Source organism: Mytilus trossulus, chromosome 6 (assembly GCF_036588685.1).
Source record: "Mytilus trossulus isolate FHL-02 chromosome 6, PNRI_Mtr1.1.1.hap1, whole genome shotgun sequence".
NCBI lineage: Eukaryota > Metazoa > Mollusca > Bivalvia > Mytilida > Mytilidae > Mytilus > Mytilus trossulus.
Genome location: NC_086378.1, coordinates 53,889,774 through 53,949,842, shown reverse-complemented (window position 1 = coordinate 53,949,842; position 60,069 = coordinate 53,889,774). Strand labels below are relative to the sequence as shown.

General features: G+C 31.9%; 1 protein-coding gene across 1 annotated transcript; it reads left to right on the top strand.

Moving 5' to 3' along the window:
* Nucleotides 1–7,427: 7,427 nt before the first annotated feature.
* LOC134723541 (nephrin-like) lies at nt 7,428–33,282 on the top strand. Its single transcript, XM_063587126.1, has 11 exons — nt 7,428–7,648; nt 8,513–8,791; nt 14,161–14,472; nt 18,601–18,876; nt 22,730–23,020; nt 25,615–25,758; nt 28,606–28,636; nt 29,607–29,683; nt 30,593–30,617; nt 31,912–32,018; nt 33,068–33,282. Exons 1-11 carry the CDS (start codon nt 7,444–7,446, stop codon nt 33,118–33,120), a joined length of 1,800 nt encoding a protein of 599 aa, XP_063443196.1. The 5' UTR covers nt 7,428–7,443; the 3' UTR covers nt 33,121–33,282.
* Nucleotides 33,283–60,069: the final 26,787 nt, after the last annotated feature.

The window sequence follows — 60,069 nt, the reverse complement described above, 5'->3', positions numbered from 1 at the left end:
AGACGGGATTTCTTATCATGTTACAGTTCACGGCCAAACTCCAAATAACATTTGATTGTTAATTTTATAATCACTTACCGTTTTCTAAATACTACTTTTGCTTTAAACAATCAAATACAGCATCTGTTGTTGTTGTTTTATATATATAAAAACGTTCTTATTTAATTGCAGATTTTCAATAAGGAAATAACTTTAAGTCTTACAATACTTGTGCTTTGCTATATTTGGATAGTCAGGGTTTTACACCGAAAACTGTATACGAAGATTTGATAAAAATGAGAAGATTTCCCTTTTGGTTCCTCCTTATGGCATTGTATATATCACAATTCGTCGCACTGCAGGTTGTGTTTGTTGTTATACACATTTGTTTTTAAATTAATACATGGCTTTATATATATGTTGCTAAATCTGCAGATTTGTCAGAATTTATTATCTGACATCATGTCGATTCCCTTTACTAATTTTTGTCATTGCACAAGGTCACATGTTCGCTAGACTATTAATAAGGGAATTACGCTTAATCCGTTGGATGTGTACTGATTGATACTTTAGTCAGATTACATGGCAAAAACAGGTGTTATCATGATTACTTTTAGATTACTTTAAGATTACATTCATATGATTACTTGCTGATTACAAATCTTGTATGTATATGAAAATAGTTTTTGATAGACAAGATGAAAATAAGAAAATGTAAAGCTTGAATGAAAAATCAAGAAACTAGTATGTACAATGATTGGACCTTGTTTAATGTGATAAATAGCATCATCTATATAACAAATTTGTATAACCAAGTGTTTCATTTTGTAAACAGTTTACTTAAGGAAATTGTCTCTCCAAATTTCGTTGTGAGAGTGAGCTCTTATGATACAAGAATATGCCTTGAAAACATTTTTTTCCTTGATTGAATACTTCTGATATTAACTCCAATTTTATATACATAGTTACCCAATATTTTTATTTACATAACTACATTGATATTGAAAACATTTTGTTCCAATTTGACTTTGATGGTCGGCATAAATATATGAGCCCTCTTTATTCAAAATGGAAGTTAAAACCAGATTTCATTTATGACAAATTGAATAAATTTTATTTTTCATAAATTCTTGTATAATAATGTAATATGTGCTTTCTAATTTTTATTATTTATTTACTTTACGGCTCATCAGTATAAACAAGGCAGAAGTTTCATAAATACCGTAAAATATCGTTTATTACGCTAAACTGTTTCTCAATTTAAAGAGAAATGTATATACTTTCCTAATTTAAGTTACAAAACTGTTTTGTGTTTTCACCTGACAATAATTCTATTAATTACTATTTAGATAATTTTTTTGTAGATCAAGTATTTAAAATTTTCAAACAAATAATGACAATCAACCACTTTTAACTTTATTGATATTGTTATTAAGACAATAACATTTTAATACCCAAGCTCATCTATTGTTTGTTTTAAAAAATGGGAGTAGTTATTAACACCTGTAAGAACATTAATGGATGTGTCAATTATGTCCCAACAGACAATAAAACTATACTTAATTAATTTTTCCTTATTTGTTCAGGTTTTTTGTTAATTAGGTTGTTGGTTAAAATTTGTAGAAAAAAAAGTTAAAAGTTAAATCTTTTACATACAGAAACTGAGAAAGGACACTTGTCTATAGCTATTTAATCAAATTACACATTTTGCACTGTACTTGTCTATAAATTCTTTTTAAAAGATAAATACATTAAGGCTTTTGAAAAAATCACCAACATTAGCTTTATTGTTAGGATAAAAATATAGCAATATATAATGTAATCATAAGTAATCTAAAGTAATTATGATTACAATAAAGAAAAGTATTCTAATGTAATCGATTACATATGAAATAGGGTGTAAGTGTAATGTAATTGATTATATTTTATAAGCAAAGTAATTGTAATTTAATCGATTACATTTTAAAGTAATCGACCCCATCCTTGGAGAGAACATGATTTATTTATAGTTTAATTGACTCTTTGACAATTTTCAGTAACTCCGAGTACATTTATGTAGGTAATTTGTATCCATTCGTTTTTCATGTGCTTTGTCATAAGATTTTGCCATGATTAGGGACTTTTAAATTTGATTTTCCTCTGAGTTCGGTATTTTTGTGATTTTACTTTTTGTCTTCAGGGTTTTTTTTATCGGTTTTGAATTGATAAAATTGTTCTTGTCATGGCCTTGTATATGGAACTGTATGTTAACGATATAAGTATTTCCTATATTTGAAGACCAAGCGGTGCCTTAAATTGTTTACATTCACTCCAGTTGAACTATGTTGGAAAATTGTCTTCTTGGAAATAAACTCATCATAGATACCAGGATTAAAGTTTGTATTCACGACAAACGTGCGTTTCGTCTACATTATCAGTGACGCTCGAATCCAAAAAGGTTTAAAAGGCAAAATAAAGAACGATGTTGAAGAATATTGAGTACCAAAATTCCTAAAATTTTTGCCAAATACAAATGAGGTAATCTATTCCTGAGATATGAAATCCTTAGTATTTTCAGAATTTAAATAGTTTTATACAGTTTTATTTATAAAAATGATCATATAAATGATAAATCATGTCAGCATAGAAAGTGTTGACTACTGGGATGGTGGTATCCTCGGGGAAGTAAAACTCCACCAGCAGTGGCATCGACACAGTGGTTCGATGTTGAGGGTTCGTATTGAGTTCGTATCACCATTCTAACCATCGTAATGTCACCGGGAATGCATATTTTAACATCGTATTGCATTCGTGTTTCCATCGTTTCCATCGGACAGTTTTGACATTACGATGTCTACATGAATGAATGAATCACGAAGCTACTCGAAGGTCTTCGTGAAGAACTCGTTATCCCGTCGTGTTGCCATCGATTTAAAAGTACGAAGGCGACAAGATGGAACTACGACGGCAATAAACCCAACTAAATGTAAGTTAATTTTCGCGTTAAAATACATTTAAAGTGCCATGCGCGATATGCACTGGTCAGTCTAATACGACATTTAAAAAGACGTTCACAAAACATGGAGCTCATATCATATGATTCTTTGAGAACAAGAAAGGCGACAGCGCTGTTTCTATTAATTCAAATGGAACAAGAAGAGCATCTATTACAAGCTTACGATTTAGTTTTACAAGTAAAATTTTATTTTTTGTCAATTTTTCATATCAAGTAACATAATAAAAATCATAAACGCGCCTCGTACACCAACACTGCAGATACACGTATATAGGGAAACCAACTTTTTCTTCATTATTCTTATTTTGTATGTATCTTCTGAGTTGTTGTCACACGAATGTTTACTCCATAACCATTTTGTTTTCTATATGTCAGATTTTGCCGCATTTGTTGCTTTCCCCACATCCTTCCTTTCGTCTATATTATTATGATATTTTCCTGGAAAGAGCTCTTTTTGAATAAAAGGGATCAACGAACCCATTACCTTACCTTTAAGATAGATCAGTAAAGATCGGCATAATTATGGGTGATTATTCAGACTAGCGTAGACATTTTACAGTTCAAACAAGGCAATGCCGAGCTTGGCATCGTAAGCTGTACACGACGTTTTAAGACATCGTATGGCCATCGCGCCATCATCGTAATCCATCGTGTAGCCTTCGTAATCCATCGTGCAGCCTTCGTGATCCATCGTGTAGGCTTCGGCTGAGATATGAAGCTTAAATACCCGTCTTCGGTTAACCTCCGTATGTCCATGTTTTGCTATCGTATATAATATCGGCACAATTGTATAGACTTCGTTATTCATCGTACTTGCTTCGGTCACTTTTTGGGTATTTTAACGAGATCGGGACCAACTTCGTACGAACTTACAACTTTCGCATTCGGGTATCCATCGAATTTCAAAATCGTGACAGTGTGACGCGGGCATAATTTAAGGATTCCTAACTTTTATGCAAAGCAATAACATTATTTCAAACTATATTTTATAATCAGAAATGACTACAGTTGTCGTATGCCTATACTGAAAAATATAACAAAATTTTGTTCTGCTATTTGTTGGTTTTTTTTTCTTCGCCGTAGCGGAGACATCAAGTGTTATCCTCAACCATCAATCAGTTGTCGGGTACGTCCAAAAATTGATTTCTGTTCTCTAACTTTTTACCACAAAACCATATGAAGTTGGGAAGCGTTACTTTTACCGTTCCGATTAGGAAGAGGAATAGAAAGTTGACAAATACAAATTGAAGGAATTAAATTAATTAATTAAAAAAGTAAGACCGTGAGCGTCCACAGGGCAAGTACCATTTGCTATGTATGTATCACCCGACATGCAAGTTAACATTTAGTTAAAATATCAAAATTGAAGTTAAGACATACACAATCTATAAAATTAAAGATTTGACGACTTAACGTGAATCTCAACATCTCAGACCGAGACAACGTGTCGTGAGTAAGTCGGTCAAATCGTTGAACATAATCGGTCAATAGAATCGTTGAACATAATCAGTCAATCAAATCGGTGAACATAATCGGTCAATTAGATTTGTGAACATAATAAAGGCAACAGTAGTATACCATGGTTCAAAAGTCATAAATCGAATATATATATATTGTTTTATGTTCAAAAGACATGTGATTTCATCCAAAATTTTATTAATTTTTATTTTTGTGTATATTATTTTTTATTATCTGTTATCTTTGTACTTGCGTAGTTTTATGAGAATAAACTATCAATCTATCTTAGAAAACAAATCAGACGTATGTAATTTCTTTTTCGTCAACCTGTCGATACAGTTGCTGTGTAGAAAGCAAGCCCTGTTAAAAAGATCTCTTTAGTGTGAGCATGCATGAGCGTAACGTATTATCTAAGATATTTAAAAAAAAACACCACATGACGGAGCTAATGGTATGTTACTACTGCGCAAAGAAAATTTGAAAAGTCATCACGACGATTTCTTTATGAGAATAAGGATGTAATAGCCCTTCAAGATCACATGGTTTTTTATGAAGACGATATATCTCTAGGATTTAGGTTTCCTAGCTGTGTTTCGTTATGTGTTGTTTGTCTTTTGGTCTTTTTTTTTTCTCCATAGCATTAATGGTTTGATTTTGACTCTTGAACTTCTTTATTTCTTTTGATAGCGTTCTCTTCTTTTTGCAATCATCACATTTGAAATAAATTCGAGTATGAATTCGTCCATCTTTGTCATTATTGATGAAATAATCAGGATGTGAAGCAGAAATTCCTCATCGGGTAGTATCTTAGATAGCATGTGTTCTGGGATATATGAGTTGGAAACACTCATTGAAATATTGATGATTAAGTAACATGACATTAATAGAGTACCTGAGAGCTAAATTAAAACATTAAAAATATATTTTTTTATTTCGTCTTTGAAAAGGTTTTTTAGATATAGGAAGATGTGGTGTATGTGTCAATGAGACAACTCTCCATCCAAATAACAAATTAAAAAAGTATGCCATTATAGGTCAATGTCAGCCTTCAACACGGAGACTTGGCTCACACCGAACAACAAGCTATAAAGGGCCCCAAAATTACTAGTGGAAAACCATTCAAACGGGAAAACCAACGGTCTAATCTATATGTAAAAAAACGAGAAACGAGAAACACGTATAAATTACATAAACAAAGGACATCAATATTAACTCATATGACGTAGTATGAATACTACTTCATGAGTTAATGAAAATATTAGGCTAGTAGAGGTGCACCATAAATGCTTAAGTCTCGATTGGAATTCTGATTGTCTGTTGAAATACCAATCCACCAAACTCAACAAATATGTTATCGATTAACAAGTTTAGCATATGACGGCATCTTCAATTGGATTTTGTAGAAGCAGATAAATATAGAAACTTGTGTGTTTTATCATAATAACAGCTGTAATTGTAATTGCTGACAAATACCTTGTTCGTGTTTGGTTATATGTTTTCATCAGTGCCAAATAAGGGGAGAAAACTCAGATAATGTAAATTTTTTATAGAAATTATTATGGAATTATGTATCAAGAAAAAAAGTTCGGTGACCCCATGTTTTTCTTTTTCTTATCCGAAAGCATGTTATGAGAGTAATTTCTCACAGTTTATCTTAAAGTTCTTATAGTACGTTTTCTTTTTACCACACAAAGTTTTATTTTCCATGCATAATCTATTAAAAATCTGACAACTCTGCTAAACCAATAGCGAGACAAAAAGTCCATACTTTTTAATATATTTTTGAAACATTCAATCAATTTAAATTAAGTTTCCTTTGCCAAAAGTTAAAATCAACAAAATCAGAAATTTACAATAGAACCTTACGTTTAATCGCAGTCCCTTATATGTTTCATATTAAACTTCCTTAATGATGTAATTTAAAACTTAGTGTTTACTTCTTAAAAAAATATTATATTCATAAAGGAATTAACTTTTTGTAGAATGATGCAATATCTTTGGATATGTTATATACATTAAGGATTTGAAGGACTCACATGTACAATTCTCCCGACATATTGGCTTGTTCGGCCCTTTATATGACACCTCCACATCATCTTATTATACAAAAGTCATTCTGTCTAATAAGACCTGATTGTCAATAAATTTGCTTCAACCTAAAAAGAGCATACTTCTGTGATGAAAATGGTAAATATTACAGATATATAGTACACCTGGAGTGTTATGCGATGAGTAAAACTGTATAATTTGCGCTTGAAACATCTTTGTACGTTTCATCTTTAAGTTTATGGACCGATGTTTTTTTTTACTTAGTTGTATATCAGGCCGTCACACAACTGTCCTAAGTTAAAGTTGGGCGATTACAAATATGTTTCACATTATGTATGTTTTGGTCCTAATCAGGAGTGTGTAACTCAATAGTTGTCTTTTGTTGCTGCATTTCCTAACTAGGGGTTTTGTCGTTTGCTGTGTTAAGAAATCAGGTTTTCTTATTTTGAACTGTTTTACATTCTATCATATCAAGGCAAAATATGAAAATCAAGCAGTGTGATTAGACAGCTATTCATCAAAGTTCAACTTAAGGTGATTTAAGAAAATATAGGCAATCGTAGGGCCTTCGACAATTAGTAGAACTCATATCAAAGCTACTATAAATGGCCACGACATGAAAAATATGAAACAATTCAATAGAGAAAACCTTATCTATAACATAAAAATATTACAGATGTGATCCCACGACAACCACTTAACTTATTGCTGTATTTGTAAAGTTTCTGTTTCTGGTTTTGGTCATTGTCAAAGATCATTTGGTGAACTTAAGTTGCTAGCATCTTCTTTATCTGGTCTAAAGTGAGGAGACAATCACACAACATCTCTCTATTCAATTTTAATCAAATAAATTATGAATGAATCTGTTAATAAATATTTTAGCTAAACCAATCAAACCAACGTTAATCCTTAACGCAGAGCATCCATTCGTCGGTGATAACATTACCTTAACATGCCATTCAATGGTACAACGGTGGCCTACTGGATATATGACTCCCCACCTGTTATATCAGTTTAATGGAAGCCCTCGAGGAGTAACTGTCAATAATAAGTTAACAATACACACACTTACAAAGTTGGATAAAGGAAAAGACTTATCATGTCAGGCAACTGATGACCTTCAGAAAACTTCTATCAAGAGTGATGCTGTTACTTTGGATCCTTATTGTAAGTAGTATATGATATATAAATCTTTGACATCAGTTGTTAGGTGATAGACCTGACTTATTTCCGAAGCAGAATTTTCGGCTCTCAAGACTTTCCTGAAGTCCTGCGTTTGATTGCCGGGTTTAGGAGCATCGTTCCTTGCTTGACAGTTGATATACAAGCGAGTCATTTAAATGATGCACTCATTATCTATACAAGACTTGCCTATTCTACAATACAATGAATATTGATCGTACATATATTATAATGAATAATGCTTTAACATTTTGAAGTCTCTAAAACATCTTTGTTAATGTTTACGTACCAACCAGCATACATTTTGCACAAAATTGAAAGTGCCTATATATTACACAATACTGCCCTTATTTATCGTATCATAGGTTGACAAATTCAGACAAAAATTAATTATCATAAAAGGGAACATAATAATAGTAATAAGAATAAACTATTATATCCAAAATATCTAAAAACATAAATAAATATTGTTGCTTTACATTGAAATTTATATACATATTTTCCGTTATAATGATAGGTAGCATATATATTATATATTTTAAGCCGTTACCATGTTCAAAGAACAATCATTCAACAACTATTATCTACTAGAAGACCTGTACCATGTACATGTTCATCAATGTGCAACATTTCTAAAATAACAGAATTCCCGTCCGCGTAATGATGCAGTTTGATTTGTTGCTCAGTATTGTGTTTTATATGTATATCTATTCGTTAACTGTATCTTAGTGTTTTGCTAATTTGTCATGTGTAGTGTGTCTTGCTTTTACTTCATCTTTAAGTTGAATCTTCTTTATCATTTTGATTGATTTTTTTATGGTTTGTATCATATTTATTTAATTGATGTAGATGGTCCGGACAATGTTGTCCTAAAACCTGGTAACACAGCTCTCAATATTACAGAAAGAACAACATTAGGCCCTATTGACTGTTCTGCAATTTGCTATCCGAAATGTTTATTCGAATGGAAAACAAACAGAACAGGAACTTTTAAAGATGTCCTTTCCAATGAAACTCTAGTTCTAGCAAATATAAAGGAGAATCAGGCCGGGATCTACCGTTGCCTAGTTTTTCATCCTTCTAATACAACACGTCTTATAAGAACAGATATATCAGTGAATGTACAGTGTAAGTATTAACATTGAAATATTTACACCACAAAGCTCCGAGATAAATATTACTTATATACAACTGAGACAACGTAATACTTACATTTTTATAGAACCATTAAATAATCGTCCTAGGTGATAGTGATACAATGGAATGATATTCATGTTAACCGAAATTTAAATTGTATTACTTTTAAGTATTTATTTTTTAAATTTGTACAACATGTTCACATTTCAGATGTTCGAATCTATACGTTTCATTGAAATCGCCAACAGTTTGGATTCTGAATGGTTTATTATTTACCCATACTATATAGATAAAAATGTTTAAGAAGATGTTGTATGAATGCCAATGAGACAAAACTCCTTCCAAGTCACAATTTGTAAAAGTAAACCATTATTGGTCAAAGTACGGTCTTCAACACGGTCACACCGAACTACAAGCCATTCAGGGCCCACCAATGACTAGTGTAAAACCTTTCAAACGGGAAAACTAATTGTCTAATCTATATAAAAAAACAAGACAAATGAACAACATCAAAAAACTTCAACCACTGAAAATCCGGTTCCTGACTGAAGAGACGTTGAAAAAAAATGCAGCGGGTTTAAACGTTTTAAAAGGTACAAACCTTCACCCATACCTGACACAATAAAGTAACATCAGAACATAGAAAGACATACTATAAAATGTCAATTGAAATGGCTTAAATCAATCAAAAGACATATGAACGCAAAAAAGTGTTACTACACTGAATGAATACATTTGACCTTTGACACAAAATCAATAAATAAAAGGGTGAGATAATAAACCGTTTTAAAAACTCAACTAAATCTTGAACAAAAATGATGCCATATAGTGATGTGAACCTTGAACAACATGCCGACAAATAGAATAATGTACACACTGTGTCAGGTAAATGAAAATAATTTTTAACGTAAAAGAGAACAGAAATATTTTAATACAAAATAAGTAATTTTGTTGTTCAGAGTACTAAACAGGAGTTAAAATGTATAGTCATACCAAACAATCATCAAAGCTGGTATATATTAAGAATAGAGAGATGATATATAACTTTAATTAAGAAACAGTAAATGACAAAAAAGCATTACAAATTGTATCAACAGGTCAAATAAACACAAAAGTACGATTTTAGAAACGTTACTAAAAGCTTGTATAAAGACAAAATCAATTAATAAAAGAAATCATGCGGCAGATACTAAAATCAACTAAATCACATCCCAGGGATTCAGTAATTTAACGTCATGGACAGTCAAAGAAGACATGACTTGTGCAATGCCAAAAATAAAAGTATCGAAAGTCAGAAAGATAGTTAAGTTCTTTATTAAGGTGGCTCGGGTGTCTTCCTCCATCTTGGATTTTAAATAAGCAGATATCTTTGGTCTATATATATGATGAAATGTGCAAATTTTGAGAGTTGTATGTAAATTATGTAAAAGACTTTTGATATAAATATAGAAAATTGTGTGTTTTAACATAACTTCAGTTGTAATTTTGTAAAAACGCCTTGTTTGACGTGTTTGATTAGATTTTTTCAAACTTTGCCAAATAAGGGGAGATAACTCCGATAAAGTAAATTTTACAATAGAAAGTGTTATGAATTTACCTATTTTGATATGTAGCAAGAAAACAAGTTCGGTGACCCCATTTTTTCTTTTGATTATTTGAAAGCATGTTATAAGAGCAATATTCTCACATTTTATTTTAAAGTTCTTATAGTACGTTTTCGTTTTATCACACAAAATTTAATTTTCCATGAATAATCTATACAAAATCTGACAATTTTGCGCAACCTGTAGCGTGAAAAAAAGTCCGGTGACCCATACTTTTTTATACAGTTTTGAAAAAAGCATGATAAAAGCTTTATCTTGACAAGTTATCAAAAAATTCTGTCAGTTTTAATTAAGACGCCCCAGCCACCTTAAGGTAGTTCAGGGGTATAGAAAAAAAATGACAGAATTTTCTTTGTGAAATTTAACTTTGAAGTATTGTAAATGAAATAATGCAAAACAACTGAGGGGGGGGGGGGGGGGGGCGTTACCGGCCATCTAAGAGATATTTTGACCTCTGAAAATGAGTGCAAATAGGTTAGATGGAAATATAGGAAAAATGGACAAAAAATACTTTGCTTGAATTTTCAAAGCAAAATAGATGACAGAAGTTGATTATTATTTTAAACTGTAAAGCTTGATGTCTTAATTTTATAAAATTGAAATAAAATTTGGGGGTCACCGGCCATACAAGTGGTTGTTTTACCTCTGAGAATGAGTGCAAATAGGCTAAATATAGGGAAAGCAGACGAAAAATCTCTTTGATTGACTTTTCAGAGCAAAGTAAATAGTTATCAAAGGTACCAGGATTATAATTTAATACGCCAGACGCGCGTTTCGTCTACATAAGACTCATCAGTGACGCTTAAATCAAAACAATTAAAAAGCCAAACAAATACAAAGTTGAAGAGCATTGAGGACCCAAAATTCCAAAAAGTTGTGCCAAAAACGGCTAAGGTAATCTACTCCTGGGCGTAAGAAAATCCTTAGATTTTCGAAAAATTCAAAGTTTTCTAAACAGAAAATTTATAAAAATGACCACATAATTGATATTCAATGACAGAAGTTGCTCATTATTTCATACTGTAAAGCTTGGTGTCTTCACTTTATAAAATTGAAATAAAATTTGGGGGTCACCGGCCTTCCAACAGATTTAATGAATTCTGAAAATGAGAGCAAATAGACTAAATATAGGAAAAACAGACAAAAATCTCTTTGATTGAAATGTTAGAGCAAAATAAATGACAGAAGTTGCTCAATATTTCATACTGTAAAGCTTAATGTCTCTATTTTATAAAATTGAAATAAAATTTGGGGTCACTGGCCCTCCAAGAGATTTATTGACCTCTGAAAATGAGTGCAAAAAGGCTAAATATAGGGAAAACAGACATGAAAACTCTTTGATTGAATTCTCAGAGCTTAATCGGGGGGGGGGGGGGGGGGGGGGTTAAATTTTTCTTCTAATTTCATATTTCAGAAATTATATCTGAATTTCTTCATATATTTTTTTTAAGAGATGATTAATTTTCAACAGCCAAAGTGAATTGCTCAATTTTAAGCCAAAACAAATATTCTAAGTTGATTAGACCACATTCATTCTGTGTCAGAAACCTATGCTGTGTCAACTATTTAATCACAATCCAAATTCAGAGCTGTATCCAGCTTGAATAATGTGTCCATACTAGCCCAAACTGGTCAGGGTTTGACCTCTGCTGTGCCTCGGGCAGCATCTGGTTATTATTGTAATTTAACCATGAGTGTGACAACATATGAAAAGTGTGCGCTGACAGTCTGCTAAGTCTCATTCTGACATTCTATCTAACAGGTTTTTATGTGTCGATATTTGTGTTTCAATATAAAAGAAAGATGTGGTATGATAATTGATTGTTAATAAGTCGACTCTCCGCAACAAATCAAATGTCACAGAAGTTAACAGCTACAGATCAAAAGCCGTTATCGCATAGTCAGCTGTAAAAGGCCCTTCAATGACTAATGAAAAACAATTCAAATGAGAAAACTGAACATGCTGAAGGCATATTAATGTACAAAATGATGAACAAAAAAATATGTGGCACAACAATAAAAGACAACCACTGTCTGAATTACAGGTTCATAGTAAGTGGTTCAAATATACATTTGTACATGTATGCCTCTTGAGACTAAAATAACATGCAAAAGAAATCAGCCACCAAAAAGGAAATGTTAATAACTACAGCTGTAGTATGCATTTTTAAATGTAAATACAATGTACAGCTGTATGTGTTAGGGCCTAAATTGACCCTGAATTATTTCAAGTGTTTTTGGCCTAAGACTTTTTAATACATACCGTACTATTAAATTATTACACGTAATATACTATGCCATTTGTGATTTCCTTTCTATTTAAAGTACAATTTGTACATATGGGAGGATTCAGAGGCGGCCCTGGGGAAAAATGGTTAATAATATAGGGAATCACTGAAGCATGATCTGAGCGGGTCCCCTCTTAGGCAGTCCGTGAGCCCCACTTACGAAAAATTCGAGATCCGCCACTGGGATTATTTATTCAACAAAAACATTCACGAGTTTTTAATTACTGGAAAATATCACATCTTTATACAAGCCACCCCCCCCCCCCCCTTTTTTCATTCACAAACCTACTAAACATGCTAAAAGGCACATACTCATACATTTTTATAGTTTTGTTTTTTGTATAATTTTTATACATTCGACATGTCTGATACATGTACATCAAATTAGTCTTTAAAACATTTGGTCTATAATATATATTTTATAATTGCCCTGAAATTTGGTCCACATGCTTTTAATATAGTAAGCTATGGTCACACAAAATTGGTTAAGATTGGTTAATTCCTACTATCCTATTAGAACAAAGTTAATTTATTATCTTTGATTTTATCTTTATTTACAAAATATAGACTCTTGTGTGAACATTACACATCTTGCAATTTTTTTCATTCACCTTTGAAAATATGCCTTCAAGAGGAAGTATTTTAATTTAAGGTTTAATTTGGCATTTGGCCCGGCGGATAATTCAAAAAGGAAAGTTCATTCTTAGAGCAACAAGATTTTTTTTTCATGTTTCATTGGCTATTTTCTGTTTGACGATCCGTATTTTCATAGCTAGACCGGCCATCGGTCCAGAAATTAACTTTTTTCTACACAAAGTTTTTGACGCAATTTTACAACAAAAAAATGAGATGAAAGACATGATTTTCATTGGATTTGCTGAATGATATATGTACACAGTTTCACAAAAGTTATTACTTCATACGATTTAAATTCTACTGTTAGAAAAATTTTGGGGAAATATGTGACAACTTCCCCCCCCCCCCCCCCTTTTGCAATATTTTATAACAAATAAATGCGAAAAAATGTTGCGAAATTAAGATGCATTAGATGATTTAATCCAAAATGACATATAATAGCAAAAGTATGCAGGAGACAGTTAAAAGCTTAGTCCAACTTTAAACATGTCGTATTTTGCTGAACTGTTGCTTTAAAATAGTATTTTGCTGAACTGTTGCTTTAGAATCGTATTTTTGAAAATATTGAAGAAGAGTTAATTTGACAGTAAATGTCTTTTTTTTGGCGAAGGTTGATGCCGTATATCTTTTATTTTTTGTATTCATGTCATGTAATGATAAAAATATCCATTTTGAAATAGTTTGTAGAATGTCACAATAAAAATATGTATGAGGCAAACTGTTTGATACACGTGTTTTACATCAACACTGACAATATTTGAATCTTATTGAGAAAATGATCACTATATTATTATAAGTATGTTCATATGAAGTATTGTATATTTCGTTTCAGATTCTCCAAAAATTGAGTCACTTTGGCTAAGTGATAAAAATGAAACATATGGATCTGGAAGACCTCCAACCTATAGTTTTAGTGAAGGCAATCATCTAACGATAACACTGCGTATTAAAAGTAACCCAGATCCGCAAATAGTAATAAACTCCTCTATGATGACGTTTTCAACATTACTTTATACCAAACAGTCTGATTATTTCACAACAAATCTACCTTCTCTTAAATGTGAAAATTCTGGAAACTTTGCGATACACGCTAGTAATGGGATAGCGTATGGAGACAATAGAACAGTCACCTTGAAGATCAAGTGTAAGTGATGTTAGTTGTTACAGTAAAAAATATATTAACAAGGATCTCCAAATAAAATAAATGTATCTATAAGATTTGAAAACTTTTTTCTAAAACTCATTGACAAGTACATAATTACTTTACAGGGGTAGAAAATGTATTATAATCAAGAAAATATAATTTTTATATAAAACAAGTAAAACAGACATAATATGGAACTTCATGTATCTATAAGGGACATCATTTTGTTAATCATATTTAATTTGAATGAACATGTTTTAGTGCAAGGAAAACATCAATTTTGAAAATATTATGATACTCACCATTATACATCGATTGTTGCTTATAGTGCAACATAAAGCTTGTTTTCCAAGGACAAATAAGCAATCAACACAAAATATAATGCTTGCAAGGCAGTTCGATCGGACTGAAAGGGTGTTGATATGGATTGTAACTGGAAGGTGTGTGTTTGATGGAAAATGATCCAAAAGTTTCGGCTGGCAAATGGAGGTTATGTCCGTAACAATAAACCATTCTAAGTGACTTAATGTTTGAACAAACCGAACAAGTTGTTATTTGGTATTCCATTGGGAGTGATGTCTAAATAGAGTTAGTCTCATATTCTAGTTTCCTTTAAATTTTCATCACCAAAATTGTTTAAAGATATCAAAATATTGTCAAATCCTGCTAAAATTCATCACCTACGGTTTGTTGCAGATCAAGCATTACATGTAGACGGGCCGACAAAGTTAACGCGGCGTTTACTAGAGTGCACATCATGTAAACGCCGCGTTAACTGTGCGTTAACTCCGAAATTGCAGTAGACATTAAAAGTAAACGGGCGTTTACTTTCGCGTTTACCTCCGCGTTAACGCAAAAACGGCGCGTCTTCTAATTTTGTAAAGAGTAAACGGGCGTTTACTTTCCCGTTTACCTCCGCGTTAACGTGAAAAGATGAGCGTCTTCTATTTTCGTAAAAAGTAAACGCACGTTTACTGTTTGAAGTAAACGCGCGTTAACGCAGATTGTCATCGTATCCTGGATACACTGACCTAAAATATCATGATAAGGTACATCAAAATTAAATGACCAACTGGTCATTTCCGCTTGACATATTGACGAGTACAGTTAATTATAAATGTTAACACACATTTGCATCTCCATTTATTTGAAAAATAATTAAAGCAAATTTCTTGTTCTTCGCAAATAAATAGTTTAAGTATGTTTATTCAAATAATTTAATCCTCACCATAATCAAACAGTTTCTCATCTAAGACAGTCTGACTCGTAAAACAAAATTATTTGATCTCATTAACTAAAACGGACCATATTTACCCTTTATCAAGTTATCTATTTAGTAGTAATTCAGTTATATATTTATGTCAAAATGGACCATATAATACAATTGAAAGCAATTTTTGAACCAGCATGACATCTTTTATTTAAAATATTGAATCGTAAACAAATTTCAGTAGTTTTCATTCCTCAGACTGACTGACCACTTAGTAAATGAGTTAAATGTTTATGAAAGGATTGATGGTATAATACAAAATGTAGTAATATTTGAATATTATGACTAAAAATTGTTGTTAATTAGTATTCCATCGAGAGTGATGTCTAAATAGAGTTAGTCTCATATTCCAATTTCCTTTAAATTTTCATCACCAAAATTGTTTAAAGATATCAAAATATTGTCAAATCCTGCTAAAATTCATCACCTACATATATAGAGAAATGTTCGATGGAAGTATCATTAAAAAACGTAATATTTCGCATCCAGCTTTTTATAATTATATGGTTTATGAAGCTAAAACATATTGGAATGGTCATTTAAAGATGTCTTTATCGCTTGATATACTTATTGATAGGGTTATGAGTATACCGTTGTTGTATAATGTCTATCCTTGGTTTTTTTAATACGAATTCACTCAAGACAAAAATGCTTCTTTTGTTTTTTTCGTAATAATTTGTTTATTCTAGGTATTCAAAAAAAGGTCATCATGTTATGTTTGTGAAAAAAATGCAAATCTTTTCATAACTTAATGGCTAGTTTTTATTATAAAACTTATGATTATATATTTATTTTTTCTCCAGAAAATTCTATAATTTGTCTAAATTTGGAAGAAGTTTACTTTTTTTTGTAATTGCTTGCTTCCAGCAAACAATTCGCCGACATGGTTTCCGTATGTAGCGCGACCTTTCTCGTAAAACTTTGGTGATCACAATACGCAAGTGCAAATCTTTAATCAAACATAAACATCGCTCCGTCATCAAGATAAAATATATCTTAGGGTACCTGTCTTACACGTGCTAGTCTGAATATTCATGCTTCTTTGTTGATTGGTTACAAACGGATAACAATCGTTTATCTTCTGCTTCAATAAATGACCATTAATAAGTTGCCATATTTTCTTAACAACTCTGACCGATTGCAATATATTTTTTACGATTCTACAAGAGTTATGGGAAAAAATGATAAAATTGTGCACAGAAGGTTATGATATCTGTATGCATTGGTTACATTATTAAATTAACATTATTTTTCCGGTAACTCGTTTCATATAACTTTAAATGTATATGACAGTATGATTTTTTTCTCGCAGGTTTAGTAATTGTGAGCTTGCTTTTAATACCTATTTTAAAAAAGAGTATAATTAACACTAATCTTTCAATAGTTTTGTTATTCATTGTATCTTTATTGTAATCTAGTGCTTATAATACATTGATTTTCATTTATATTCTTTAATGAACGTGTAGTTACTAAAAAATACGGACTTTTATAAGAAAAAAGAGTTGTGTGAAACGAAGGCACATTAAGCAAAAAACAAAAGACGTAAAACAGACAAAACAATTCATACAAAAACAATTAAAAATCGAGAAACACGAACCTCAACATTAAACAGGATAATCTCCTGTGCTTCTAAAGTTTAAGTAGATCCCGCCCTGTTAAATGCAGTGGCATCAATTGTTAACTCATAGTAAATACACATTTTGTGATGAATCTAATTCTGTAATGTAAAAATCAAGGGAAAAAGGACGGGATTGTAGTACCAACAATTATAATAGATCGTGTGTCTTTTGTGACAAAACTTTTGCCTAGCGATTTACAAACTAGTGATGGCATCTGATAATATTTGAAGATATGACTTCAACTTTGATACTAAGAACCCTTGGTTCAATTGCTTCCATGTAAGAAGCAACCCTTTATCGAAATATTATTAACGGAAACGCAAAGGCTCGAATTCTGTATCATAAGGTAGATTTATTTTCCATGTGCCGGCATTACTGGAATGTTTCTTCCTGGAAATGGGTATTTTTCAATTGAAAAGCTGAACTCATGTTGATTTACATAGTATGGAAAAGAGAAACAGGTGCTTATTGAGATCTCAGTAACCTATTTCAGCTCTGACACATGTCTGTCTTTAGTCAGGAATATCGTCAGCTGTTGCCAAATGTAAATTCTATTTTTATTTTTTTTTAATTATGTCGCGCTTACGTATATCTCCCATCTATTTTTATTCGTATACAGTAATTGGCTAGTAAAATACCAATATGAAAATTGAATGTAGGCCAGTTTAACTGACTTAGTTTACTCACAACAGGTAAAAAGAAAGACATTTAAGTAAATATATATAACATCCCTAAAAATTTGGACAATTTTTTTTAATGATTCCTATAGTCAACGCAAATACTGGTGACAGATGAAATTTAAATACCTCCGCTAGTAAACCAATTTTCATCTCAACACTCTAAAATGACTGAACAAAAAAAATGTCATTTTCCGTCTTTCAGTCTTTCAGTGTAACTTATCAACTGCGGTAATGTAAGTAGTGTTTAGACAATTTGCTTGAAGTAAATTAAGATACGTAATTCTCTATTTACACTTTTCAGAGCCTGTATTTGACCGATAAAACTACAACATTCGTTTACTAGTGTTAAAATATTGAATGTTAATACGTTAATAAGGTAAATCACATTTCATTTATGCTTTTTTGCTTCACCTGTCATATAAAGAAGATGAAACGATTTAAAAAAAGTTCTGAAGTCGTGCAATTCAAACGATATTAGGAATTTGAATAAAAAAATAAATGTATAATCTAACATTTTTCAGAGAAATATGTCTGTTAACAATTGTAATTTGTATTGCAGGTAAACCTCGTGATGTTAAAACAAATCGCAAAATAGGAACAAAGGTCAACACCGATGTAAACATAGTAATGGATGTCATATCATTTCCGGCACCAACTGTTACGTGGCTTCATATGACTACATTTAGGTGGACGGTCCTAAAAGACAAATACGATTACAAGCATATCATCAGTTCCACTATACGAATAACTTCGAAAGACGATTTTCGTGAATACGGAATACAGATTTGCAATACATTAGGATGTATTGTGGAAAATATCACTTTACAACCCGAAGGTAATTACATTTTTGTATAAATACAATTCGCTCTTGATTATACAAGTTATGTACATATAAATGGTACATGCTGAAAATAAAATTCTATTCTTCTGAACTTACGATTATTATTCAAATAATAAATACAACTGGTTCTTAGAATACCACCGTAACTACTTTAATTTTCACTTCTACTACAACCTATGATAATCATTATAGTTATCACCATTATCATTATTATAATTACTATCATCATTATATTGTCTGGCATGACTAAACTGGTTATTGCTTAAGGTTTGATTGTTAGTTATATGTCGAACAGTCGATTGCAAAGAGAACCTTTATTTTCAATTATACTATTAGTATTATTAGTCTTTCACCTTTCGGATGAAAGACCTATTGTTTTTATTCTGATTATTAGGTCTTTCAACCTTTCGGATGAAAGACCTTTTGTTTTTGTTCTGATTATTATTTTTTTTTCTTGCGTAGTATTAATGTTTCAAAAGATGTCGCTTAGGTATTTGGAATATGATATCGTATAGTTTATACGCTTTTAAAACTGAAAACGGCGTACCCAAATACTTTACGTTGTAAGAGTTATCTCCCCAAACACTGTTTTTCTTGTGGCCACTACTCCTTCGCAACTGTTTAAGATTACGACAAATTTATTTTACCAAATTGCTCTTTATATCCTCAGGATGTTCTGTTTTATTTTGACCGACGCCGTATAGAGATTCCATATGAGAGTTAATTCCCCTTTTGTATTTGAAATTTGAAATGTAACTGGAAAACCATAAGTGATATGGACCAAGAGTCTTTTGATTTGAGATCCTTGGTTCAAAAAAATGAAATTTAGGTCAAGGTCAAAGGTCAAGGTCGTATTTTAGATTTTTATTTGTCTTTGATTTCCCTATAACTTTGGAATGGTTATAGATACAGAAAATTTACCTAGTGAAAAATGCTTGGGACTACAAGGGGCAACTTTGTTACATTATGACTGTATTGGTTTGACCATTGTGTAAGGAACATAATCCTCATTGATGGTTTATATCAAGCCATTATTAAGCAAAACTCTTAAATAAAATGTCCTTGACCCTGCAATGACATTGTGGGTCAATGACCTTGCCAAAGGTCACAATGTCAAATGTCAAGGTCATGTACATATCTGATTTTGACACTACTTGATGAGTTTTATGAGTGTTTGCCAGCCAACCAACCAACCAACCAACCAACAAACCAACCAACCAACCAATCAATTAATCAATCAATCACTCAATCATGATCATGTTCAATAAACCAATAATGATCATGATCAATCAATCAATCAATCATGTTTCCGTCTCATGTGTTTATTATAGGGTTCAAGATCTTTGTTTCTTTTTCGCTGTTTCAATTGACCCTATCCAACATGTTTAACCAACCAACCAACCAACCAACCAACCAACCAACTAATCAATCAATCAATCAATCAATTAATAATCAATCAATCAATTAATAATCAATCAATCAATCATAATCATGATCAATCAATCATGTTTCCATCTCATGTGTTTAATATAGGGTCAAAGATCTTCTTTTTTTCTTTTTCGCTGTTTCAATTGATCCTATCCAACGTGTTTAACCAACCAACTAACCAACCAACCAACTAATCAATCAATCAATCAATCAATATGCATGACTGTTGATTCATGACAGTTTATTGAAGGAACAAACTCTAAATTATTCAAGAAAAATTGAAATTTGATATTGTTCTTACGTCACTTCTGAAAAAAATCCACATGTACTCTGAGACTACAAGTACAATCGACCTCAAAATTTGCAGTCAGCAGGGCATACATGTACTAAAAGTTGATAAAAAAAAACTTGGTGCAGATATCTCTCAAAGCTTTTCCTAGAGAAAAAATCGTAAAAATCGCTTGCTAGGTCCGTAAATCTCAGTAAAAACCTACAATAAAATGTCATCTCCGAGATTGAAATACTAATCTGTGTTACAAACAGGTGCTGAAAAATGTACAATTTCAGAAAATAATCAATAAATGTGTTTTAAAGTTACACCAGATCAATTAAATCCAAAAACATGCACTGCCCGTGAACTGTCATCAAGATTTCAATTTCCTACAATGACAAAAGTTTTTGTTTTTGTTAATATAAACCCGCGTCACGTGATGTCTCCTCTATCTGGTGCGCGCGCTGTACCTAAAAAAAATAAAATTTCCAAACTAAACATGAAACTTCTCCGGTAACACAATAATATAGATCCCCATACCGAAACAAACAAACGAACAAACAAATAAACAACCCCCTCCTCCTATATAATCAATTTCAAAGGGGGAAAGACCGTGTACAATTGCTTTTTAAAAGCAATTGGTTTATATTTATTATTGTTAGTATTATTATTATCATTAATTTCTTGAGGATTATAATAATAAGTTTTTATTATTTTCATTATTATCAGTATTTCGGTTTTTGTTAGTTCGTTTAACATTCATTACGATGTTAAAATGTGCACATCAATGGCGTGATAATATTTGTATTTGGAAATCTTTCATTTTGAATTAACCATAATAATACCATTCACAAAATTACAAGCAAACCAAATGTGTTTAAGGCCCTCTTAACTTATATCATAGGTGAAACCTCGAAATAACTACAAATTATCTCAGTCAGACCTTGTCATATATTTGAACCTAATAACATATCATGAAGCTGTTAGTACCGACCTATTCCACTGGGTTGTCTATACCACTCATTACATAGCATGTGCCAAGTAAAGATTAGCAAGGCTTGTACCAGTCAAAAAATGTTTTTTATATATATGCTCAAGTTTGACTGCATTTTAATTTTTACATAATATGCAATGGTAAACACACTCTGTTATTGCTGGAAATCGAAGCGTATCTTGAGATTATAATGTTTAAGTGTGAGGGTGATTACAATTACATTTTTTAACATGTCATAAGCGAAATTCGAACATCATTATTAAATGATTTGTTCATTATTGGGTCATTTCGTTTCTTAAGGGTAGTTGTCTCATTTGCAATCATAGCACATTTTCTTTTATTTATATTGATATGTTCCTACCATGAATAATAAACAATGACCTAGGACTTGTTTAGAACCTTAGCATGATATTTTAAGACTCTTTTGGTCATTTCTTATGTTGGTGTAGTTTAATATTTTCCTTTAACTGATAGCCATTAACCTACCTTAGGCTGTTACGATGGGAGATTAGATTTCCGTATCGTTAAAAATAACAATAACGGTACCAATTTTCCTGCACCAGATGCGTATTTCGACAACATATGTCTCTTCAGTGATGCTTGTGGCAAAAATATTTGAAATCCAACGTTTATATAAAAGATGAAGAGCTTTAGTCCAAAAAGTCCAAAAAGCATAGCCAAATCCGTGAAAGGAATCAGGGAGATACATTCCTTAATTTATAATAATTTCCAACATTTTGTAACAGCAAATTTTAATAACACAAAAAATCCGTATAGCCTGTTGTTTGGCTTAAAATACTTTTGTCGATTTGAATATGTAGCTTCAATTTGAAGATTGTGTATCTTAGCTATTTTTTGTTTATCTATTAGTCATTTGATTTTACGAAAGCTTTTTTTTATTTTCAATGTGAATAGCAAAAAGTTTTTTTGCAATTGAAACGTGAATACAAAGGTCTTAACCTTAACATGTTAAGACAAGGCAGATTTTTTCAAGTTGTTAATAAATCTAAATTTAAAGAAAAAATGACAACAGAAGTTTCCAAACATTGAACAACAAAATACAAATATTTCGTCTGCAAAACGCTGCGCAAGGACCTTTTGATTCTCTTTTCATAAGATAAGTCCATAGATAAAAGTTGCAAATTTAATTTCAGATAAGCCAGAAGCACCACTAAATTTCTCGGTTGAAACAACAACATTTAGATCAGCTAGTTTATCCTGGATTGTTGGATTCAATGGTGGACATGAGCAAACATTTTCCGTCAAGTTTAAAACTACAGATAGTGACGAGGACACGAAGATTGTGCACACTAGTGACACTAAAACGGGGAGTAAGGTATATTACATATTGGATCAGCTTAAACCTGACACTTTGTATCACGTTATGGTTTTGTCAACAAACAAACATGGAAACAGGAATGCATCACTTCAATTCAAAACAGAGGGTAGGCTCATATATATGTTTTCCTTAAGTTTCATGTTTATACTAGGCTGTTTTATTCTTCCATGTTGTTCTGTTTTATATTGTCTTTTGTTTCTATTTAAGATTAAATTTGTTTTATGGGTAATGATTAGCTGCTTTTCCTTTTTTTTTATTTTCGGAAAAATAGTTATTTATATGAATACACATTAAAGTCAATGAAACAACAAACCTAAGTTACATAAATCACTTTGCTGTCTCACAAATAAATACAGCTAGCCATGGTTTATCCGTATAGTTATTCAAGAGTTGATGAAAAATTGTTATATGCCGTAATTAGGTAAAAAGCTACTATATAAAACACAAAACTATATTGTAGAATTTTTTTTATTGAAAAAATGCCTTAATAAAATAGCAACATACTATGTTTCGGTTCAACATTCTCAATATCAACTTTTTGCGAACGGATATCAACATCGCCATCTGGCTTAATGAGTGAGAAGTCAAAAAAATTGTCTGTTGGTACACACGAAGATGTTGCAATTATGCTTGGACCGAGAAGCCAGAGACAATTCTGTAGGTTCTTCACGATGAATACCTCTTGATACTATGTCTGCAGGGTTATTTCAGAACGAACATAGAGCCAATGATTTGGTTCTCTATAAATTCTTAATCTTGCAACACGGTTGGCTACGTAAACAAAAAAAACGTCTCTTTTCGTTGTAAATATAGCCTAAAACTACTCGACTATCACTGAAAAATTTAGTGTTATCAATATTGATCTGAATTCTAAAAACTCACAAATACTTTTGATTCTTTAAAAAACCATTCAATGAAGACTCTAAGGTTACATTTTGATCGTTACTCCCCTTTGAACTCATCACTCTTTACACTTTTACATGGGGAAAACAAAATCTTTTAATATCATTCATGAACAAATTCCTTGTACATGTACCTATTAAATCTGATGATTTATGATAAGGCTGTAACTGTAGTAAGCGTCCACAAATTTCCAAAAAGGGAAATATAGTGCATATTGCATGGGCTCATATGTTCAAAGGAATTCGTCAATATTTCGTTTATGGTCATCAGTTACAAAAATGAAGTTTTGTATAAATGTAAAAAGCAACAAAACAAATGCAGAATAATAATATGTTTTTTATGATTTATTTTATTTATAAATTGATGACATAAGGCTGTATTAGGTTTGTGTCAAAATGGCTTGCAATACGTGAAGGTAAAGGTGCGTAGTACAGGGATTTGAAATAGACTATTTCCCACTCTTAATCAATGAACAAAACAAACTTTATTAGTACATGTTGGTCTAGGGTAGACAAAAGAAAACATTCAAAAGGCCCTGTTTAGGTTACATGGCCAAAAAGGCCAAGTTAAAAGTAACACAGTATCATAACATGTACAATTGACGTTACTGCAAGTTTTCAAATTAAATCAATTAGATTATTGAAAGGCTCGAATGAATTCAATTTGTTATTCAATTTCAGGGATAAATAATGTATCTATGTATTTTCTCCTTTTATTTAATATAAGTTGTTGCTTCGCTGTTCTTTTATTGTTTATAACCACTAAGAAGTCTTAATCACATATTATAAGTTTAAACATACTCAATCAGGCTAGAAAACATGGTATATTTCCTAGTCGAAATTATTTCATTAGCTGATAGTATTATTCGATCGGATCTCTGTGTCTTCTTTTCCTTTCCCATTTTTTTATGATCTGATAAAACCAGCCTTTTAAACTGTTATGTTTAACTGCTACACCACTGCTAAAGACTTTGATAACTCAATCACATGTTCAAATCGGCAATATTCCATGTGTGTCTATCAGTCGTTTAAAGTGAAGTGGCTTTTGTTGGTTCTGGTCTGCTATTTCTTTTATAAAAAAATCATGATCTTCGGAAGGGGGTGGTGGAAAATACATTGAACATGCATTTGCATTGTTAACAATTAGGGTACATAAGGTTTTATAAAGAGGTTTAAATGCACGGGCATGATACACTGATGGTACGACAAATAGCATCATATTCTTTTAACAAATAGTATATTGTTTCTAAATAGATATATGAAGATGTGGTATGAGTGCCAATGAGACAACTCTCCATCCAAATAACAATTTATAAAAGTAAACCATTATAAATGGATGTTTTTGCAAAGAATTGTTTAAGACATATTTATTGCTGCCACAGTTGGTCCCATTTGTCTGACATAGTCGGGCCTATTTTCGACAGACAATCTAGCATTCTAGTGGTTCCGATAAATGTCTTCGATTTAAAATTCTGATATGATATGGATTTCCTTCGATCATTGATCTATAGAAAGAATTGCCAGATTATTAGTTTTGTAAGAAAAAAATAATTTGTTTTAAAAATAAAAGACACATTTGTTTGTTACAATCGAAAAAGCTATAACAAAAAGCATTTTTTTTTTCAGAAAAAGAATTTAATCAGATTTTAATTCAAAATTATAAAAGTTGTCTCGAGAAAGACGATTATCCTTCCCACAGTCCCACTAAAGGTTGAATGGTCAGTATAAGAGTATAAGATAGAATTATAATCACAGTAAAGATAAATGTTTGTATTCCTTCTTTTTTTCTATATTTCAGTTGAATATATTGGAAAGTCAACGTCAAAAACGACTTCAATTTCTACGCTATCAATTGTGCTTGTCTGTGGTTATCCAGTTTTATTTGCAGTTATCATCGTTCTTTTAGTGTTTATCAACAGAAGAAACAAATGCAGCACAGGGGGTATGTTACTGATATATTAATAGATATAATGTTCATATATATGAGATAACAACACATTTTTTACCTGTCGAGATATATCCAGCCTTATGAAGGTATAACGTCATCATGGTCATGGTGAGAAAATAACTTCGTTAGGAATGAACGAAAAATTTTGAATTTTTGAAATACTAAGGCTTTTTTTCGATTGCAAGAATTGATTACCTTATTATATAAGTTGTAATTTGCAAAACTTTTAGGAGTTTTGGTCATCAATGCTCTTCAACTTGGTACTCTCTTTGGCCTTAATTACTTTTTTGATTCGAGCGTCACTGATGAGTCTTTTATGTGACTATGTGGATCGCATCTATCCCATCGAATTGGAGATAAAGGATACTACAGATACAGTTAAGTCGGCTTCATATCTTGACTTACATCTAGAAATTGACAATGAGGGTCGGTTGAAGACAAAACTTTACGACAAAAGAGATGATTTCAGCTTTCCAATTGTGAACTTTCCATTTCTAAGTAGCAACATTCCAGCAGCCCCCCGCATACGGGGTATATATCTCCCAATTGATACGATATTCCCGTACTTGCATTTCCTATAATGATTTTCTTGATAGAGGGTTACTGCTTACAAGGAAGCTATTAAACCGAAAGTTCCCTTCGTAAATTTTACGGACGCCATCACGAGTTGGTTGACCGTTATGGAATAACCGTTTCACAAATGATATCAGATATGTTCCTTACGTCGTTACTACAATCCCCTTCCCCTTCATGAATTTGACCTACCGAATTAGACTATTTAACGGATTTGTAATCACATAAGCAACACGACGGGTGCCGCATGTGGAGCAGGATCTGCTTACCCTTCCGGAGCACCTGAGATCACCCCTAGTTTTTGGTGGGGTTCGTGTTGTTTATTCTTTAGTTTTCTATGTTGTGTCATGTGTACTATTGTTTTTCTGTTTGTCTTTTTCATTGTTAGCCTTGGCGTTGTCAGTTTGTTTTAGATTTACGAGTTTGACTGTCCCTTTGGTATCTTTCGTCCCTCTTTTATAGACGAAACACGCGTCTGGCGTAAATACAAACTTTTAACCCTGTATGTACGATAGGTTTATTTGCGTCAAATTCTGACTAAAGTGACGTTAGTCTTCATGCTGTTCCTTTTTTTTTCCTTCTCAATTATGGTAGATATATTTCCTTCGGTTTTAAGTTGTAAACCGGATTTGTTTTTGTTTTCTTGATCAATTTATCACTTTTGAAGAACAGTATACTACTGTTACCTTTATTTAGAGAATGGACAAGCCCTTCCATATAAAACAAAATAGTATTTAAAACTAATCGCTCAACACGTGAACTTATAATATTCAGCAACCTAAAGTATTAACCTATTGCAACTTTTACGTGTCATCATTGTCTGAAAAAAATACGAATTTCAATCAACTTGATGTATAAATCATAACCTTAGTTCAAACATAACAACTAATAAGTTTAAACATAGAAAAATGCCATTTTACTAAATTTGTCTTATTTACTTGTTATTCGCATCTAAAATACTCAACAAAAACAATTAGTGGGATATGCAGTTGTATAAATCTGGTGATTGACATTTTACAATTTTTTTTATCATTTTATTCTTTTAGAGCAACCGTTCAATTAAGGAACTTTTTAGTGGAGATCTTTTCGGCAAGAAACGAAAAACACCTCACATCGATCAATTTTTATTTTTATTTTTAACGGTTGAGTGTCCAATACTGTGATAGATGAAACTTTTAATTTCTATGTAACCCCAAATGTGATAAAAGATGTGGATATTAACAAGATATTGTAATTATTATTCCATGGAATAAAAAAAAAGAAATTACAACAAATATTATCCTGTTTCATTTCAATTAACAGTTCGGGCATTACAATTATGACAGTTTACTGTATTATATATGCAGTTATTCATGTCTTCATTAAAGTCTGTTATATTCGACGAAATTATACCCACATATTCAGGACAAAACTCATATTTTTAGATACGAACGTCATCATTTTGGCTCTCAATATTATGATTAACAGTCAATCAGTATCTTCTAATAATCTTTTAATCTTGTTATCTGAAGTGTAAACTTGTGTTTTGAAGATAAACAGATCAATAGGAATCGAGACCATGAGTGCTAGTTCTAACATTTCGACACGGATCCTTTTTCAAGACTTTGTATTGAACCCTACACGTAATGTAACTGTTTGTCGACAAGTTGCTTTCTCGTTTACATATGGCCCATATCTTTATTAAAAAATGATGACATAAATTTAAATGCAATAAACATGATAAACATATATTACATTTTTCCGTTGAATGCACATTTATTAAGGATTATAATTATTTTGGTCATTAATCATATGTATCAGCATGACCAATATGGCTATATATTAAACTCATACGTTACATGTTGATATATAAACAATAAATTATTCCGTCATGTTCAGTCCCACGGTCAGATTTCCAGACATACCCAATGCCCAAAATTTGGTATTTCACAATGTAAGGTGAATAAAAACTCTTGAACATTCAGAACATAGTATGAACAGATTTCGATTGCATTCTAGTGTCTAATTTATATTATCGTCTGGCTGTATGGTTATTTGTTTATAATTGATGTAAATTAAAATATTGTCACATTCTGTAACTTTTAATATAAATTTTTACCTCTCATAAACATCGACGATTTGAAAAAAGAACTATTTGTGTTCTTGGTTTTATGATTTGATAGTTTCGGTTTTCGGTTGTTACCATTTGCTTGTAATTTTCAGGATTCTAATAAAAAAATGTAGAATCGACGAATTCGTTTGTATTACTTGATTCTTTTATGTTTTTAGGTTCGAACCCAACGAACATAAATTCCACCACGTATGTACTAATATAGTATATGTTATCATGGTTATAACTCGACACATACAAAATGCAGTAGAAACAAACACTAAGTAAAATTTGTGTGTACTAAAATTACAAAACCTCCGTTTAGAAATACATTGAACATGTCCTAAACCTATTTTTTGGTGTGGTGGGCTTCTTTTCTTCATTTTTCACCTCTTTCTTATACACAAACATATTGAGTTATCGTTAAACTATCTTTAAACATTTACAGCCCTATAACATGATACCAATATTAACCTGGATTTCAAAAGGCTATTATAATGGGCATGCTAAAAGTGATCAGCTAAGAATTAATTTTGTGCTTTTTAATCAAGACAGTTTGTATTCGATACATGCATTTACTGTAAATAAAAGTGTGAGGTATATTTATAGTTTGAATAGAATTATTGTATTCATAAGATATCAAGAGTCCTTCTCTCAAACAAATGACCAAAACAGTAGTTCCGCAAGTTTGTTTGTTATTGATATATAAATCTGATTTAACTTATCTGCTGTTGACTTTTAACCACCAAGCAACGCAGAATTGAGGCACAATAAGGTCCTTATTTGTCGGACATATTGCCATGTCATACAATGCAGGTGGTGACATTTACGTCATTGACTGCGAGTCTCTTTGAATGACGTTCCAGAACAATAAATTATCACTTAGTGTGATTTAAATTTGTGAAATTCGTGCAATTTGTACGCGTATAGCAGGTAAGTACTTATTTTCCTATCGGGTGTTCTGAAATTGACTGTGTTGATTTTTGTACAAAACCAACTAAAACGTAACGACACATTACGAACAATATGTTCATATCTTTCATGTCATATATACCACTTTGCAAAAACGATCATATGGAAAATAATCTGTAATGCATACTTTAACAATTGTAAAAAGACTGACATGGAATCAATTTAAAAACTTTCAAGTTTTAAAAATTCTAACTGAATTTGTATTTAGGTCTGATGAATATACAGTTATACAGAGAGGCAATCCGACCTTTACAGAGCCATACTCGACGTTGCAGTCTCCGACAGGTTAGCCCATACTCTTAATAAAACATCAAATGAGATTAATATTTCGTTTGTTACAAAAACTATAAATCGATATTAGTAATCAAATTATATTTAAGGCAAATTCGTTGTTTAAATTTTAAACAAACGTAGTTCGGTTGATGCTGAATATCTAACATATGTTTTGCATGTTTTGTGTTGCTTATTTTCGACTTTTTTCTATCTTGATTTTTTTTTATTAATTTTGACAAATCATATTGGATCATATAACCCCGTTGACAACCAGTACAATTTTGCAACATGCAAAATAGATTCACAAGAAAATGTGAACTCATCTGTCTTTATTGAACTGTTGGTTTGAACCTATCTAATCCCAAACGTAGGATAGCACATTGTCTTACCAATACAAAATTGTGAATAATCTATGAATCATGCTCCCTTGCATAGCTTCGTCTTTCATCAAACTAATGCTGTACATTTAATATGGAAGGATTCAAAATCATAAAAACAAAGTACGAAGGAGAAAATCACAACTGTTGTCAAATACAGACATAAAATACGACGGAAGGATGCATCAATAGGTACAAAATATAACATAAATGTAAGAGACTGTGGAACACTTATCAAACTCAACTCCTTGGATAAACACAGGTTGTCTAGAATGTTCAGTAGTAAGTTATCTACATTCAACAGCAACCATGCTACTTTCAAAATTATTGGGTTTAATTGTCATTCAATTAAAATCTTAAAAAACGGATTGATGAACTTATTTGTCAAAAATTATTAGTACGGGTTAATCTTCTTTACCAAAGTTGTATCGACATATGAAAGTTTTAAATGAACGCTACGTTTTTTAGGATCCGGGATAAAAGTAATACTGATAGACAGGGGAAAGGTCTACAATGTGTGATACATGTTTCTTTTTTTTTTCAGAATCAACAGCTCTTCATGCGGACAGGTATATATGAACATCGTAGGATATGTTATTATTTACATTTTCTACTATTGGTGATTATGTCGTAAAATGAATTAGTGCATACGAGTAAAATTGAAAAACAGCTTCCATTGATAATAAAGTGAAATAATAAATATCTTGATAAAAAAAAGATTTTATTAGATGTAAATACGTGAAGTATACTAAATTATATTATACTATAAATGAATAAATAAATGAATGAATGAATGAATGAATGAATGAATGAATGAATGAATGAATGAATGAATGAATGAATGAATGAATGAATGAATGAAGAATGAATGAAGGAATGAATGAATGAATGAATGAATGAATGAATGAAGGAATGAATGAATGAATGAATGAATGAATGAATGAAGGAATGAATGAATGAATGAATGAATGAATGAATGAATGAATGAACAACGCAAGGTTGTATTGTATAAACTATGTGTTGGTTTCTGGCATTCGTCCCTCTCCATTCAAAGATGGCACTGTCCTGATTGCATTGTAATTAATTTAAATACATTCCTGCAGACGAAATCGGAAATCACCGATATTTTCAGCCGTGTACCTCTTTGCTACCATTTACTACATAATCTAAGTTTCCGATACCAGAATAATATTGTTTTATATAAACAGAGTAAGAAAACGACAAATATCCTTATTTAAAAGGATACAGAAAAAAAATCATAGCAATAAGTATAAAAAAGACAAATTGTCTAAGCAACACGAAGGTGATAGCAAGTGTTCAATATGGGTACCTGTCGTGTTGCTTATGGAATTACGGATCATTCCGTAATAATGAAATCGTTTAAAATAGAATGGATTCCTCATTCGGAACATAACAGTGGAAATATGTGACACATATATCCCATTCCATAATAGCCAACCAGCTGTGGGATCAACCATCGATCAACGTTCATTAAGTTTGATAATTCTTTAATGGATTTTTATACCTATCGAGCAAGCTAGTTACATGTTAAAAAAAATTTCAATAGAGATTTTTTTGATATCGGAAATATTTTTTGGTTTTGGTCTAACGTGAACTACTAACAGATTTCCATATCGTATTGCATCCTTTTACTTTTTTAAATCGCCATTGATTGCTTATCAATGTTCTTGCCCTATCGGAACATGACAATTTGTGTTCCCTTATAGTCACAAGAAGGCCAAATCTTTCCACAGTATCGAAAATAATTTAGTTGTTTTAAAATTGCCTTCCTGTCATTATTTGTTTTCGTCTAATTTTGTTCTTTTGTTACTGACAAATGATGTAACTAAATCTTTTGAATAGGATGGAAACTGATACCTATGATGAATGTGGAATAATAACTGATGTAGAAGTAAACCAAACTATAGACAACAGGAAGAGTGGAAATAGCAAAGACAAACAAGAAAGTGGTAAAACTTTTACTATACTTAAGGATGTACTTTGGTGAAATTAAAAAGAAATATTAAGAATTTGATATTGATCTTATAAGTCAAACGAGCATAAGTTAAGATACCAAATCAGCTAAAAGAATTGATAGTTTAAGGTACATCATTTTGAGATATTTGATTTTTTTTTAAAACGGGTCAGGAAAAGGCTGACTCTGACTTTTACCTTACCATACTTATATTTAGCATTGCCATTATTTGAGTCTCATATTGTAAGAAAAGAAATCTGAATTCGCCTTAATTTTGAAAATATACCCTTTTATGAGCTTTTGAAGACTTAAATGAAAAGAAACGTTGGTGTTATGAGGCAAAACATTTTACCCTATATCATAGGAAAAACCACAAGGAGTCCGAACATTTGCCATAAATCCTTAACCTATTTACGCATTAAATTTTGTAATGTTTTTATAAAGTAGTGATTTGTATCAAAGCGCAAGATAACCCGTCGACTATGTTCCATAGTTTATTTTACATGCATATTAAAATGGATAGGACATGTTATAGCAGTTCTACTCATACCCGTAGATAGAGGTTAAAACTGTACATATATGTCGGATGAAGCGTATATAGTGTATCTCTATTTCCAAAATATACCTAAATGTAAACCAGAAAACAATAGCAAAACAAATTTGGAAATTGAAACACGTCTGGGCAAGTCCACAATAACATTTTAACGTATGCAAAACTTTTGTGTCTAACAAAATTAACACTTATGTCAATTCATGTTATACTAGCTTTTTACAATTACAGTGAAATCCTACAATGACTGAAGCAGACATAATATTACAGTTTCACAGTTTATCCTTAATATGTTGTATCTAATGATATAGAGTTAAACTCAATTCTTTGTGAACTGTCATCGTAAGACAACCTTAAAACAATACACTCAAATTCACTATTGTGAATGAACCAATGACCACTGTATATGTGCTAGTTTATATATATATATATAAATCAATTATTTGTTCTTAATACATTTTTTGTTCTCACATGATATTTGAATTAACATATAGTTTCAGGCAAGGAGCAAACGAAGGAGAGGTTGTATGCTAATACGAAGATCTAGCAGTTTTATACAATGGATTCATTTATTTTCGTTGGTACCAATTTTCGTGGATTGAGGAAAACTAACATGCTCGCGGATATTTGATTTCTCGGTTTTGCCGAAGTCTGCATACAAGCCAAAAGAAAATTTGTCATTCGTTGATCATTTGATTTCGTGGTTCAACTGTTCCCAACGTGTAGACGTAACGTTTATTTCAGAGCATACAGATCTTTCATCTTTTGAACTCATCCAAGATAAATTGTCGTATTGGCTAAAATCATGTAAATAGTGCATCAGTATATTTTTAACTGAAAATCTTATAATTTTAATTTTTAATTGTACGTCAAAAGTCAGCTAAGACGTGAATTTGGCAATCAAATAAATATGTAAATCTATGTTTTAACGTATATACACTTGAATAGCGTTGTGCGAGAAAGTCTTAATGTTCAGAGGTAAGCGGGATATACAAAACATCGAGTAGTATACACTTTAATGACCAATTATTAATTGTTTTATCAATATTTACTTACAATGGATTGATACATAATATCGCTTGTCGAATTTATAAATAAATATGTTGAAAATCAGGATTATATATTTAGTCCTGGACCAAAACCAGCTGTTATGCACAACCTGGTATTTTATGTTTTAAAGTCATACTGAAAATTAAATGTTTTATAACACTGTGACAATTCAGTAAACTACTGCCAAATAGTTAATTAGCTTGAGATCAACAATAACTAAACATGTTATATGAAATATTATTTGTCGTTAATATGTTGTAGATTCGCAAAAAATATAAAACACGTTTAAAGAGGTTTAAAATTAGTATATATGTTTGCATTGGTTCGCTAATTTCCTCAACTTTATAATTAAACGAACTGTGTTCTATAAGACTTTAACGGTCCCGTTGCGTAATAACGTTGCGTTTATAGTCAGTATGCTAAATTCATACCGGTAAACGTACATGTATGTTTAGAATAATAAAATATGTTTGTATCCTAAAACAAACGATATTCTCAGTGATAAACATTGATGATGTGAACAATCTTTATTTGGAGCGAAGACTTGTTGTATCAATCATACGATACGCAAACTGATTAAGATTTAACTAACATGATGTGCACAGGCTTTATTCAGTCGAAAGACGGTCGGATCGGTGAAACAGTTATATTGGTTATTTGTAAATACTGAAGTATATTTGATGCAATGAATACCAGAATAAAACATCTCGAAACGGACTTAATTTTTCGAACTGAACTGCAAATAGAATTACATTGAGCATAGAGTTTAAACACAATACAAATAAACTCATTTAAGTGTTGTGCTAACTTTCTTTTTGTATTTTATGAAATTCATAATAAGCAGAGACATTATATTTCCAAAGATACAAAATGTTGATCAGTATACCAGTATGTTTTTTTTGTTTTTTTGTTTATTTTTATTTTTGTCTGTGTTTGTTTTTTTAATGATTTTGTTTATTTTGCTATTTATATTGTATGTGTTTGCGAGGGTTATTTATGCAATGTCTTATTCATTGTTGGTGTTGTATGCACAATAAGAGACAAAAAGATTGAAATACCACAGTACCATCTTATCGAGAACATTGAATTTTGTTCATAGCAGTTTGGTCATATACTGTCTAGAATATATATTCACTGAATGAGAATACTGCATTTGTATATCCATTTTCAACAAAGTGCAATGAAACATTTAACATTCTTATCAATGATTACCTTTGTGACACAATAAAGTTTGAATTAAAAAAGGGTAAATTTGTTAACTTTTTTTATAAAATAGTAATGTTACTGTAAGTGATTGTTTTCGAAACTAGGAATATTTTGATACAACATCATTGACAATCAAAACTAAGAGGTCAGCATGTGAGTTAAGTTTATGAAATACATATTGGTTTTCCTGTGCAATTAAATTACTGAATTGTATATATTTTTTTTGTAGATGATGGTATGAACAATTTATTTGAAATTTTAAAATGATTTGCACCTTATTTTTACTTCTTTAAAAAGGTTAAATGTATATTTTGTTTTTGATTATTATTAATGCTTACGAATTAAAAGATGGATTCGAACAGAAACTTTTATTGTTCTTAAAGATATGGGTGAAATTTTGAAAAAAAGAACATTATTCTCTCTGCTCCTTTCCAACAACCCGAAACAAAAAATGATTTCAAAATTGTGAGCCATGCACATTGGTGAATCGTTCCAGCCACAAACATATGTATAAAGAAACAAAATCACTGATTTTTCAAAGCCAAATTGTTTTCTATGTTAAATTCTATAGTTATTTCAAGTATTCAACATATTCATCTCCTGTATATCCTAAGTAAAATTTTATCAGCAGCTATTTCATGTCTAATCTATACCTTATTTTGACCTTTTCTGAAAAGATAACCATACCTTACACATGGTACATTGCAGCACAATGTGGTTTTCCGGAAATTGTACGGTACAAAAATTAGTGCGAATGAGCTTATCAAGAGGGCAAATATTCGCTCCTACTTTGATTTCGTACATTTGTTAAGTTATTTTTTAAAAGGAAAAGTTCAACAAGGGTTCTATAGTGATTCAAAGTCCTTAAGTTACAAATTGATAATAAAATTACCCAGCGACTTAACTTATTTTCTTATTGACAAAACACAAATTTAAAGAGGAACTTTGTTTTTTGAAATATGTACAAATATCTTGCATGTTGTTTCTGACCGTACCACAACTTGTGGTTTAGCAGATAAATAAAGTCGTATATCCTCTGAGAAAACACTTCAGAACTCAAAGATACCAATTATTAAGATTAATCAGCAGAGGAATAAGCATAACAATTGAATAGGCATTTAATGTCTTTCAGCTTAAGAGCGTGTAAACACATGTTCTTTTTAGGAAATAAACAAACACAGCCGACTTAAAGATGCATTTAATGTCAATGTGCAGATCATCGATTTGACTTAATTTCCTTATACCTTAAGCTTATATTTGACATTTTAAACTAAAATATCTGTTTGTTTTGTTTACACATTGTTATCTATAAAATGGAATTTAATGAGACTGTCATTAAATTCCATTAACACAAATACAAGTGCGTGGTTTAGCTAGCTATAAAACCAGGATCAATCCACCATTTTCGTCAGCAGAAAATGACAATACTAAGTCAGGAATAGGACAGTTGTTTTCCATTGGTTGATATGTTTGAGCTTTTCATTTTGCCATTTGATTAGGGATTTTCCGTTTCGATTTTTGTTCATATTTTATTTATATCGTACTAGAACGTACATCAAATTATCAATTTGTTTGTTAGTATGTCTGTGATATATACAGTCCGCCAAAAGTTAAGCACCACCGAAATATAACTGGCAATATTGTTTTAACTATTGCGAAAAATATTAATGTTTGGTGTAATGAATTACCTTCAACATTCACTAAGAAAATCAATTACGACCAAAAAGATTGAACTCCAATAAAGCAGTAAAGCAACCTCTTATCAAATGTCATCTGCGCGTTTACAAATACACAGTTTCTCCAGGTGATCGTGTAAGTGTTCGTACATTGGTCAGTCGACTTCTCAGAGGCAACTGAAGAGCAAGTCTTGGTGTATAGAGACCTGTTCTTACAGGAAGGCACTCGTAAGGTTTTAATGGGATAATGACTATCTATGCTTGAACATAAGAAGCTGACAAAACACTCATTGTTCAGATGGTAGTCGGTTTCTTTTACTGCCAGTAGACGCCAAAATACGAATTTCGCGGGGAAACAAAACGGCCTATGACAAAAAACAATGTGTGCACAAGGATTGCATTCAGTGCTGGTGGTGTTCCAGTACGGGGTTGCTTCTTATACCGTTATAAGCTGGGTATGCATGTTCTGCAGGGTAGCATAAACGGACAGACAAACAGAGATTTGTAGCCTTAAAACATTTTAGTCCCTCATTTTAATAATCCCCCACTTGCGTCTACATTGCTAAGACTCTTGTACATGGACGACAACGCTAGAACACACAGAGCAAGGATTTTAACCGAGTCCAAAGAGCAAAAAGCCATTTTCACTATTTTTAAGCCTTCCATGTCCCCATACAAAATCCTATCAAACATGTCTGAGATGCCATTGGCGGAAATCTCAATCACAGAGATCCACCTTCACAATATTTTGTCGATTTAAAAGTGGTATTTTTTGTTTAATGCAACAGATTTCCTAAACTATAGCTTGAAGGCTTATTCCGAGAATGAAACGTCGTGTTTTGAAACTATACCGGAAGTGAGGTTATGCATGCTATTGACTCAAATGTTGTCATTAAAATTGCCAAACATACCAAAGCTTATGTGTAGAAAGTTTTAATAATATTGGGTGGTCATTTTTTGTAGAAAAATAAAATCAAAGTGAAACTTAAATTCTGTTTCTGAATTCAGTAATTTACACTATTTCTATGAATGGAAAACCTACATGCATAGAACCTTCATAAGTGACTAAAATTACATTTCTGGTTTGTTTATGGTATACATAAGCAAACTTGCTATATGATTGTTTTATTTTTTTCGTGGAATAATTGATTTTTTTAAATTTGAAAAAAAATCTGTGCAATAAAAACAGGTGGTGCTTAACTTTTGGCGGACTGTATATGTTTACATAGTTCTGGCTGCTGAATTATAATTATTGTCGCATTAACCTTATATGTCTGTTTGCGTTGCTCATCAAATGTCTCAAGATAACCAAACCATTAACAATTGTCATTCATGATGTCGGTTCTGCTAGCTATTATACCAGGTTTTAATCAACACTACTCTGGAAAATTCATGTACCAAGTCAGGAATATAACAGTGGTTTTCGATTTGTTTCTTGGATTGATCAGTCTAAAGATCGATTTTGACCTTTCTTATTTCCTCTTTTTGCATTTACATTTAAGTGAAGTTTTTTGTTAATCCTTTTTAGGAAGCATAATTAACTGTATAGCACCAATGCTGGCGATCAAAGTAAGAGATCACGTGGAACTAAAATTATGATAGGAATTATAATCAGACTAGAATTATTTATCAATATTTATGTCAATCATTTAAAATCTAAGTTCATAATTTTACAAAGTCTCCCATAAAGGATTTTTTCAGACGTAATTAATATCGGAAATCATTTTTTTTTTCTGTTATGAATAAGTATGGCTAACAGATAACAATAGGAATGTTTCAATAGAGCTAAATTCAGATACTTTTCATAAATATGTTCGACAGTTTAAAGACACCTGCTATAAGTGAATCAACTCCTATGATTTCTTCTCTTAAACATAAAAAAAAGAAGAAAAACGGAACACGTGTAAGACATGATATATTTTAATCACGACTCATGATTTCACAAGTATCTAAGTGGGAGATATTATGGACATAGTTGTGTAAATCGTGATTTAAGCATGAAATTTGGAACATGGGTGGACTAAATGATAATTAAAAGAAATCAGATGCTGGCAATGACCACCTCTCCTTTTGCAAATGGTGTCATATTCAATTGGTTTCATTTCGTAAATCTTTTGAAAGCTACATACATGTAGAAAAAAGTGGATTCCAGTCTCAAAACGGCGCCAAAACTTCGAAAATGTCAATTTTATCATTTCTATCAAATTAACAAGAGATATCAGTGATTTTGTTAAGTTCAAATGCATATACAGTGAATTTCTAACATCCGCATTTGAAAAAATCTTGACACGAGAATCAGCGGCCACCAAAGCAGTCCATTTTGGTTCCAATTTATGTACCAAAATATGTAGTACGGTAAATCAACTTTTAATATTCAGTACTATTTTGTTACTTTAAAATCATTGTAATATTTAAGTACCTGTATTTTACAGTACTTGATCTGTACTTGAAATTTAAGTACTTCAGATTTTTGGTTGCACGGTTACAGTTTCAGCATTTAGAAAGTTTGTCTTTGCATGTCAAATGTTTGCCTACATGTTTTAAAATGAATATTTTCTTATAAACCATATTTTTGGTTAGTAGAATTTCATTTTTAGATATACATAATACATAGAAACATATATATGATCATAAATCGGGAGTTTTTATTCCTTCAAAAACATATCCACAATTTGTCCAAACCTAATCTTGCAAGTAGTGTTATTCATAATACAGATCTATGTCAGAAATACTTAAAATTACTTTTTAGAACATTTTTCAGCAGCATGCTTATCATGGACAATCATTCGTGTATCTGCTTTTTCATAGTAACAAGGTGATAATTAGGAAGTATCCTTTTTGAAATTGCAAAGAATATGTTCACCTAGAGTAGCATACGCATTTTCATTAGTCTCTAAAGAACCAATTCTGTCGGCAAGAAACTTTAACAATTTCGTTTTGTTGTCATCATCACAGAGAAAACTACTCCAAACCCTTGGCGTTCTACCAGAACCAAAGACATTCCGTCTAGCACCAGTACTTTACCTTTCGTTTCCGTTCCAGCCCTTAAATGGTTAATTTAGTAAACATCAAATCGATTTCTACACTTGGATACTTATCGAAGGAAGATTTTATGTAACGCAGTATGATATCATTTGCATAATCATCAAATATGTTTGCCCCAAGTAGTGGCAATAAATCAATCATTGCTGCCCCACCAACGATTAATGCGACAGAATTTGGATCAGTTGATGGCAAATCGCAGAATGTTTCAAAAATACATTGTACCCATTTGCTGCGATTTGATACCACATCCTGACACAAAGACGGAGGAGCAGTTTGGTTTTCATGGCTTAAGAAGAAATGAAAAGTCAAGAAAAGAGATCGCAATCAGTATTCAGGTTCTCTAGCTTTGTTCTTTTTTTTTTTTACAAAGAAGCTTCTAGTTTTCTAGCTTCGTACTGTTTGGACCCAATATCTTTGAGTTTATATTCATATCTTACCTACTTCTGAATCAACAATTTCCTTAAAAGAATGAATTTTGTACAAACTCTTCTAGAAATGGATTTCCAAACTCGTTCATCAGTTTAGAAAGCCTATAAAGTTTTTCGAAGATTTCCTTTAGTTTTCGTAGAATCTTCATGACGTCGTTCATCTGATGTAGAATGACTCAAACCGCTAAATCTTTCAAAATATTCTACCAGTCTACTGAAATCTGGTCTAGCTAGCATTGTCTCGAAGGGATCTTTGATGGTATAACGTATGGTTCCAACATCGCCGATCACGACTCATTATTCTGTGTCTGTGCTAAATCAATTGTAATATAAAAGTCTTACGAACAGTAAAAATTATCTGCAAATTTCATTGCCACCAGTGGGAGATGTCCGTGGAGGGAAGCCATATCTTAGATATGGATAGGTAGCCATCGAGGATTATTCACACGATCCAGACCAGGAGTGGTATCATGCATGATATGGACTGTTTGTAAAGTACGAGATCTGACTTGTAAAATGAGCGTACTGCGTATATTTACTGAAGGCACATGAGTTCTTACTTCATAATTGAACGCCAGAAATTAGAATGTGGTCGAATTGACTCTTTATCCTTACCCCGTTTATCACATACTTGAACGTCATGAACTAATGTAACAGTTTCTGTGTTACATTTGTAACTTTACGCTATCATAACAGCAGTCATTATGAATTCAGGCAAAAAACATGCAGTTATCTGATGAACGTGTCTATTCCTACTTACATTTTAACATACATGAAAAGCATCTGACATTCTAGGTGTTGCAATATCGGCTTCAGTAAAGGAACACGTCCTTCCACTATCACGCAATATATCACTTAGAATTTTAAAACAAGCCGTTTTAATGTACAATCCACCAAAGATGACGACAAACTTATGTTCTCCGTCCAAATCTGGCCATTACATCTGAAATTGCTTAGCCAATACCAACTGGTTCATCTGCAGCTATAATTGATGTTTTGCCGACATGATGCTAATTTTCATGCTTGTATCACCATTTGCACACATCCATTGATTTTGCTTGCTAATACAATGTATCTTCCACTAACCAGAAAAACCTTGTAATACTTAATCTTTTGAGTATTTGGACTGTTCTACGGACAACGATCATCTCAGTCCCAGAATCTATGACAAATAAGACGACTTAATTTTAAAATAATCAATTTCCCTCACCTTAAATTTTTAAAAATTGCCGTATATTAACTTTACCGGCATATGCATGATATACCATAAACATTTGCCAACTGTACAGTCAAAGAACGTCTCGTCCTTTTTCTAAAATAAAGTTCATCGAAAGACACGAAGACCTTGTTGATAAATATTCCGTATCAACTACACAAAAAATACAAGATGTTCTAGATTAAAGCATAGATCAAACGTACTGACGTTGTTTATCATCTTAAAATCGTGTTATAGTATATATTTTTTTGTCTTTGTAAATAATTACAAGTACTGTTTTTGCTTATTTTTGGCGATATCCATTTGATGTGGCTTGGTATTTGTACATCCCGTCATTGAGTAGGGTTATGGTAATTTTCGTATTTCGTTTTTGCTAGGGGCTCGATGGCCGAGTGGTGAAAGTAGTTATAACTGTGATGACTAACCAGTCAATATTGATGTTGTGAGTTCGAACCCCACTCGTGCCGGTCTAATCGACTCAAATCTTGACAGTCAGTTGAAAGTCAGTGCGTTTTCTTCGGCCACTCCTACTAACTCTATCAATAAAAACTGTCCAGCTCGAAATAGCCCAAAAGTGGTGCTTAAAAGCTGCGTTGAAACACCGAAAATCAAATCAAATCAAATCTTTAACTTCTCAGACATGTATAATGGTGTATGTGTAGTTCTTAAGATACTAACGTACACCTTCATTTGAACTTGTGGAATGACAGACTAACAATGAACAGCAACTTTTAACGATGTATCACAATCTCCCTAATTCCAGGTCTATCCACGTAAAAAATATGTTTCTGAAAGTTAATGAGCCCTCATACATAAAAGTATTATATTATTGTAGAGCAGTAATGCAAACAAATAATTTTGGAAACATTTAATAGTTTGAATCGTTGTTATTTCCCTTTAACTGTTGAATATATTCTTGTGTTGTTGTTTTTTTTCTTGTAAGTGTTATCTGCATATATAATACAATTAGAATTAAGAAACTTTGAAAACATCGTCTGAAGTTTTAGCTAATCATCGATTACGCAAACTACGTTTTTTAATTGTAAAAATGAAGGCCTTGATAGGATTGACGTGTTGTCAGTTTTGCCCTTGAAAAACGATTTTTTTTAAATGTCCGCATCACATAATTACGATCCGTGTTCAAGGTAAATGTATATGACAGTTGTTTTATTAGAGAAATGTATCTTCTAGCTTTTAAGGTGATATGGATGTCTTTCGCCATCTTGGATTAAAAAAACAGAGAAACTAAGGTTCACATTTCCAATCAAATTAGCAACATTTGATGCAGAAATGCAGATACCTAATGTGTATTTTTATTTAAAAGAACAAATTTATAAGATTACAACTTATAAATATTAAATATTTTTACAAGATTAGTGTAGATAATTTTTTGGTTGAATTTTATTTTTGTCGAATTGACATTTTAAGGGGAGGCAACTCTGAAACAATGCATTTTCTGGTGGAATCTATTTTTTCCTATCTTGTATCTCTGTTATTATGACCTCATTAACAAAAGTATTGCACTTAACCCATAAACTAATTTTTAGAACTGTGAATATTCAGTTTAATAAATCAACATGTAGTCTTAAAATATAACAAATTAAGAATCTGAAGCAAGATGATATATCGTATATATTTCCTAATACATTTCAAGACTGAACAGATACCTCTAATACGCCTGAACAATAGGGGAATTCTTTTTTCTCTTTTCGATAAAATTATTGCATAAGGAAATGTCACCGGAAGCAGCGATACTAATAAATGGTTTTAAAATAAAATACCAATCTTTTAATCGTCTGCTGTTCTTTTTTTTATTGCGAAATTTATATTTAAGAACAAAAACAGATTCATATGTAGTCGATCTACCACAACCTTCTGTTTTGTGAGACAATGTCTTTACATATTTACAAATAGATCAACGATAATATGCTTATTCAAGTCAAACATAAAATTGAGAATGGAAATGGGGAATGTGTCAAAGAGACAACAACCCGACCAAAATAAAAAAAACACAACAGCAGAAGGTCATCAACAGGTCTTCAATGTAGCGAGAAATTCCCGCACCCGGTGGCGTCCTTCAGCTGGCCCCTAAACAAATATTAGGGCATAAAATCCTATAGTATGCACTAAAAGTTTTGGAGCACATAGAAACAGATAAAAACAATCAGTATATATGTATATACCAACTAAACCATTTTTTTTTTATCTTCTGTAATAAAGAGTTCAATTTATTTTGTTGAATTTCAAAAAGGTATCAGTCAGCTAGTTTATCCGATATTTCAATATAATATTACTTTGTAATTCTTTATTATGTAATTTATTTATATGAAATGCACCAAGATCATTGAATAACATGTTTGTTCGTTCGTATGTTTGTCCACTATTGTCCATTTGACTTCTATATATTAGCCAACAAAATATTCTTAAAAATTCATGTTAATATATGATAAATACGAACTCTGACTATAAATTTCATAATTTTTGGTCAATGATTAAAAAGTGTCCTATTAAGTCTCTATGTTAATTTTATTTTTTGAAGTGTTGATTATCTGACGGAGTAAGCATAAGTAGTGTAACAGCCTTCCAACCAAAACAAAAACAACAAACATGTGCTTTTGATGTTTTAATGTCGTTGATGACGTCATGAATTTTGACGATTTATTGCACTAGTGCAATATTAGAATTTATTGCACGCTAACTTTTGGTTACTTTCTGTGGAAAATATTATATTGCTATACAATAAATTAACATACATCGGGGGAAAAAATATTAATCTATAAAAATGAATTTTTAAGAATTTTTTTCTGCAAATATATAGAAGTCAAAAATTATTTTTTTTAAAACTGACAACTTTATTAGGATACATTAATTTGAGATCGAATACGAACTGATTTGGTTTTTTATTATTATTTCTCAATGCCTCCTCCTTACAGAAAAAGAATAAGGAAGTTATGCTAACCCAGTAAACGATTCAGATTTTGTTATAAAATTGTGAAAAGTCATGTTATAAATAGGAAGTATAAATACACATCCTGTCGCCAAAAGAGACTATTTCCGACCATATCAAATAGCTATGTATTCCGTAAAAGTCAGTCGATGTTTATAATGAACACAATGGAGTTAATGCACATTTTCTTCATTTTTAGCGTCGATTTTCTTTCCGTGATGGTAGAGACTGGTGAGTTATTACAAAATATATGTACTATCATAATGTTGATTATCACAAAAGCAAAAGAAGGACTATATGTATAAGAATCGCAGGAGAGTTTCAAAGAAACAGTGAAATTATAGTTATTTTGTATAAATTACGGAAATATAATACGTTTCGCGTCTTTGTCTATTTGTATGACCGAGATATTATAAGTGCAACTCCTCCAGCAACGATTCGTGTTTTACCTTTTCGTAAATTATAAAAAAAAAAAATGCGCTGCACCAAATGACGTTAATCGCGAACAAATAAAAATAGCTTTTGTTTATTAATGTACTTATCTAGAAAGCTTTGTGGTATCACAATAGCAATATCTAAAACAGATTACCAAATTGAACCCTGAATTCTTCTACCATAAACAGATCTACTGATTAAATATTTCAACAAAAAAAGCAGAACTAACAATGTACCATCAGGCTCCAGTTAGTTGATGTCTTTGTCATTACTGTGACTTGACTATAGGTATTGCTGTTAACCTTTACCTATTTGGTCAACCAGATTCTAAAATTGACAATACAGTTCAATGGTTTACCACTTTACTACTTCAATTATTTCTGTTACGTATAGCTGAGATATGTTTTTCAATAGTAATCAATGTGGCACCAAGGCTTCAATTCTTATCTTAGTTAAATAACATAACATGCATTCAGTAAGTTGGGTATGATTAAAGTAAGTGTAAGACCACAAGATGCTAAGTTATTTCATAATTTAATATTAACTTAAAAGACTGCTGAAATTTTATCACTTATAATTTTTTTTATCCTAATTAGAGAATCATAAAACATGTGAAGGAAATAAACATAATTAACTCCACCTCTTTGTTGCCTCTGTTCCAAGTGATTAACCATTTGTCTTTGTAATTCTAGTGTGAATTTTAATTTTCGCTATTTTTTTTAAAATGTTTCGGAGTTTAGCATGAAGTCCATTATAACTAGACTAGTACATACTCCTTTTTCGGCTGAAGGACACCTCTAGGTGCGGGATTTTCTCGATCTATTGTAGATCCTTTGTTGTTTGCTCTTTGGTAGGGTTGTTGCCTCTTTGACCTATTCCAAAATGCCATTCTCTATGTCATTATGTTTATTAGGTCTTTCCACTTTTCCGTGGAAAGACCTATTGAATTTGTTCTGATTATTATTATTTTATTTTTTTTTCTTCCGCCTAATTTTTTTTCTTGCGTAGTATTGATGTTTCAAAAGATGTCGCTTAGATATTTGGAATATGATATCGTATAGTTTATACGCTTTAAAAATTTACGACATAACAAAAAACTTTACGTTGTAAGAGTTATCTCCCCAAACACTGTTTTTCTTGTGGCCACTACTCCTTCGTAACCGTAAAGGATTACGACAAATTTATTTTACCAAATTGCTCGTTACGTCTTAAAGATTAGGGTATTCATTTGGACCGAAGCTTTATGGAGACTCCATATGAGAGTTATTCCCCTTTTTTTATTTGATTCAAGTGATATGCATTTCTAACTAGTAAACCATAAGTGATAGAGACCTAGGGTCCTTAGATTTGAGGTCCTTGGTCCAAACAAATGAAAATGAGGTCAAGGTCAAAGGTCAAGGTCATATTCTAAATTTTGATGTTGGCTTATTTTCACTTATTTTCAAATACGTTATGACATATAGACAAATAATTTTTCATAAATTGTTAGTTGCGACATGTCCTTACTTGTATATTCTGGTTGAAAGGGTGCGCAGACAATAAATGGGAATTTTTGCCCATCTTACATTTAGAATAACGCGTCAAGTGATATTACTCATTAACCAAACATATTAAAGACCTAGGGTCTTTTGATTTAAGGTCCTTGGTTTGTGACCCTAAAATTGAGGTCAAGTTCATAGGTTAAAGGACGTTCTAGATTTTGACCTTTGCTTTAAATTCATATTAATACATCCTAAAGCCATAGGAACTAACATTTTAAACTGATTTTTCATATTTCAATATCAAAATAGAACTTTACTAGGGGAAAGACCTTCAATTGTTCTCTGAACAATTGGTTTTTAATTATTATTATTTTTTTTCTTCCGCCAACTTTTTTTTCCTTCGCTGTTTTTTTGTTTCGCAAGATGTCGCTTAGATAAATGAAATATGATATCGAACAGTTTATGCGCTTTTGAGACTAACCCTGCTTAACCGAACACTTTCCCATATAAGAGTTATCTCCCCGAACACTGTTTTTCTTGTTATCGCTTAATCTTCACAACCGTATAAGAAACTGACAAATTTATTTTTCCAAATGGCGCGTTACATCCTCAGAATGTTCTGTTTTATTTTGACCGAAGCCGTATGGAGATTCCATATGAGAGTTATTTCCCCTTTTGTTTTTGAAATTTTGAAATGTATTTTAAACTGGAAAACCATAAGTGATAGAGACCTAGGGTATTTTGATTTTAGATCCTTGGTCCAAAAAATTTAAAATAAGGTCAAGGTCAAAGGTCAAGGTCGTATTTTAGATTTTTATTGGTCTTTGATTTCCCTATAACTTTGGAATGGTTATAGATACAGAAAATTTACATAGTGAAAAATGTTTGGTACCTCAAGGGGCAACTTTGTTACATTTCGACTGTATTGGTTTTACCCTTGTGTAAGGGACATAATCCCCATTGATGGTTTATATAAAGCCATTATAAGACAAAACTCTTAAACCAAATGACCTTGACCCATAGGGTCTTTTGAAATGACATTGTGAAGCAATGACCTTGACAAAGGTTACAAGGTCAAAGGTCAAGGTCATGTACATATGTGATTTGGGGCACTACTTGAAGAGTTTTATGTGTGTTTGCCAACCAACCAACCAACCAACCAATCAATCATGATCATGATTAATCAACCAATAATGATCATGATCAATCAATCAATCAATCAATCAATCATGTTTCCCAATCAATCAATCAATCAATCAATCATGTTTCCGTCTCATGTGTTTATCATAGGGTTCAAGATCTTCTTTGTTTCTTTTTCGCTGTTTCAATTGACCCTATCCAACGTGTTTAACCAACCAACCAACCAACAAATCAATCAATTAATCAATCAATCAATCAATCAATCATGATCATGATCAATCAATCATGTTTCAGTCTCATGTGTTTAATATAGGGTCCAAGATCTTTGTTTCTTTTCCGCTGTTTCAATTGACCCTATCCAACGTGTTTAACCGTTTAACCAACCAACCAACCAACCAACCAACCAACCAACCAACCAACTAATCAATCAATCAATCAATCAATCAATCATGATCATGATCAATCAATCATGTTTCAGTCTCATGTGCTTAATATAGGGTCCAAGATCTTTGTTTCTTTTTCGCTGTTTCAATTGACCCTATCCAACGTGTTTAACCGTTTAACCAACCAACCAACCAACCAACCAACCAACTAATCAATCAATCAATCAATCAATCAATCAATCAATCAATCAATCAATCAATCAATCAATCAATCAATCAATCAATCATGATCAATCAATCATGTTTCATGAAACATTGAAATTTAATATTGTTCTTGCGTCACTTCTGAAAAAAAATCCACATGTACTCTGAAACTACAAGTACAATCGACCTCAAAATTTGCAGTCAGCAGGGCATACATGTACTAAAAGTTTATAAAAAAAACTTGGTGCAGATATCTCTCAAAGCTTTTCCTAGAGGAAAAAAATGGCAATGCCGTAAAAATCGCTTGCTAGGTCCGTATATCTCAGTGAAATCCTACAATAAAAATGTCCGCTCCTGGATTGAAAAACTTATCTGTTACAAAACTTGTGCTGAAAAATGTACATTTTAAGAAAATAATCCTTAAACGTGTTTTAAAGTTACACCGGATCAATTAAATCCAAATCATGCACTGCTGGTGAACTGTGAACAAAATGTCAATTTCCTACAATGACAAAAGAAATTACATTGTGTACATTCCATCTCTATAGATGTAGTCTGTTTAACGTCCCCACCTAAAAAGAAATAAAAAGACTAAGTTTTTGTTAATATAAACCCGCGTCACGTGGTGTCTCCTCAATCTGGCGCGCGCGCTGTACCTAAAATAAAATAAAAACTTTCCAAACTAAACATGAAACTTCTCCGGTAACACAATAATATAGACCCCATACCGAAACAAACAAACAAACGAACAAACAAACCCCCCCCCCCATATAATCAATTTCAAAGGGGGAAAGACCGTTTACAATTGCTTTTTAAAAGCAATTGATTTATATTTGTACTTATAATCTTTATCTTTCATTAAATAGAATCTTGAAGGAAAATATTGAAAAAATATAAAGTTATTAGTTATACAGTTGCAAAATAAACACAATTGACATTTTGAAGGAAAACGAAAAATGTGTTTTATACTGTCATTTCAAATTTTAGGAGTGAGCAAGTAAGAACAAGCGTAAAAATATGGATTTACTTTTTACCGTGATTCGTCAAACTATCCTTATTGTTATTCGACTTAGATGTCTCAAATAATTATCGTTACCATCATTTTGGGACGATAAGATTTAACGTGATTCGTCAAAATCAGTCAGTTTTCTTATCGTCTAAAAGAAAGTGTATATGTTTTCGTCATGCATCAAAAATAACCGTAAACGCCAAAATTTGTAGTGATTCGTCATGAAGGTACCCCTATTACCATTCTCATAATTTTTTATATCCAAATCCTGTTGGTGCTCGGATTTCTTGTATAGGGTTGAAAAGACCTCTCGTATATCTTTGGGTTTTGATATGGGAGATAACTCAAAATTATTTGTTTTTGCTTTAATTGAACTCTAAAATACTTTATGATTTTCATATAATTTCCAGGCTTGTCATTGTCATTCAGACATTTGTTTAATCATATTCTTATACAAATTTATCAATATGAAATATCAAAATCATAATCATGATAATTGTATAAACTATTTTATTTATTCATTGACACTGATCCAGTCCCTCAGTTTCATTATTTAAAATAATTCAAAGATGTTTTATTAATGTTACTAAAACAAAACGGTAGCCATGTTGTCCAAACGTCGAAAAAACGTCGAAAATTCAAACAAACGCTTTTTTCTCCGACGTTACATGTGCAAAATGTGTTCCTTTATATATTCCTGATACTTAAAACAAATCGCGTAGTGAAATTTAAAACAAAATGCTGGTTGTCGAAAAAAAAAACCACGGTGCATGTTGTGCATAAAAAGGAGGTAACTGAAAGACTTATCGGAAACAGCGACAAAAACAGTTTCATTGAATTAAATTAATGCCACCCCGTATTATACGGACGATTCAGGAGAAGATTAGTACATTTTAAAAGCAAGATACTTCAAATGACTGGGTAAATAATTTTCAAGATCGGGTTATAATAGTTTTATTTAATGGTTGTATTTCGACAAGTTATGTTTCAACCTAATTTTTATTCAAATTAATCAAGGGTAAATATGTTTTTATTTACTTGCAGAGTGTCGGATATATTTGTATTAGGGTTGAATCAAGATATGAAAAATTTACACTGACAGATGATATGCACCAAGCAACTATAGCAGCTTGCGATTAAAGTTTTGTTATAATTCATTTATTGAAAACTTTATACTTCTGTCCCATTTTTCCTTTCTTCAAGTTCATAACTTACGACAATACAACATTTTAAGGTGATTAAGGGTAAAAATTATTTAATTGATTTCCACAACTTGAGATAAATAAATTCATGGTAAGTAGACATCACAAAATTAATAAAGACATATTTAGAATCAACCAACTTCATACAAAAAAAAAGCAAACGAAACTTGCAAATTGAATAAATGTACGTCAAAAGTTTCAGAAAACTCTCTTTGACGTCGTGGTGGTGTAACGTCGTGTTGTAGGAACATCGTGCGCAACGTTCCAGTGTCTCCAATTCTTTTGCTGCTAATCGAAGACGCAACAAAAAAGGGGAAAAATCGATAAAAATATTCCTCACGATACTATCTTTCAAATGTAAGAAGCTTCTGTCTAAATTTGGAAAATATCCATTTCTAGGTAAAATACACATAAACAAGTTTTGTTCAAATCCAGGATAGTATAAGAAAGTTCAAAAACTTCAACCTCAGAGTGAATGAATGTATTGTTTCATGGCAGAATTTTTTTTTAATTGTATACAGAACGAATCATTACTACTTGTAATTATTTATATGTAAACACACAAAATTTGCTTCTGAATACTATCTTATGATCATAAACAAACTTCTGCCCAAGTGTGGTACAAATCCAGGATAGTTCAAGAAAGTAATTAGAATTTCCAAAACAGAGTTTTAGGGTTGTAAAAGCTTCCGCGCTTCATACAAAATGTACCTCCGTCAACGCTTTTACACCCCAATAAAGTTACAAAAAGAAGCATTCAATACTTAAAATCACATGTTTTAGCTATGATCAGGAAAACTCGAATTTTATTTCTTTTTATTTAATTCACCTGTGCACTTTTTTGTGGAACCACGTGTTATCATGGATGAAAAGTTTTATTGAGTGATGCAATTTTTTAAGGAGTAACACGTGATGTGCAGTTAGCCAATCAGAATAAAGAAGCATTCAATTCTTAGATAAAAGTTATAAGGAGTTAAATCAATAGTGTTTACCGTCAGATCCTATATATTCGAAAAAGCACATTTGATTTAATATTATTTACCGTCAAAGATATTCCAACAATCACAAGTGTTTGGTTGAAAAATTTCACCTGCCATATTTTTATTTTGATCGTGAAATTTTAAGAAGTTGTAATATAAAGAAGGAAAAGAAAACAAACTTCACTGTATAATAAAACAGGAAAATAAATCATGATAAGGGATGACGACCAGCGGCTAATAAAATTAATATTAAGGACGATTACATGTAAATATAATAAGAGTATTAACCACGTTTTTTTACTAGACTGACAAGCTGAGTAGGGTTTTTATCGTGTAATTTCACATGATATTAGTTCGCAGGAAGAAAAGTCACCCGACCCGGACTATTTCCGACTCTTAGCTTGCCAGTCTGTGCTGCTACTCTATGATGCCAGGTGTTGAAATAGAATACCTATTTAATTAACGTCTTTGTTTGACCCGTTCGGGATTCGAACAAATGACAAACCTCTCTAGAGGCGAACGCCCCCAAAGGAGACTAAAATGAGAGCCGCTGTTTGAATGCTGTTATTTGTTACATATTGAACACACTACAATGTATATATGCACGATATTATTAGAAATGTGTTTTAAATGCCTTTTATATACGTTTTAAAAATGTGTTAGTGTATTGTGGCACCGTTAAAGTCCACAATTCCTCAAAGTCCACAACACCGCTGAAGTCCACAACAAATTTTCTCTAAAGTCCACAACGCCGCTAAAGTCCACAAACTCTCCGCTAAAGTCCACAAAATGACCTCCGCTAAAGTTCACAAAAAAACGCCGTTAAAACCAACGATAGCAAGTTCCGCTAAAGTCCACAAAAAAGCACCGTTAAAGTCCACACAATTTTTTTTTATTGTTGACAAAATATTATTTGTTATTTTTATCCCGTTAGTACAATACAAAGCGTGGACCTTTTTTCTCGGTAGTATATTTTATTAGTTTGATACATGAAAACAGTCTATGATTTTGTTTCATTAATTTTGATCTTTTGTATTATGATGATGATGATGGCCAATTTGGACATCATTTCTAAAAAGTTTGTAAATTAGTTAGTTATTATTACTGCGTTCTACTTTTTTTTCTTATTCTTTGCATATAATCACTTTTTGACATAATTAATGTACCAAGCAAATGTGCCTCCTAATCTATAACATTTGAACGGCATTCATTCAGGCAAAAATCTTGATTATATCATTAAACAAAAGAATACTAAGTTTATAAATTCCCAAAGGTCTCATGTGGCAAAACTTTTAACCAACATTTAACGTTATTAATTTCGGTGTTTGTTATAGAAAACAACGAAAAATAATGTGTTATGATTTTCAGAACGAAAAGTTAAGCCAGTATGATAAATTCTAAATAAAAAAGAAAATATTCTATGCTTTAAATTATATTTTTATCGATTAGTATCGGACATAGATGCGTTGAATGGGTTTCTACCAAAATGTCACATTAAAACCGGCTCACACTGAACAGCAAGCTACATGTATAAACGTGCCCCAAAAAAAGAGAAACATTCTTTGGTATTATATAATTCGTAAAATAAAAGATTAAAACCTCGAACTAGTCTCCCAATTAGCCTTTTCAAAATACTAAAAAAGCATCTTTAAAAGAGAATAAAGAAAGGAAATTAACTCTGATTAGAGATGACCAGGATATTGACGAACGAACGTACGAAAGCGTAACTTGACGAATCGTACGAAGCGGGAGCGGTAGTTTATACATATTAATGAATTAATCCAACATAAAATCGTCCAAGTGAAAGAAATTGCATGGTTCTGCATGAAGTTTAAAGAAATATTACCTGTTTATTAGCTTACTCCAATTATTAATAATTTAATGTTTGCTGCAATAGAAAAAGATGCACTCGATATTCAAGACTTGTTTTAAATTTTGAGGTCCCAAAAGTGTTTTTTTGATGGGATTAAAGGATGAAAGCATAGGTATCAAAGTCTACCATATTGATATAATTCATTTTTTATTTTAAATCTTGTTTTCTTTTCCGAAATTTATCTGTCTTCGTTGGCCTATGTCCCCAGACGAGCCAGATAAAACTGATTACAAGGAACCCTTATCAAATTAATGAAATAAGTTCCTTAATTTTAATATTTTAAATATTTTACATGTCGTAAAATTTGATGCTACAAAAATAGATATCGAAGTTTATTACTAGTGCATTGATACTTTTTATAATCAAATTGCAGTTGCATCTCTTATGGTTATTACATTTTCCGCTCATTAGTTAGTTTATTCATCATAATTGCAAATTTATGCCAATATAAATAAGTTTACAGACTGCTATTATCCAATATACCACATCATAGGAGGTGCATACTGGTGAGGGTCCAATCTTTGAGTACAATGGGATATAACCCTTGCAAAATTGGACCAGATCATCCAACCCACGCACACAGATGGACCTAAAGTACATTTCAACTGGCTGAGTATCACATTATGGCATAAAAAAAAAATCAGACAATATAAATAAAACATCATTATGAAATATTGGTTTAGGCATTCTTGAGACAATTACATTGCGTGACATTTGTCCTACTGCTATATGGCTTCATGTGAAAATCGACAATTAAGGACAAAGCTCTTTTTTATTTTAGTAAACATGTAACTACCGGAAATTAAGTTATTGTGTACCTTTTTTTCGACACTAAATCAATGGACATATCACTAAACGAAATCCTTCCATATTTCAAACGTCAAAAACAATGACCTATTAACTTGAAAGGCTTATTATTGGGAAGAACCGGAATACATTGTTTTCTCGCCGAAACCAGTTACTTTTGGGAAAATTGATGGACTGCACTTATAATTCCTTCATGGAGGTGTGTAAACGAGGATCTACCGACCCACCAACTTTCACGTTTATATCTGAAATCAATTTTAAGGAGTTGCGATGCTAAGGTTTATATTGAAAAGAGTAAAACTCCAAAGTGCACTAACACTTATAAAATATTTTCCCAAAGTTACTGGTCATTGGAACTTTGGATTATCTGTGACAAGTTGCATAATACATACATTCAAACTTTTTATTTCCAAAGGGACTCTTACGAGATCTCAATGAACCGGAGCATCTTATCTACATTGAAGTTTCATATCATTGTCAGGAGCTGTATAAAGTTTAGACAAAATGCATAGGCAGTTTGAAGGAAAATAAAGGGCTACGCTTTAGCGCATGATACGCCCGTTGCTCTTTTAACTTGTCTTTTATGCTTTAAATGAATTTATATGATGAACTAGAAATAGTGTGAGCCCTGTCAAACCCCCCCCCCCCCCCATTTATACAAATCAAAAGGGATGTTACATTAATATATTCACCAAAAAATCACCAAAGTTGCATAAAATCCCCCTTTTTAAGTCTGAAAATTCATTACTTAGATGTTACATTAATATATTCACCAAAGTTTTACCAAAGTTGCATAAAATCCCCCTTTTTTAAGTATAAAAATTCATTACTTAAGAAAACGTAAAATCTAAAATTTATAAAAATTGAAGAATTTTGTGAAAGTGTTAGTTATTGTCCAAAAATTGGAAAATCACCACTTTTTTAAGCATAAAAATTCATAACACGGAAATGTAAAATCTGAAATTTATCAAAATTGAAAGGGAGCTTACATCAATAGATATAAACAATTCACCAAAGTTTCATGGACATTGGTGAAAGCCTTTTTGAGTTATTGTCCGAAGTGTTGAAAATCTCCCCCCCCCCCCTTTTTATGAATAAAGCCCCATAAATCCAAAACTTTAAATCTGAAATTTATAAAAATTGAAAGGGAGCTTACATCAATAGATATAAACAATGCACCAAAGTTTCATGGACATTGGTGAAAGCCTTTTTGAGTTATTGTCCGAAGTGTTGAAAATCTCCCCCCCCCCTTTTTATGAATAAAGCCCCATAAATCCAAAACTTTAAATCTGAAATTAAAAAAAACAAAAACAAAAGGGAGCTTACGTCAATAGATATGAACAATTCACTTTTAATTAGTTTCATCGAAATTGGTGAAAGTGTTTTTGAGTTATTGTCCGAAGTGTGGACGACGGACGGACGGACAGACGGATGGACGGACAACTGTATACAATAATACGTCCCGTCTAAAGACGGGCGTATAAAAACGATATACAAACCGACAAACATACGGCGCGGGGTGATTCCTATCCTATATACACAACTTCGTTTGCATGGAGGGAGGGGTTTACAATTTACGAATGACATACATTTGAACTCCATGTCTCAACCGCACTTTCTGATTTTGAATCGTTAATTGTATTTCCGTCAGTTCTACCATTACTGTCCAGGATCATAACTAAGTTTTTAAACGAAATTTCCTTCCACGAGGACCATGTCAACAAAACAACATTTGCTAGAGGTATAATGTAGGGTTGAGATTTCACAAACCATGCTTAACCTAGCCGCATGTTTGCGCCTATCCCAATCTTATGGTCTTTGTTAGTTGTGGATTTTTTTTTTAATTTTAGTTTATTTATATGTGTTGGAGTCTAGTATGATGTCCATTTCCACTGAACTAGTGCATGAATTTATTGAGGGGCCAGCTGAGGCCCACCTCCGAATGTGTATTGTTATTTTGTGATAATTTAACAGAATTGCAGCCGATTGCATTGAGTTGGTATGTAGGTAAAGGTAGAATCTTTGGTTAGCTTGTTTGTTACCTAAACACTGAAGTCATTATTATGTAAGGTATACTACCCTCCTTTTATTGTGTGTCAAAGTACGGCCTTCAACACGGATTTTTTTCATAAGCTTGTTGAGATAAAAAAACAATTAAGAAATGTATATTATTTGGCAATAACAATGTTGTTCCAAGTATGAATAGTGAAATAAGAAATTGTAACAGTTCTATCTCACAAATGCTATTGGTCATTTTGATACAAATATTAGTATCTGCATTTATCTTATAAGTTTGTTAGGAGGTTTGTAAGTGATCTTCAATGTCGTCATTTGCATTGTTAAAGGACCAAGTAAGCTTTGTATGAAATCTGATGACTAGTTTAACACTAAACAGATGGCTTCGTCAGAGGTTGACAGATATGATAAAACACTACCATATGAATTTTAGGGGGGAGGGGGGCTATGATGAAAATTGAAAAAGGCAGGACATGAATGTGAAGTAAATTAAGGTGGATGACAATTTATGTAATAAAAAAGTCAGGATAAACTTATATAAATAGGCAGGACCGAATAGGGTGGATAAAATAACAGGACAGAGATAACACTAAAAAAAATGCAGGAAAACATTTAACAAACTGCACTCCTTTCCTCCTTTGAAATATGTTTTTTGAACAGGTTAAAAAAACGATATATTTTTTTATATATAATCTGATCGATGAGATTACATATAAAACTTGAATACCCAATAAAAAGACAGATAAAGAAACGATTCCACAACATTACATTTACATATTGTTTCAGAGCATATAGATTATGCATTCATATCTGTATGGGTAAAGTAAAAGTTTTCGGTGCACTCGAATACTCCTGTGCGTGATGTACATTTCAACATATGTCCAACAATAAAAAAAAATATACATGTATGATATCGTAACATACGTAACACTTGTATGCGTCTTTTACCGACAAATTATGAAAACCATTTGAAATTAGTATATGTAATGCATTTCTCTCTAATATCGTGATTGCAATAGAATACAATTGATTTTTCACAATTCAAACATATTAACCATTACATAACAACACCTTTTGGTTTTAAGTACGTTTGTAAACATACAATAACCGCTCCTAATACGTTCGTTCGTCGAGATAGGTTCGTTCGTCGAGATAGGTTCGTTCGTCAATATCCTGGTCATCTCTATTTAGCGATACCGTGAACTTTCATGTGACGTACATTTTATCCATCAATATGACTATAGGATAGTTCAACAATTGTTGGTGTTCGGGGTCAATGCAAGATGAACGCTCCTATCGCCTTTATTCTATATCCACACCTGCCTTTATCCTATATCTGCACCCTCCAATGCTCATAGACACTTATTTTTATTAGTTCTGGATTTCTCAACACACAAATACATCGGCAAGTGAACGGGAAAAAAAAACCATTTGACGGCATTTACAGTTGGGTTTTCAAAAACGATTTGTTGAAAGGCGCAAAATTGTTTAAATTATTATATACCTTTTTATTTGGTCATACTTTTCACCGGTTAGTTTTGTTTTTCACCTGGTGCAAATCAATTTTTTTGGTAAAATATAAACTTTGTGTATTATCATCAGGAACTGATGATTAAAACTCTTCAAAATAGATATAATACCAAATAAAAAACGTAGATTTTCATATATGTAACAACTGATTGTAGGTGACAAATGCTTCTGACCATTATACATTTTTACTTTACTGGCTTGACGGTTTTTGAAGTACAACGTTCATTCATAATTGTTTTAAAAAAACATACCTTCTAAAAAAGTGACGCTACATTTTTCAGTATGAAATTGAGTTGAAATCCTTAAATTGCAATTGAAGTTATGGAAGTACATACAATTGCAATTTAAGCATTTCAACTCAATTTCATACTTAAAAATGTATCGTCACTTTTTAAATGGTTAAAGTCTTTATTTCATTTTCTGACTCTTGATAGATTTGACAAATGCACATGTATACTCATACGGTACAGCTAAGTTTCATTACACTGCCGATTAGATCAACTCCATGATTCCGATTGTTCAAATTTCCACGACCAAGCGGTACCAAATTCTTGATCGGTCCTGTTTACGACTTCTACCCGACTGTTATCCGACTGTACACAACCTTAACCCGACCATTCACAACTTCTTAACGACTCCATCACGACTCAAACCCGAAAACTAAATGAATGCATATTCGACAATTCCGACCAATTCAAGATCTCTACACGATCTTTACTCAACTAGCTAGACCAAATCAACTATAATACTCGATCTCAGTCTGATCTCGGCCAGACTAGACCGAGCGGCGCACATTTTTAGAGAATCGTGTAGCAGTCTTATATGTTCGTTTATGGCCGAGTAGAGATCGAAGAGTGGTCGAATTTGGTCGCGTAGAGATCGGGTATTTGTCGAGTTGGTCTGGGATGAAACAAATTTAAAGATAGAATTCACAGTGATCATGAAGCGATCGGGAATTGATCGAGTTAATCATGACCACATATCGTACAGGTTGTCGTTGATCATGAAATGATCAGATATAAGTCGAGCACGATCGAAAGGATCGAGTTCTGGTCGGTAAACTATTTGTAATCCGACCTAACTCGATCTCTACAAGATCCTTTCCGGTGGCTACTCGTCGAATTCTCGATCTCATCTCAATTGACTGGCTTCTCGGTCCTTACTCGAATATTTTGACAAAGTCAGATCGATGACGACCAAAGTAGTTCACCCCGAACATTCTTCTCGATTGAGACAGACTAGTCTCCAGATCGCTTAATTTGTCTTAATCGAGATTGGTCGAGTTGGTCTGATCGGCAATGTGAACCCAGCTGTACGAGCATATTACCTTCAGGTATAATTATATGGTTCAGACCGTACGCGTACGGTTAAAATACTCATATTGTCTGTAACATATATACACGTAGCATTGTTTATTTTTTGTTTATATAATTGTACTCATCATGGTAATACACAATACAGAACCACATCCGCGTATAATTTGTTCAATTAATCTTTTATTCTGAAACAAATTTTCCTTTTTGAAAAGAAAACAAACATGCAAACCAATGAGTGATCGAAATCTGCTGAGCACCACAAAATTCATGAATGTGTGGTATTCTTTATCATTATTTTGATTTCAAACAAAATCGTGATAGTTCAAAGTCTATTTTTGAGATTTATGGACCGTTTTAGCTGCTGTGGAGCCTAACAAACACAGAATAGAAATCTTTTATAGATATTTGCAAGGGAAATTTTAATGTCAAATATAGGGTCCAAATTATGTCTCCAGCATATACATAAAAAGAACTTTATGTTGGAGTTTCTTGTGGATGAACAGATGTTTGCTAAAGAATAAAAAAAAGTCTAATTATAGCTAGATAACTTTTCAGAAATGTTGTCTGTTTTATTGATAGAACATTGCAACATAAAGATCACATCTATGGTGAGAAAGCAAATACTATACATATATAATCTTTTCATTCGTCAAAAATACTGTCAAGATATACTTTCTAAGAACAAAAGTCCATGTTTTTAATTAGATCTATAATATCGGGTGTAAGAAACAGTAAATTGATCTTTTGATAATACAAAAAAATGTTGGACTTTAACGGTGCTTTTTCGTGGACTTTAGCGGAACTTGTTATTGTGGACTTTAAGGTGGCTCGGGACTATTCGACTGCGCATAATTCCACGCATTAATTACAAAAGTATTTGTTGTAAATTCGATACAACTTTTTTAAATACTTTGATTGATTAGAAATGTTAAATCATTGGAGTAATGTGACTTATAGAATATTTTCGTTATAATCCGTATTTGTTAAATTTAAGGATCAAAAATGACATTTCACCCATTTTCAACATTTTCCCGTCAAAATATTTTTTTTTCTTTATCGGTGACCTATGCTTTTTATTTGCTCATTCTTTGAAGCTATAATTTAGCTTTTTATATTTCTAATTTGGACCAACTGTCATAGAACTTCTTTTTTTTTCATATTTCGATAAAAGATTGTCAACACCTTCATTTTCTCTATCATTTCATTGAAAAATGGTCCCTTTTACATATATACCTGATTAAAAGTAATATTTTGAGTTCAAATGGTCCGTGATCCCCTTTTTTTTTCGACCAATTTGATTCACTTTCTGTAAGGAAAAATATAATATAAAATACGGCACTTCTGAAAGCAACTTCTAATGGACTATAACGGCGTTGTGGACTTTAGCGGTGTTGTGGACTTAAGAGGAATTGTGGACTTTAACGGTGCCACAGTGTATGAAGTTTGAAATATACATCCTAATTTTGTCTTTCATTGAATTTCAGGTAAGCCAGATTCACCGAAAGATATCAGAATTAACGTTATAGGTAGAACAGCTAACATATCGTGGACT

Coding starts and splice junctions, on each gene's coding strand:
- LOC134723541 (XM_063587126.1), top strand. CDS start 7,444: ATGGTACAACGGTGGCCTACTGGATATATGACTCCCCACCTGTTATAT. Junction 18,877..22,729: donor TATCACTTTACAACCCGAAG/GTAATTACATTT, acceptor ATTTAATTTCAG/ATAAGCCAGAAGCACCACTA. Junction 28,637..29,606: donor ACGAACATAAATTCCACCAC/GTATGTACTAAT, acceptor ATTTGTATTTAG/GTCTGATGAATATACAGTTA.